This window comes from Bombina bombina, chromosome 12, assembly GCF_027579735.1.
Source record: "Bombina bombina isolate aBomBom1 chromosome 12, aBomBom1.pri, whole genome shotgun sequence".
NCBI lineage: Eukaryota > Metazoa > Chordata > Amphibia > Anura > Bombinatoridae > Bombina > Bombina bombina.
The window spans coordinates 62643437-62715525 of NC_069510.1; the positions used below are offsets into that span (position 1 = coordinate 62643437).

A 72089-nucleotide genomic window follows, 5' to 3' on the forward strand; every position below is an offset into this window, starting at 1 on the left:
TGCAATAGACGCTCCTTTTTAGAGGAAGGATTAGGACACAGAGAAGGAACAACAATTTCCTGATTAATATTCTTATTAGTAACAACCTAAGGAAGGAATCCAGGTTTGGTATGCAGAACCACCTTATCAGCATGGAAAACAAGATAAGGCGAGTCGCATTGCAATGCAGATAGTTCAGAAACTCTTCGAGCCGAAGAGATAGCAACTAAAAACAGAACTTTCCAAGATAGAAGCTTAATATCTATGGAATGCATAGGTCCAAACGGAACCCCTTGAAAAACTTTAAGAACCAAATTCAAACTCCATGGCGGAGCAACAGGTTTAAACACAGGCTTGATTCTAACTAAAGCCTGACAGAATGACTGAACGTCTGGAACATCTGCCAGACGTTCGTACAGTAGAATTGATAAAGCAGATATCTGTCCCTTTAAGGAACTAGCTGATAGCCCCTTCTCCAATCCTTCTTGAAGAAAGGACAAAATCCTAGGAATCCTGATCTTACTCCATGAGTAGCCATTGGATTCGCACCAATAAAGATATTTACGCCATATCTTATGATAAATTTTCCTGGTGACAGGCTTTCGAGCCTGAATCAAGGTATCTATGACCGACTCAGAGAACCCCCGCTTGGATAAGATCAATCGTTCAATCTCCAAGCAGTCAGACTCAGAGAAACTAGATTTGGATGCTGAACGGACCTTGAATCGGAAGGTCCGGTCTCAGTGGCAGAGTCCATGGTGGAAGAGATGACATGTCCACCAGGTCTGCATACCAAGTCCTGCGTGGCCACGCAGGTGCTATCAAAATCACTGAAGCTCTCTCCTGTTTGATTCTGGCAATCAAACGAGGAAGGAGAGGAAAAGGTGGAAACACATAAGCCAGGTGGAACGACCAGGGTACTGCCAGAGCATCTATCAGTACTGCCTGAGGATCCCTTGACCTGGACCCGTAACGAGGAAGTTTGGCATTCTGACGAGACGCCATCAGATCCATTTCTGGTGTGCCCCATTGCTGAAGCAATTGTGCAAACACCTCCGGATGGAGTTCCCACTCCCCCGGATGAAAAAGTCTCACGACTTAGAAAATCCGCTTCCCAGTTCTCCACTCCTGGGATATAGATTGCTGATAGATGGCAAGAGTGAGTCTCTGCCCATCGAATTATTTTGGTAACCTCTATCATCGCTAGATAACTCTTTGTTCCCCCCTGATGATTGATATATGCTACAGTTGTGATATTGTCCGACTGAAATCTTATGAATCTGGCCAACGCCAGCTGAGGCCACACTTGAAGCGCGTTGAATATCGCTCTCAGTTCTAGAATATTGATTGGGAGGAGAGTCTCCTCCTGAGTCCACAAACCCTGTGCTTTCAGGGAATTTCAGACTGCACCCCAGCCCAATAGGCTGGCGTCCGTCGTCACTATGATCCACGCTGGCCTGCGGAAACACATTCCCTTGGACAGATGATCCTGTGACAACCACCAAAGAAGAGAGTTTCTGGTCTCTTGGTCCAGATTTATCTGAGGAGATAAATCTGCATAATCCGCATTCCACTGTTTGAGCATGCAAAGTTGCAGTGGTCTGAGATGCAAGCGAGCAAACGGAACTATGTCCTTTGCCGCTACCATTAAACCGATTACCTCCATACACTGAGCCACTGACGGCCAAGGAATGGAATGAAGAGCTCGGCAGATGGATAAAATCTTTGATTTCCTGACCTCCGTCAGAAAAATTTTCATGTCCACCGAATCTATCAGAGTTCCCAGGAATGGAACTCTTGTGAGAGGTATAAGTGAACTCTTTTTTACGTTCACCTTCCACCCGTGAGATCTTAGAAAAGCCAACACGATGTCCGTGTGAGACTTGGCTAGTTGGTACGATGACGCCTGGATTAAGATATCTTCCAGATAAGGCGCCACAGCTATGACCCGCGGCCTTAGAACCGCCAGAAGGGACCCTAGCACCTTTGTGAAAATTCTGGGAGCCGTGGCCAACGCAAAGGGAAGAGCCACAAACTGGTAATGCTTGTCCAGAAAGGCGAACCTGAGGAACTGGTGATGATCTTTGTGGATAGGAATGTGTAGATACGTATCCTTTAAGTCCACGGTGGTCATATATTGACCCTCCTGGATCATTGGCAAAATAGTCCGAATGGTCTCCATCTTGAAGGATGGGACTCTGAGGAACTTGTTTAAGATCTTGAGATCCAAAATTGGTCTGAAAGTTCCCTCATTTTCAGGAACCACAAACAGATTGGAGTAGAACCCTTGCCCCTGTTCTGTTTCCGGAAATGGGCAGATCACTCCCATGGAATATAGGTCTTCTACACAGCGTAAGAACGCCTCTCTTTTTGTCTGGTTTACAGACAATTGAGAAAGATGAAATCTCCCCCTTGGGGGAGAATCTTTGAAATCTAGAAGATACCCCTGGGTTACTATTTCTAAAGCCCAGGATCCAGAACGTCTCTTGCCCAAGCCTGAGCGAAGAGAGAAAGTCTGCCCCCCTACTAGATCCGTTCCCGGATCGGGGGCTACCCCTTCATGCTGTCTTGGAGGCAGCAGCGGGCTTCTTCTTACCCTTGTTCCAAGTCTGGTTAGGTCTCCAGAATGACTTGGATTGAGCAAGATTCCCCTCTTGCTTTGCGGCAGGGGAAGAGGAAGAGGGACCACCTTTGAAGTTTCGAAAGGAACGAAAATTATTTTGTTTGGTCCTCATCTTATTCTTCTTATCCTGAGGAAGGGCATGGCCTTTCCCTCCAGTGATGTTTGAAATGATCTCTTTCAGTTCAGGCCCGAATAGGGTCTTACCCTTGAAAGGGATGGCTAAAAGCTTAGCTTTTGATGACACATCAGCAGACCAGGACTTAAGCCATAACGCTCTATGCGCTAAAATGTCAAAACCTGAATTCTTCGCCGCTAATTTAGCCAATTGAAAAGCGGCATATGTAATGAAAGAATTAGCTAGCTTGAGAGCCCTAATTCTATCCAGAATATCCTCTAATTGAGTCTCAACCTGAAGAGCCTCTTCCAGAGCCTCGAATCAAAAGGACGCTGCAGTAGTTACAGGAACAATGTACGCTATAGGTTGGAGAAGAAAACCTTAATGAACAAATATTTTCTTCAGGAGACCCTCTAATTTTTTATCCATAGGATCTTTGAAAACACAACTGTCCTCAATAGGTATAGTTGTCCGCTTAGCCAGGGTAGAAATATCTCCCTCCACCTTAGGGACTGTCTGCCACGAGTCCCGCACGGCGTCTGATATGGGAAACATTTTCTTAAAAGTAGGAGGGGGAGCGAACGGAATACCTGGTCTATCCCACTCCTTAGTTAAAATTTCCAAAATCCTCTTAGGGACCGGAAAAACATCAGTATAGGCAGGAACCTCTAGGAATCTGTCCATTTTACACAATTTCTCTGGAACTACAAATAGGGTCACAATCATCCAGAGTCGCTAAAACCTCCCTTAGCAATAAGCGGAGGTGTTCTAGTTTAAATTTAAAAGCCGTCATATCAGAATCTATCTGAGGGAACATATTTCCTAAGTCAGAAATCTCTCCCTCAGCCAGCAAATCCCTCACTTCAGAACATTGTGAGGGTACATCTGATATGGCTAATAAAGCGTCAGAGGGCTCAGCGTTTGTTCTCACACTAGACCTGCTGCGCTTCCCCTGCAACCCAGGCAGCTTAGATAAAACCTCTGTGAGGGTAGAATTCATAACTGCGGCCATATCTTGCAGGGTGAAAGAATTAGACGCACTAGAAGTACTTGGCGTCGCTTGTGCGGGCGTTAATGGTTGTGACACTTGGGGAGAATTAGATGGCATAACCTGATTCTCTTCTGACTGAGAATCATCCTGCGACATACTTTTAGTAGCTAAACTATGTTCTTTACAATTTATTGACCTTTCAGTGCATGAGGGACACATTCTAAGTGGAGGTTCCACAATGGCTTCTAAACATATTGAACATTGACTTTCCTCAATGTCAGACATGTTGAACAGGCTAGTAATGACTACAAACAAGCATGAAAACACTTTATTCAGTGAAAAAAATAACAATCTTAAAAAACGGTACTGTGCCTTTAAGAGGAAAAAAAAGCATACACGCAAAACAGCCTAAACATGCACCAATTTTTTCTAAATTTTGTATGTAGACACACTATAGGTAGTTAAGATTGCACCACAAAACCCCTTAATTTCCAAACCGGATCGAAAATAGGCCCAGATCCGGAAAAAAATTGCCCTCAGGGATCGAAAGTGTGGGGTAAAAGCTTCGATTTGGCCCAAAACATACACCAGGGCCCTCAGGAGTTAGAGCTTACTGCTTACTGCCAAAACTAACTGCGCATCTGAGGCGCGAAAATAGGCCCCGCCCATCTCACTCGATGTTTCCTCAGCCTTAAAGAACCGCACCAGAGCGGTTATATCTAGCCATGTGGGTTCTAAGACCCGAAAAACATAATTTATGTAAGAACTTACCTGATAAATTCATTTCTTTCATATTAGCAAGAGTCCATGAGCTAGTGAAGTATGGGATATACATTCCTACCAGGAGGGGCAAAGTTTCCCAAACCTCAAAATGCCTATAAATACACCCCTCACCACACCCACAATTCAGTTTAACGAATAGCCAAGAAGTGGGGTGATAAGAAAAAAGTGCGAAAGCATATAAAATAAGGAATTGGAATAATTGTGCTTTATACAAAAAAATCATAACCACCACAAAAAAGGGCGGGCCTCATGGACTCTTGCTAATATGAAAGAAATGAATTTATCAGGTAAGTTCTTACATAAATTAAGTTTTCTTTCATTTAATTAGCAAGAGTCCATGAGCTAGTGACGTATGGGATAATGATTACCCAAGATGTGGATCTTTCCACGCAAGAGTCACTAGAGAGGGAGGGATAAAATAAAGACAGCCAATTCCTGCTGAAAATAATCCACACCCAAAATAAAGTTTAATGAAAAACATAAGCAGAAGATTCAAACTGAAACCGCTGCCTGAAGTACTTTTCTACCAAAAACTGCTTCAGAAGAAGAAAATACATCAAAATGGTAGAATTTAGTAAAAGTATGCAAAGAGGACCAAGTTGCTGCTTTGCAAATCTGATCAATCGAAGCTTCATTCCTAAACGCCCAGGAAGTAGAAACTGACCTAGTAGAATGAGCTGTAATCCTTTGAGGCGGAGTTTTACCCGACTCAACATAGGCAAGATGAATTAAAGATTTCAACCAAGATGCCAAAGAAATGGCAGAAGCTTTCTGGCCTTTTCTAGAACCGGAAAAGATAACAAATAAACTAGAAGTCTTTCGGAAAGACTTAGTAGCTTCAACATAATATTTTAAAGCTCTAACAACATCCAAAGAATGCAACGATTTCTCCTTAGAATTCTTAGGATTAGGACATAATGAAGGAACCACAATTTCTCTACTAATGTTGTTAGAATTCACAACTTTAGGTAAATATTCAAAAGAAGTTCGCAACACCGCCTTATCCTGATGAAAAATCAGAAAAGGAGACTCACAAGAAAGAGCAGATAATTCAGAGACCCTTCTGGCAGAAGAGATCGCCAAAAGGAACAAAACTTTCCAAGAAAGTAATTTAATGTCCAAAGAATGCATAGGTTCAAACGGAGGAGCTTGAAGAGCCCCCAGAACCAAATTCAAACTCCAAGGAGGAGAAATTGACTTAATGACAGGTTTTATATGAACCAAAGCTTGTACAAAACAATGAATATCAGGAAGATTAGCAATCTTTCTGTGAAAAAGAACAGAAAGAGCAGAGATTTGTCCTTTCAAAGAACTTGCGGATAAACCTTTATCTAAACCATCCTGAAGAAACTGTAAAATTCTCGGAATTCTAAAAGAATGCCAAGAAAAATGATGAGAAAGACACCAAGAAATATAAGTCTTCCAGACTCTATAATATATCTCTCTGGATACAGATTTACGAGCCTGTAACATAGTATTAATCACAGAGTCAGAGAAACCTCTTTGACCAAGAATCAAGCGTTCAATCTCCATACCTTTAAATTTAAGGATTTGACATCCTGATGGAAAAAAGGACCTTGCGACAGAAGGTCTGGTCGTAGCGGAAGAGTCCACGGATGGCAAGAGGCCATCCGGACAAGATCCGCATACCAAAACCTGTGAGGCCATGCCGGAGCTACCAGCAGAACAAACGAGCATTCCTTCAGAATCTTGGAGATTACTCTTGGAAGAAGAACTAGAGGCGGAAAGATATAGGCAGGATGATACTTCCAAGGAAGTGATAATGCATCCACTGCTTCCGCCTGAGGATCCCGGGATCTGGACAGATACCTGGGAAGTTTCTTGTTTAGATGAGACGCCATCAGATCTATCTCTGGAAGCTCCCACATTTGAACAATCTGAAGAAATACCTCTGGGTGAAGAGACCATTCGCCCGGATGCAACGTTTGGCGACTGAGATAATCCGCTTCCCAATTGTCTATACCTGGGATATGAACCGCAGAGATTAGACAGGAGCTGGATTCCGCCCAAACCAAAATTCGAGATACTTCTTTCATAGCCAGAGGACTGTGAGTCCCTCCTTGATGATTGATGTATGCCACAGTTGTGACATTGTCTGTCTGAAAACAAATGAACGATTCTCTCTTTAGAAGAGGCCAAGACTGAAGAGCTCTGAAAATTGCACGGAGTTCCAAAATATTGATCGGTAATCTCACCTCCTGAGATTCCCAAACTCCTTGTGCCGTCAGAGATCCCCACACAGCTCCCCAACCTGTGAGACTTGCATCTGTTGAAATTACAGTCCAGGTCGGAAGAACAAAAGAAGCCCCCTGAATTAAACGATGGTGATCTGTCCACCACGTTAGAGAGTGTCGTACAATCGGTTTTAAAGATATTAATTGAGATATCTTTGTGTAATCCTTGCACCATTGATTCAGCATACAGAGCTGAAGAGGTCGCATGTGAAAACGAGCAAAAGGGGATCGCGTCCGATGCAGCAGTCATAAGACCTAGAATTTCCATGCATAAGGCTACCGAAGGGAATGATTGTGACTGAAGGTTTCGACAAGCTGAAATCAATTTTAGACGTCTTTTGTCTGTTAAAGACAGAGTCATGGACACTGAATCTATCTGGAAACCCAGAAAGGTTACCCTTGTCTGAGGAATCAATGAACTTTTTGGTGAATTGATCCTCCAACCATGATCTTGAAGAAACAACACAAGCCGATTCGTATGAGATTCTGCTAAATGTAAAGACTGAGCAAGTACCAAGATATCGTCCAAATAAGGAAATACCACAATACCCTGTTCTCTGATTACAGACAGAAGGGCACCGAGAACCTTTGTAAAAATTCTTGGAGCTGTAGCTAGGCCAAACGGCAGAGCCACAAACTGGTAATGCTTGTCCAGAAAAGAGAATCTCAGGAACTGATAATGATCTGGATGAATCGGAATATGCAGATATGCATCCTGTAAATCTATTGTGGACATATAATGCCCTTGCTGAACAAAAGGCAAGATAGTCCTTACAGTTACCATTTTGAACGTTGGTATCCTTACATAACAGGAATGGGAAAAAATGCCAATAAACAAGCTTCTAGCAACCAGAAGCAAAGAAAAAATGAGACTGAAATAATGTGGAGACAAAAGCGACGCCCATATTTTTTAGCGCCAAATAAGACGCCCACATTATTTGGCGCCTAAATGCTTTTTGGCGCCAAAATGACGCCACATCCGGAACGCCGACATTTTTGGCGCAAAAGGACGTCAAAAATGACGCAACTTCCGGTGACACGTATGACGCCGGAAACAGAAAAGATTTTTTTGCGCCAAAAAAGTCCGCGCCAAGAATGACGCAATAAAATGAAGCATTTTCAGCCCCCGCGAGCCTAACAGCCCACAGGGAAAAAAAGAGTCAAATTTTTTAAGGTAAGAAAAAATGATTGATTCAAATGCATTATCCCAAATATGAAACTGACTGTCTGAAAATAAGGAATGTTGAACATCCTGAGTCAAGGCAAATAAATGTTTGAATACATATATTTAGAACTTTATAAACAAAGTGCCCAACCATAGCTTAGAGTGTCACAGAAAATAAGATTTACTTACCCCAGGACACTCATCTACATGTTTGTAGAAAGCCAAACCAGTACTGAAACGAAAATCAGCAGAGGTAATGGTATATAAATAAGAGTATATCGTCGATCTGAAAAGGGAGGTAAGAGATGAATCTCTACGACCGATAACAGAGAACCTATGAAATAGACCCCGTAGAAGGAGATCACTGTATTCAAAATAGGCAATACTCTCCTCACATCCCTCTGACATTCACTGCACGCTGAGAGGAAAACCGGGCTCCAACTTGCTGCGGAGCGCATATCAACATAGAATCTAGCACAAACTTACTTCACCACCTCCATAGGAGGCAAAGTTTGTAAAACTGAATTGTGGGTGTGGTGAGGGGTGTATTTATAGGCATTTTGAGGTTTGGGAAACTTTGCCCCTCCTGGTAGGAATGTATATCCCATACGTCACTAGCTCATGGACTCTTGCTAATTACATGAAAGAAATTAAGCCATGTGTGTCAACCATATTAGTAATTGGCCCCATATGTAAGCTAAGTAATGCCCTTCTTTTAGCTCTAGGATTACTGCTTACCCTTACCCTCCTGGGTATAATGTCAGCCTTTCTGAAATATACAGTCTCTCCAGAAAAATATGACTGAACATACCTCACTGCTATATAGCATGAAACCATTCCTCACACTGAAGTTTCCTGTACTCCTCAGCCTCTGTGGGAACAGCACTGGATCTTAGTTACAAATGCTAAGATCATCATCCTCCAAGCAGCAGTCTTCATCCATCTGCTGCCTAAGAGTAAATAGTACACACTGGTACCATTTAAAATAACAAACTCTTGCTTGAAGAAATTAAAAACTAATATTTTATCACCTCTTTCACTTTACCCTTCCTAGTACTTAGAGTAGGCAAAGAGAATGACTGGGGGGTGGAGCTAAGGGAGGAGCTATATAGACGGCTCTGCTGTGGTGCTCTTTGCCACTTCCTGTAGGGAAGGATAATATCCCACAAGTAAAGGATGAATCCGTGGACTCGTCTTACCTTTATAGAAGAAATATCTTCCTTTTTTACATAGAGATGTTCAGGTGATATTTTCATGTCCGCTTTTTACAGTAATGCTGTATCACTTTCAAGTGATTTAGCATATGAGTATTATGTCCCTTTAAGATGCAATTCTTTGCACTGAAATCACATTAATTAGCAAAGTTATGTACTGTCGAAACGTGTCTGCCTCATCTTTGTGTATCATGCCAATTGAATAAACTGTATTTTTTGCACCCCTGCTGTTTGTACACATTTCTGTGATTTGAGTGTGAGGAATTACATCTTACTTATAATAATAATCATGACTACAAGTGGAAATACCTTTCAGAATATTGCACTCCTGGGAGCTAGCTGAACACATCTGGTGAGCCAACGACAAGCGGCATATGCTCATGAAAACGTACACTTATATCCAAAATGTCTTGAACTATGGTGGTTATTGCATCTTATCTAGAAATAGAGAATGATGTTGCATCTCAGACTATTTATTGGAGGTTGCACAAACCCTTTGGATTATTCATGGCATTATTTTTTTTATTTTTCTGAAGAACTTATCTTTGCTTAAAGGGACAGTCTACACCAGAATTTTTATTGTTTTAAAAGATAGATAATCCCTTTATTACCCATTTCCCAGTTTTGCATAACCAACACAGTTATAATAATATACTTTTAACCTCTGTGATTATCTTGTATCCAAGCCTCTGCAAACTGCCCCTTTTTCAGTTCTTTTGACAGACTTGCAGTCTAGCCAATCAGTGCCTGCTCCCAGATAACTTCATGTGCACGAGCACAGTGTTATCTATATGAAATACGTGAACTAACACCCTCTAGTGGTGAAAAACTGTTAAAATGCAATCTGAAAGAGGTGGCCTTCAAGGTCTAAGAAATTAGCATATGAACCTCCTAGGTTAAGCTTTCAACTAAGAATACCAAGAGAACAAAGCAAAATTGGAGATAAAAGTAAATTGGAAAATTGTTTAAAATTACATGCCCTATCTGAATCGTGAAAGTTTATTTTGGCATAGACTGTCCCTTTAATACTTATAACATTCCTGATGTCATTGCCTTTGTCTTCTAATGTATTCCTAATGATTGTCAATATGTGTAGTCAGTCACGTTCATCTTCCTGCATTTGTCTATATTTCCACCCGGAGTATTCAAAATCTGGACCATTGCAATATATTCCTCTGTTTCTGCTCTGCATATACTCTATTCCCAAGAACGTGGTTGACAACTACTATATGTTAATTCCCCATAAACTATTTAATTGTGCATAGATAAAAAAAATATTTGTGTTATGCTTTCATTTACTGTTCCTTAAACACAATCTTTTTCTTTCATGACTTAGATAGAGCATGACATTTTAAGCAACTTTCTAATTTACTCCTATTATCAATTTCTTTTTGTTCTCTTGGTATCTTTATTTGAAAAAGCAGGAATGTAAGCTTATTTTTAGTTCAGCACCTGCTGATTGATGGCTAAATGTAGAAAGATACCAATCAGCAAGCGCTACCCAGGGCCAGCATCTAAGCATATACATTTATGCTTTTTCAAATAAAGATAGCAAGAGAACAAAGAAAAACTGATAACAGGAGTATATTAGAAAGTTGCTTAAAAATATATGCTCTATCAGAATCATGAATAAAAAATGTTTTTTTTATATCTCTTTAAAAAGAGACATAAAGGTGTCAAAAGGAAATGCCATTATACGGTATAACATTTTATTATTGCTCAGTCGCTTGCATATAACTATGTGTTAACCCCTGCAAAATGGACAAAACTAAACTTTAATTTTTCAGACAGAGCATGTTGTTTTATGAGACTTGTCACAGTTTTGTTTATACACACACTTTCCGAGGCCCCAGCACAAGTTCACAGTGTATATGTATACTAGTTTGTGATTGGCTGATGGCTGTCACATGATACAGCCAAATTTGTCAGAAAAAAAAAATACTGCTTATTTGAAATTCAGAGTTAAAGGGACATGAAACCCACATTTTTTTCTTTCATGATTTAGAAAGAGCATGCAGTTTTAAACAACTTTCTAATTTACTTCTATTATCTAATTTGCTTCATTCTCTTGATATCCTTTGCTGATAAGCACATCTAGATAGGCTCAGTAACTGCTTATTGGTTGCTGCACATAGATGCTTTGTGTGATTGGCTCACCCATGTGCATGGCTATTTCTTCCACAAAGGATATCTAAATAATGAAGCAAATTTGATAATAGAAGTAAATTGGAATGTTGTTTAAAATTGTATTCTCTCCCTGAATTATTACATAGACATTTTTTGGGGTTTAGTGTCCCTTTAATGTTATTGCATTGTCTTTTTATTATGTATGTATTAATTATGTAATTCTGCTGTATTTAATGGTCCTTTAAAGCCAGCTCTAGTGCATGAATGCACTACTGTGACCTTGCTGAACACATCTGATATCTGGTGAGCCAATGACAAGAGGAACATGTCCAGGCACCAATTAACAGCTAGCTCCCAGTAGTGCACTACTGATTCTGAGAGAATGATTCCACCTTGTAATGCCGTTCCTACACACACATAAGGGAATTTGTATCAAGATTGCAGGTTGGCAAGTTCCCAAGTAGTGAACCTGTCCACCTGCAATCCAAAATATGAAATTGCACAAGAATTCTATTGTGCAACCAGCCCCCTGCTCTCATGCAATCAATTGTGCAAAAACAAGGTGTGTCAATCCCCCCGAATAACTGAGTGTCTGTGTGATTTATCCCACCACCCCCCTGAGGCGTCAGAGAGGAAGAAGAAGCAGTTTCTGCTTCATACATTTGTGGTTGCAGGGTCATTCCGCCCACAATACCTAAAAAGCTGCGAATGCAGCATGATAAAACATCTTCATATTATACAGAGTCAAATAGATGTAAAACACTGGACTTAGGATTTATTGCTCAGTCACAGACTGAGTGTAAACGTATTGTGCAAAGAAAATAACACAGAACCACTGAACAAGATACAAACAGGAAGTCAGAATAAATCATCGATAAAACCTCTTTAAAGGTACAGTATACTAAAAACACTGTGGCCTTCACTCATTACATATATACGCACGTATACCCACATCATTTTACTCTGTACACAGCTCATACACTGTGTATATCTCTGTGTCCGTATGTCCAGCGGGAAGGTGGAGATTTGCTCATTTCCTCTTTGATTTGTTGGGAATCCGGGTAGTGTCTAAAGAGCGCTGTGCCTGACTTATCTGGATCCAGGCGTCCGCAATGAGTGTAGAAGGAATGACAATCCACAATGCATTCATAAACACAAAATAAAACCAGAAATACAACGGGTGCCACATTTCACTGTGCTTGAACCCATCCTGATACTCTGTGTAGAAGTAAAGGACATCACCATAAAGCTGACCTGGAGGGGAGAGAGAAACATGTATTACATAAGAAAAAAGCAAATAATTGCAAAAAGTGAAAGGAAGAGAAGAAAGAAAAGAGCAAAGCGGAAAATACAATAAATAAACAATAGAAATAGATGAAAAAGACATTCACAATTAATAAAAAAAAAAAGCAAAAAATGATCAGTAGGAGCAAAAGCTGACACAATATAGCAAAGAGACTTTAAGAAAGGACAAAGGGTAAGAGCTTGAAAATAAGACAGTTGGATGAAGAAGCAGCACTGCAGCCCCAAGCAAGTCAGAGACAGAGGAAGAAGCAACACTACAGTTCAAGTAACACTACAGTTCTAGCAAGTCAGAGACAGAGGAAGAAGCAACACTACAGTTCTAGCAAGTCAGAGACAGAGGAAGAAGCAACACTACAGTTCTAGCAAGTCAGAGACAGAGGAAGAAGCAACACTACAGTTCTAGCAAGTCAGAGACAGAGGAAGAAGCAACACTACAGTTCTAGCAAGTCAGAGACAGAGGAAGAAGCAACACTACAGTTCAAGTAACACTACAGTTCTAGCAAGTCAGAGACAGAGGAAGAAGCAACACTACAGTTCAAGTAACACTACAGTTCTAGCAAGTCAGAGACAGAGGAAGAAGCAACACTATAGTTCTAGCAAGTCAGAGACAGAGGAAGAAGCAACACTACAGTTCTAGCAAGTCAGAGACAGAGGAAGAAGCAACACTACAGTTCTAGCAAGTCAGAGATAGAAGTAACACTACAGTTCTAGCAAGTCAGAGACAGAGGAAGAAGTAACACTACAGTTCTAGCAAGTCAGAGACAGAGGAAGAAGCAACACTACAGTGCTAGCAAGTCAGAGATAAGGGAAGAAGCAACACTACAGTGCTAGCAAGTCAGAGACAGAGGAAGAAGCAACACTACAGTTCTAGCAAGTCAGAGATAAGGGAAGAAGCAACCCTACAGTGCTAGCAAGTCAGAGGAAAAAGCAACACTACAGTGCTAGCAAGTCAGAGATAAGGGAAGAAGCAACCCTACAGTGCTAGCAAGTCAGAGACAGAGGAAGAAGCAACACTACAGTGCTAGCAAGTCAGAGATAAGGGAAGAAGCAACACTACAGTGCTAGCAAGTCAGAGACAGAGGAAGAAGCAACACTACAGTTCTAGCAAGTCAGAGATAAGGGAAGAAGCAACCCTACAGTGCTAGCAAGTCAGAGACAGAGGAAGAAGCAACACTACAGTTCTAGCAAGTCAGAGACAGAGGAAGAAGCAACACTACAGTGCTAGCAAGTCAGAGATAAGGGAAGAAGCAACACTACAGTGCTAGCAAGTCAGAGATAAGGGAAAAAGCAACACTACAGTGCTAGCAAGTCAGAGACAGAGGAAGAAGTAACACTACAGTTCTAGCAAGTCAGAGACAGAGGAAGAAGCAACACTACAGTGCTAGCAAGTCAGAGATAAGGGAAGAAGCAACACTACAGTGCTAGCAAGTCAGAGACAGAGGAAGAAGCAACACTACAGTGCTAGCAAGTCAGAGACAGAGGAAGAAGCAACACTACAGTGCTAGCAAGTCAGAGACAGAGGAAGAAGCAAAACTACAGTTCTAGCAAGTCAGAGGAAGAAGCAACACTACAGTTCTAGCAAGTCAGAGATAAGGGAAGAAGCAACACTACAGTGCTAGCAAGTCAGAGACAGAGGAAGAAGCAACACTACAGTTCTAGCAAGTCAGAGACAGAGGAAGAAGCAACACTACAGTTCTAGCAAGTCAGAGACAGAGGAAGAAGCAACACTACAGTTCTAGCAAGTCAGAGACAGAGGAAGAAGCAACACTACAGTTCTAGCAAGTCGGAGGAAGAAACAACACTACAGTTCTAGCAAGCCAGAGACAGAGGAAGAAGTAACACTACAGTTCTAGCAAGTCAGAGACAGAGGAAGAAGCAACACTACAGTTCTAGCAAGTCAGAGGAAGAAGTAACACTACAGTTCTAGCAAGTCAGAGACAGAGGAAGAAGTAACACTACAGTTCTAGCAAGTCAGAGACAGAGGAAGAAGCAACACTACAGTTCTAGCAAGTCAGAGACAGAGGAAGAAGCAACACTACAGTTCAAGTAACACTACAGTTCTAGCAAGTCAGAGACAGAGGAAGAAGTAACACTATAGATCTAGCAAGTCAGAGACAGAGGAAGAAGCAACACTACAGTTCTAGCAAGTCAGAGACAGAGGAAGAAGCAACACTACAGTTCTAGCAAGTCAGAGACAGAGGAAGAAGCAACACTACAGTTCTAGCAAGTCAGAGACAGAGGAAGAAGCAACACTACAGTTCTAGCAAGTCAGAGATAGAAGCAACACTACAATTCTAGCAAGTCAGAGACAGAGGAAGAAGCAACACTACAGTTCTAGCAAGTCAGATACAGAGGAAGACGCAACACTACAGTTCTAGCAAGTCAGAGATAGAAGTAACACTACAGTTCTAGCAAGTCAGAGACAGAGGAAGAAGCAACACTACAGTTCTAGCAAGTCAGAAACAGAGGAAGAAGCAACACTACAGTTCTAGCAAGTCAGAGACAGAGGAAGAAGCAACACTACAGTTCTAGCAAGTCAGAGATAGAAGTAACACTACAGTTCTAGCAAGTCAGAGACAGAGGAAGAAGCAACACTACAGTTCTAGCAAGTCATAGACAGAGGAAGAAGTAACACTACAGTTCTAGCAAGTCAGAGACAGAGGAAGAAGCAACACTACAGTTCTAGCAAGTCAGAGATAGAAGTAACACTACAGTTCTAGCAAGTCAGAGACAGAGGAAGAAGCAACACTACAGTTCTAGCAAGTCATAGACAGAGGAAGAAGTAACACTACAGTTCTAGCAAGTCATAGACAGAGGAAGAAGTAACACTACAGTTCTAGCAAGTCATAGACAGAGGAAGAAGTAACACTACAGTTCTAGCAAGTCAGAGACAGAGGAAGAAGTAACACTACAGTTCTAGCAAGTCAGAGACAGAGGAAGAAGCAACACTAAAATTCTAGCAAGTCAGAGACAGAGGAAGAAGCAACACTACCGTTCTAGCAAGTCAGAGATAGAAGTAACACTACAGTTCTAGCAAGTCAGATATAGAGGAAGAAGCAACACTACAGTTATAGCAAGTCAGAGACAGAGGAAGAAGTAACACTACAGTTCTAGCAAGTCAGATATAGAGAAAGAAGCAACACTACAGTTCTAGCAAGTCAGAGAAAGAGGAAGAAGCAACACTACAGTTCTAGCAAGTCAGAGGAAGAAGCAACACTACAGTTCTAGCAAGTCAGAGACAGGGGAAGAAGCAAAACTACAGTTCTAGCAAGTCAGAGGAAGAAGCAACACTACAGTTCTAGCAAGTCGGAGATAAGGGAAGAAACAACACTACAGTGCTAGCAAGTCAGAGACAGAGGAAGAAGCAACACTACAGTTCTAGCAAGTCGGAGATAAGGGAAGAAACAACACTACAGTGCTAGCAAGTCAGAGACAGAGGAAGAAGCAACACTACAGTTCTAGCAAGTCGGAGATAAGGGAAGAAACAACACTACAGTGCTAGCAAGTCAGAGACAGAGGAAGAAGTAACACTACAGTTATAGCAAGTCAGAGACAGAGGAAGAAGCAACACTACAGTTCTAGCAAGTCAGAGATAGAAGTAACACTACAGTTCTAGCAAGTCAGATATAGAGGAAGAAGCAACACTACAGTTGTAGCAAGTCAGAGACAGAGGAAGAAGCAACACTACAGTTCTAGCAAGTCAGAGGAAGAAGCAACACTACAGTTCTAGCAAGTCAGAGACAGAGGAAGAAGCAAAACTACAGTTCTAGCAAGTCAGAGGAAGAAGCAACACTACAGTTCTAGCAAGTCAGAGACAGAGGAAGAAGCAACACTACAGTGCTAGCAAGTCGGAGATAAGGGAAGAAACAACACTACAGTGCTAGCAAGTCAGAGACAGAGGAAGAAGCAACACTACAGTTCTAGCAAGTCAGAGACAGAGGAAGAAGCAAATAATAGTTCTAAGGAAGAAGCAAACTATAGTTCTATCAAGTTAGACATAAGAGAAGAAGCAACACTATATTTCTAGCAAGTGAGAGACAGAGGAAGAAGCAACACTACAGTTCTAGCAAGTCAGATACAGAGGAAGAAGCAAAACTACAGTTCTAGCAAGTCAGATACAGAGGAAGAAGCAACACTATATTTCTAGCAAGTGAGAGACAGAGGAAGAAGCAACACTACAGTTCTAGCAAGTCAGAGACAGAGGAAGAAGCAACAATACAGTTCTAGCAAGTCAGATACAGAGGAAGAAGCAAAACTACAGTTCTAGCAAGTCAGAGGAAGAAGCAACACTACAGTGCTAGCAAGTCAAAGACAGAGGAAGAAGCAACACTACAGTTATAGCAAGTCAGAGACAGAGGAATAAGCAAAACTACAGTTCTAGCAAGTCAGAGACAGAGGAAGAAGCAACACTACAGTGCTAGCAAGTCGGAGATAAGGGAAGAAACAACACTACAGTGCTAGCAAGACAGAGGAAGAAGGAACACTACAGTGCTAGGAAGTCGGAGAAAAGGGAAGAAGCAACACTACAGTGCTAGCAAGTCGGAGATAAGGGAAGAAACAACACTACAGTGCTAGCAAGTCAGAGGAAGAAGCAACACTACAGTGCTAGGAAGTCGGAGAAAAGGGAAGAAGCAACACTACAGTGCTAGCAAGTCAGAGGAAGAAGTAACACTACAGTGCCAGCAAGTCAGAGACAAAGGAAGAAGCAACACTACAGTTCTAGCAAGTCTGAGATAAGGGAAGAAATAACACTACAGTGCTAGCAAGTCAGAGACAGAGGAAGAAGCAACACTACAGTTCTAGCAAGTCAGAGACAGAGGAAGAAGCAACAATACAGTTCTAGCAAGTCAGAAAAAGAGGAAGAAGCAACACTACAGTTCTAGCAAGTCAGAGACAGAGGAAGAAGCAACACTACAGTTCTAGCAAGTCAGAGGAAGAAGCAACACTACAGTTCTAGCAAGTCAGAGACAGAGGAAGAAGCAACACTACAGTTCTAGCAAGTCAGAGGAATAAGCAACACTACAGTTCTAGCAAGTCAGAGACAAAGGAAGAAGCAATACTACAGTTCTAGCAAGTCAGAGACAGAGGAAGAAGCAACACTACAGTTCTAGCAAGTCAGAGACAGAGGAAGAAGCAAATAATAGTTCTAAGGAAGAAGCAAACTATAGTTCTAGCAAGTTAGACATAAGAGAAGAAGCAACACTATATTTCTAGCAAGTCAGAGACAGAGGAAGAAGCAACAATACAGTTCTAGCAAGTCAGGGACAAAGGAAGAAGCAACACTACAGTTCTAGCAAGTGAGAGACAGAGGAAGAAGCAACACTACAGTTCTAGCAAGTCAGGGACAGAGGAAGAAGCGACAATACAGTTCTAGCAAGTCAGAGACAGAGGAAGAAGCAAATAATAGTTCTAAGGAAGAAGCAAACTATAGTTCTAGCAAGTTAGACATAAGAGAAGAAGCAACACTATATTTCTAGCAAGTCAGAGACAGAGGAAGAAGCAACACTACAGTTTTAGCAAGTCAGAGGAAGAAGCAACATTACAGTTCTAGCAAGTCAGAGACAGAGGAAGAAGCAACACTACAGTTTTAGCAAGTCAGAGGAAGAAGCAACACTACCATGCTAGCAAGTCGGAGATAAGGGAAGAAATAACACTACAGTGCTAGCAAGTCAGAGACAGAGGAAGAAGCAACACTACAGTTCTAGCAAGTCAGAGGAAGAAACAGAACTACAGTTCTAGCAAGTCAGAGACAGAGGAAGAAGCAACACTACAGTTCTAGCAAGTCAGAGGAAGAAGCAACACTACCATGCTAGCAAGTCGGAGATAAGGGAAGAAATAACACTACAGTGCTAGCAAGTCAGAGACAGAGGAAGAAGCAACACTACAGTTCTAGCAAGTCAGAGACACAGGAAGAAGCAACAATACAGTTCTAGCAAGTCAGAGAAAGAGGAAGAAGTAACACTACAGTTCTAGCACGTCAGAGACAGAGGAAGAAGCAACAATACAGTTCTAGCAAGTAAGAGACAGAGGAAGAAGCAACACTACAGTGCTAGCAAGTCAGAGATAAGGGAAGAAGCAACAATACAGTTCTAGCAAGTAAGAGACAGAGGAAGAAGCAACACTACAGTTCTAGCAAGTCAGAGGAAGAAACAGAACTACAGTTCTAGCAAGTCAGAGACAGAGGAAGAAGCAACACTACAGTTTTAGCAAGTCAGAGGAAGAAGCAACACTACCATGCTAGCAAGTCGGAGATAAGGGAAGAAATAACACTACAGTGCTAGCAAGTCAGAGACAGAGGAAGAAGCAACACTACAGTTCTAGCAAGTCAGAGACAGAGGAAGAAGCAACAATACAGTTCTAGAAAGTCAGAGACAGAGGAAGAAGCAACACTACAGTTCTAGCACGTCAGAGACAGAGGAAGAAGCAACAATACAGTTCTAGCAAGTCAGAGACAGAGGAAGAAGCAATACTACAGTTCTAGCAAGTCAGAGACAGAGGAAGAAGCAAATAATAGTTCTAAGGAAGAAGCAAACTATAGTTATAGCAAGTTAGACATAAGAGAAGAAGCAACACTACAGTTCTAGCAAGTCAGAGACAGAGGAAGAAGCAACAATACAGTTCTAGCAAGTCAGATACAGAGGAAGAAGCAAAACTACAGTTCTAGCAAGTCAGAGGAAGAAGCAACACTACAGTGCTAGCAAGTCAGATATAAGGGAAGAAGCAACACTACAGTTCTAGCAAGTCAGAGGAAGAAGCAACACTACGGTTCTAGCAAGTCAGAGACAGAGGAAGAAGCAACACTACGGTTCTAGCAAGTCAGAGACAGAGGAAGAAGCAACACTACAGTTCTAGCAAGTCAGAGACAGAGGAAGAAGCAACACTACAGTTCTAGCAAGTCAGAGGAAGAAGCAGCACTACAGTTCTAGCAAGTCAGAGGAAGAAGCAAAACTACAGTTCTAGCAAGTCAGAGGAAGAAGCAACACTACAGTGCTAGCAAGTCAAAGACAGAGAAAGAAGCAACACTACAGTTATAGCAAGTCAGAGACAGAGGAAGAAGCAACAATACAGTTCTAACAAGTCAGAGGAAGAAGCAACACTACAGTGCTAGCAAGTCGGAGATAAGGGAAGAAACAACACTACAGTGCTAGCAAGACAGAGACAGAGGAAGAAGCAACACTACAGGGCTAGCAAGTCGGAGATAAGGGAAGAAGCAACACTACAGTGCTAGCAAGTCAGATATAAGGGAAGAAGCAACACTACAGTTCTAGCAAGTCAGAGGAAGAAGCAACACTACGGTTCTAGCAAGTCAGAGACAGAGGAAGAAGCAACACTACAGTTTTAGCAAGTCAGAGGAAGAAGCAACACTACCATGCTAGCAAGTCGGAGATAAGGGAAGAAATAACACTACAGTGCTAGCAAGTCAGAGACAGAGGAAGAAGCAACACTACAGTTCTAGCAAGTCAGAGACAGAGGAAGAAGCAACAATACAGTTCTAGCAAGTCAGAGACAGAGGAAGAAGCAACACTACAGTTCTAGCAAGTCAGAGACAGAGGAAGAAGCAATACTACAGTTCTAGCAAGTCAGAGACAGAGGAAGAAGCAAATAATAGTTCTAAGGAAGAAGCAAACTATAATTCTAGCAAGTTAGACATAAGAGAAGAAGCAACACTATATTTCTAGCAAGTCAGAGACAGAGGAAGAAGCAACACTACAGTTCTAGCAAGTCAGAGACAGAGGAAGAAGCAACAATACAGTTCTAGCAAGTCAGATACAGAGGAAGAAGCAAAACTACAGTTCTAGCAAGTCAGAGGAAGAAGCAACACTACAGTGCTAGCAAGTCAGATATAAGGGAAGAAGCAACACTACAGTTCTAGCAAGTCAGAGGAAGAAGCAACACTACGGTTCTAGCAAGTCAGAGACAGAGGAAAAAGCAACACTACGGTTCTAGCAAGTCAGAGACAGAGGAAGAAGCAACACTACAGTTCTAGCAAGTCAGAGACAGAGGAAGAAGCAACACTACAGTTCTAGCAAGTCAGAGGAAGAAGCAGCACTACAGTTCTAGCAAGTCAGAGGAAGAAGCAACACTACGGTTCTAGCAAGTCAGAGACAGAGGAAGAAGCAACACTACAGTTCTAGCAAGTCAGAGACAGAGGAAGAAGCAACACTACAGTTCTAGCAAGTCAGAGACAGAGGAAGAAGCAACACTACAGTTCTAGCAAGTCAGAGACAGAGGAAGAAGCAAAACTACAGTTCTAGCAAGTCAGAGGAAGAAGCAACACTACAGTGCTAGCAAGTCAAAGACAGAGAAAGAAGCAACACTACAGTTATAGCAAGTCAGAGACAGAGGAAGAAGCAACAATACAGTTCTAACAAGTCAGAGGAAGAAGCAACACTACAGTGCTAGCAAGTCGGAGATAAGGGAAGAAACAACACTACAGTGCTAGCAAGACAGAGACAGAGGAAGAAGCAACACTACAGGGCTAGCAAGTCGGAGATAAGGGAAGAAGCAACACTACAGTGCTAGCAAGTCAGATATAAGGGAAGAAGCAACACTACAGTTCTAGCAAGTCAGAGGAAGAAGCAACACTACGGTTCTAGCAAGTCAGAGACAGAGGAAGAAGCAACACTACAGTTCTAGCAAGTCAGAGACAGAGGAAGAAGCAACACTACAGTTCTAGCAAGTCAGAGACAGAGGAAGAAGCAAAACTACAGTTCTAGCAAGTCAGAGGAAGAAGCAACACTACAGTGCTAGCAAGTCAAAGACAGAGGAAGAAGCAACACTACAGTTATAGCAAGTCAGAGACAGAGGAAGAAGCAACACTACAGTGCTAGCAAGTCAGAGACAGAGGAAGAAGCAACAATACAGTTCTAACAAGTCAGAGGAAGAAGCAACACTACAGTGCTAGCAAGTCGGAGATAAGGGAAGAAACAACACTACAGTGCTAGCAAGACAGAGACAGAGGAAGAAGCAACACTACAGGGCTAGCAAGTCGGAGATAAGGGAAGAAGCAACACTACAGTGCTAGCAAGTCAGATATAAGGGAAGAAGCAACACTACAGTTCTAGCAAGTCAGAGACAGAGGAAGAAGCAACACTACGTTTTTAGCAAGTCAGAGACAGAGGAAGAAGCAACACTACAGTTCTAGCAAGTCAGAGACAGAGGAAGAAGCAACACTACAGTTCTAGCAAGTCAGAGGAAGAAGCAGCACTACAGTTCTAGCAAGTCAGAGGAAGAAGCAACACTACGGTTCTAGCAAGTCAGAGACAGAGGAAGAAGCAACACTACAGTTCTAGCAAGTCAGAGACAGAGGAAGAAGCAACACTACAGTGCTAGCAAGTCAGAGACAGAGGAAGAAGCAACACTACAGTTCTAGCAAGTCAGAGACAGAGGAAGAAGCAACTCTGCATCCCCCAGCAGCACAGAGAAGAAGGAAGAAGCAGCACTGCAGACACAAGTAAGGCAGAGATACAGGGAAAATCAATGCTGCAGTGTCAAAGCTACTGTACTGCACAATTGCGCTGAGCTTTCAGCCACCTGTCAGTAAAGCTTTTTCTTACCCAGAGACACAATAAGTTGAAGCACAAAACGGTAAGGTTTTCCCTGCAAGAAGGAGATAACAGTCCAGATGCTCAGAGGGCCCCAGGACCAGGCGGTGATGGTCTCCATGCAAACTGTGAAATTATCTGATCTGTGTGTGGAAATAAGAATGCAAATAAAATGAGTCAGAGAACTAGACACACACATACTGTGTATATATATGCATAGCAATAAAGTGCACTCTCAGGATTTTAGATACATTTTGTTTCTTCATTAGTGAAGACACTTGTGCGAAGAGTGACAGCAGACACCTACAAGAACACAGTGCTTAAAAGACACCCACATTGACACAGATTTAAAAGGACACCAATTTTCATATAACTGCATGTAATAGACACTACTATAAAGAATAATATGCACAGATACTGACATAAAAATCCAGTATAAAACCGTTTAAAAGCTTACTTAGAAGCTTCTTGTTTAGGTCTGTCTAAAAGGTTACTGGAACACCCACTGCAAGTGGGAAATAGCAGACTCCCCCCCCTTTGCATATGAACAGACCCTTTACACAAACAGAAGTAAGCTGAAGTAGGTATACATCGGTATTCTAATAAAACTTTGGGGCGTGGTTAGGAGTCTGAAAATCAGAGCAATGCTATTTAAAAATAAGAAAAATTATACATTTAAAAAACAAACAAAAAAACTGTATGGCAGGGGCGTATTAAGGCATAGGCCAACGAGGCCGGTGCCTAGGGCAGCAGATTTTTAAGGGGCAGCAGAATTTTGAGTCCCTAGGGCCACTCTACTGAACTCACGGCCGGGTGGCTAAATCAACCAGGGCCCGGCTATTGCTATCCTATGGGATTGTTTATGGGTGTGCGTGACATTGGAGGCGGAGCTCACTTGCGCAGCCTGGCCTGGACTGAGAGGGAATGCGGTGTTCTTCCTGGCTCCACCGCGTGATTGAGACTCACACAGACTACACAGTATAGTGTGCACTACAACGTGACCACTGTGAAACAGCATATGCCTTTCTCCCTTCAATACATCTTCATTAGGCATTAAAATACTTAAACAGATTAGTCACTAAATACTTGTACATTTACTGTTTGTCTATCTGTCATACATGCAAAGAATAAGTATTTATTGCTGAATCTATACAACTATGTGACTTAAAACACAACTGAAAATATGTTGTATACATTTAATACATTCAGAAACAATACAAGTATATACTTTATTATGATTGTATCATGTGACTTTATCCCCTAGGATACAATTCCTAAACCTTTCATAACTACTGTTGTATTTTTTAAGTACTTTTAAAGGCCAGTTTGTATATTCATTACATATTTATCCAAGCAGATATTTTGCTTAAATAACTGTCAATCACCAAAGAAGATGTTTAAGGTTAAACAATTACCTACTGACAAACTATCAAGCAGTGAAGGATATTTTTTTCTGATATAAACACTTTAATCATCTGACTTGCGAAATAATGTCTTATATATATATATATATATATATATATATATATATATATATGTGTGTGTGTGTGTGACCAGAGTGAATGCAAGCCCTGGTGAACATCTACTTAAAAAGACATTATTTTTTTAATGTTTTACACCCTGCCCCAAAAATATTATGTCTAAAAAAAGGGGGGGGGGGAAGTGGCACAGAGATGGCAACGCCAACATAGGTTAAAGCAACTTTCTAATTTACTCCTATAATCAACGTTTCTTTGTTTTCTTGGTATCTTTATTTGAAAAAGCAGAATTGTAAGCTTAGGAGCCAGTTGATTTTTGTTTCAGCACCCTGGGTAGTGCTTGCTGATTGGTGGCTACATTAAGCCACCTATAAGCAAGTGATACCCAGGTGCTGAACCAAAAATGGGCCGGCTCCAAAGTTACAATCCTGCTTTTCATATAACGAGAATGAAGAAAAAATGATACTAAAAGTAAATGAGAAAGTTGCTTAAATTTGCATGTTTATTTGAATCATGACAGAATTTTTTTTAGTTTAGTATCCCTTTAAAGGGACAATGAACCCAATTTTTTTCTTTCGTGATTCAGATAGAGCATGCAATTTTAAGCGACTTTCTAATTTACTCCTATTATCATTTTTTCTTTGTTCTCTTGGTATGTTAATTTGAAAAGCAAGAATAAAAGTTTAGATGCCGGCCCATTTTTGGTGACCAACCTGGGTTGTCCTTGCTGATTGGACAGCACCAATAAAAAAGTGCTGTCCATGGGCCTGAACTAAACATTTGCTGGCTCCTTAGCTTAGATGCCTTCTTTTTCAAATAAAGATAGCAAGAGAACAAAGAAAAATGTATAATATGAGTAAATTAGAAAGTTTCTTAAAATTGCACCCTCTATCTGAATCATGAAAGAAAAAAATTGGGTTCAGTGTCCCTTTAAGTGACAGAGAGATGAGACATACAGATGAAGACAATGACAAAGTGAGAGAGACGTGGAGACAATGACATGGCCAAAATGACGTAGAGCAATGTAACAGAGAGATGGTGACATCAACGGGCAAAGTGATAGAAAGATGGAGACACCGATATGGGTACAGTGGCTGAGAGATGGAGAAACCAACATGGACAAAGTTAGAGACACTGACATATGACAGACACCTACACAAGCGCAATAACAGGAAGCAGAGACTAACACCATCCCAACAAGTGAAGATGGGACATAAGGACAGTCCCAGAGACAGGACATGCAGTCGTGGGTCCTATAAAACAGATGAAGATATAACCAGAGGTGCACAAATAAGTCACTCACATGATATATCGACTGTCCCCCTTGCCATACTCCTTCCCTGAAAAGACATTTTAGTTACACATAGACCACAACGTTTTCCCACCACAAACCCCCATCAATAATAACTAAATCACTCGTATTCCCATCCCATTACATTTCCTCCCAAATGTCCCTAGAGATGACCAATTTCCCATCAAGCTTTATTCATTTTCCCTCCCCATGGATGATTGCATTGCCCCTTCGTACAAAGCTGTGACAGGAACGCCTGATCCTTCAAGATGTCCATATAGTAAAGAGAAAACCAGCCTTCGATCACCAAGTGGATGAACCCACAGACTGCAAACCAGCACAGCACAAGTCTTCGTGCAGTGCTCATTCCAGAGGCTCGGCCGGTAAGTAGCCATGTGCCTGCAAGAAAAACTCCTGACACAGAGAACAGGAAGGCAAGGATCATCCACATGGGGCGGTCATTAGGACGGTAACCATCTAACTGCAGGTCCCGTGGCCAGTATGGATGAGAGAACGGACTCCCTGCTTCCTGAGCCATGGCAGAGTGGATTCTGTTTGTGGCCTAATGTAAAAAGACAATGAAGGAACCAATTACTATCTGCATAAAATGAAGCATCATATAATATGACTTTCTACTTAAACAACAAAGACCAACAGCTGCACATACAGACTTCATAAACCACACACAGCCCACAAACCATTATGTACACGAGCAGTTGCTCTCACCAACAAACAAGTATATACACACACACAAGCAACCACACTCAAACCCACTGTACATAACTGCCTGCAAACTCAGGCACTAACATGCAAGTTTGTATCAATACAAATCAGTAATCGATGACACAAGTAACCATTTGCACAGAATAGAAACCATCACGACAATGTGAAAATATTGTAATATTCCAACTTGTGAAGCTAATTGGTCACATGCTGACTGACAGCTATCTCAGTCAGTGGCACTCTCATACTCTGTCCTTTACCTGCAGCTATCTCACAGGTGGCAGTCTGTATCCCTGTTTATCCTTAGCTGCTATCTCAGGCAGTGGTATTCTCTGACCCTTACACTCTGCCCTTTACCTACAGCTATCTCACCAGTGGCATTCACTATCTCTTATTGTCTACACTTTACCTACAGCTATCTGTCAATGTCAGTCCCTCCTTTGTTTGCAGGTAGCTCAGCAGGACCTCTTGAGCTTACACTCTTTTACCTCTCCGACAGTCTGCCCACACTCTCTCATTAACAGTCTGCCCACACTCTCTCATTAACAGTCTGCCCACACTCTCTCATTAACAGTCTGCCCACACTCTCTCATTAACAGTCTGCCCACACTCTCTCATTAACAGTCTGCCCACACTCTCTCACTGACAGTCTGCCCACACTCTCTCATTAACAGTCTGCCCACAGTCTCTCATTAACAGTCTGCCCACACTCTCTCATTAACAGTCTGCCCTCACTCTCTCATTGACAGTCTGCCCACACTCTCTCATTAACAGTCTGCCCACACTCTCTCATTAACAGTCTGCCCACACTCTCTCATTAACAGTCTGCCCACACTCTCTCATTAACAGTCTGCCCACACTCTCTCATTAACAGTCTGCCCACACTCTCTCATTAACAGTCTGCCCACACTCTCTCATTAACAGTCTGCCCACACTCTCTCATTGACAGTCTGCCCACACTCTCTCATTAACAGTCTGCCCACACTCTCTCATTAACAGTCTGCCCACACTCTCTCATTAACAGTCTGCCCACACTCTCTCATTAACAGTCTGCCCACACTCTCTCATTAACAGTCTGCCCACACTCTCTCACTGACAGTCTGCCCACACTCTCTCATTAACAGTCTGCTCACACTCTCTCATTAACAGTCTGCTCACAGTCTCTCATTAACAGTCTGCCCACACTCTCTCATTAACAGTCTGCCCACACTCTCTCATTAACAGTCTGCCCACACTCTCTCATTAACAGTCTGCCCACACTCTCTCATTAACAGTCTGCCCACACTCTCTCATTAACAGTCTGCCCACACTCTCTCATTAACAGTCTGCCCACACTCTCTCATTGACAGTCTGCCCACACTCTCTCATTAACAGTCTGCCCACACTCTCTCACTGACAGTCTGCCCACACTCTCTCATTAACAGTCTGCCCACACTCTCTCATTAACAGTCTGCCCACACTCTCTCATTAACAGTCTGCCCACACTCTCTCATTAACAGTCTGCCCACACTCTCTCATTAACAGTCTGCCCACACTCTCTCATTAACAGTCTGCCCACACTCTCTCATTAACAGTCTGCCCACACTCTCTCATTAACAGTCTGCCCACACTCTCTCATTAACAGTCTGCCCACACTCTCTCATTAACAGTCTGCCCACACTCTCTCATTAACAGTCTGCCCACACTCTCTCATTAACAGTCTGCCCACACTCTCTCATTAACAGTCTGCCCACACTCTCTCATTAACAGTCTGCCCACACTCTCTCATTAACAGTCTGCCCACACTCTCTCATTAACAGTCTGCCCACACTCTCTCATTAACAGTCTGCCCACACTCTCTCATTAACAGTCTGCCCACACTCTCTCATTAACAGTCTGCCCACACTCTCTCATTAACAGTCTGCCCACACTCTCTCATTAACAGTCTGCCCACACTCTCTCATTAACAGTCTGCCCACACTCTCTCATTAACAGTCTGCCCACACTCTCTCATTAACAGTCTGCCCACACTCTCTCATTAACAGTCTGCCCACACTCTCTCATTAACAGTCTGCCCACACTCTCTCATTAACAGTCTGCCCACACTCTCTCATTAACAGTCTGCCCACACTCTCTCATTAACAGTCTGCCCACACTCTCTCATTAACAGTCTGCCCACACTCTCTCATTAACAGTCTGCCCACACTCTCTCATTAACAGTCTGCCCACACTCTCTCATTAACAGTCTGCCCACACTCTCTCATTAACAGTCTGCCCACACTCTCTCATTAACAGTCTGCCCACACTCTCTCATTGACAGTCTGCCCACACTCTCTCATTAACAGTCTGCCCACAGTCTCTCATTAACAGTCTGCCCACACTCTCTCATTAACAGTCTGCCCACACTCTCTCACTGACAGTCTGCCCACACTCTCTCATTAACAGTCTGCCCTCACTCTCTCATTAACAGTCTGCCCACACTCTCTCATTAACAGTCTGCCCACACTCTCTCATTAACAGTCTGCCCACACTCTCTCACTGACAGTCTGCCCACACTCTCTCATTAACAGTCTGCCCACACTCTCTCATTAACAGTCTGCCCTCACTCTCTCATTAACAGTCTGCCCACACTCTCTCATTAACAGTCTGCCCACACTCTCTCATTAACAGTCTGCCCGCACTCTCTCATTAACAGTCTGCCCGCACTCTCTCATTAACAGTCTGCCCGCACTCTCTCATTAACAGTCTGCCCACACTCTCTCACTGACAGTCTGCCCACACTCTCTCACTGACAGTCTGCCCACACTCTCTCATTAACAGTCTGCCCACACTCTCTCACTGACAGTCTGCCCACACTCTCTCATTAACAGTCTGCCCACACTCTCTCATTAACAGTCTGCCCACACTCTCTCACTGACAGTCTGCCCACACTCTCTCATTAACAGTCTGCCCACACTCTCTCACTGACAGTCTGCCCACACTCTCTCATTAACAGTCTGCCCACACTCTCTCATTAACAGTCTGCCCACACTCTCTCATTAACAGTCTGCCCACACTCTCTCATTAACAGTCTGCCCACACTCTCTCACTGACAGTCTGCCCACACTCTCTCATTAACAGTCTGCCCACACTCTCTCATTAACAGTCTGCCCACACTCTCTCATTAACAGTCTGCCCTCACTCTCTCACTGACAGTCTGCCCACACTCTCTCATTGACAGTCTGCCCACACTCTCTCATTAACAGTCTGCCCGCACTCTCTCATTAACAGTCTGCCCACACTCTCTCATTAACAGTCTGCCCGCACTCTCTCATTAACAGTCTGCCCACACTCTCTCATTAACAGTCTGCCCACACTCTCTCATTAACAGTCTGCCCACACTCTCTCATTAACAGTCTGCCCACACTCTCTCATTAACAGTCTGCTCACACTCTCTCATTGACAGTCTGCCCGCACTCTCTCATTAACAGTCTGCCCGCACTCTCTCATTAACAGTCTGCCCAGTCTCTCATTGACAGTCTGCCCACACTCTCTCATTGACAGTCTGCCCACACTCTCTCATTGACAGTCTGCCCACACTCTCTCATTAACAGTCTGCCCACACTCTCTCATTGACAGTCTGCCCACACTCTCTCATTGACAGTCTGCCCACACTCTCTCATTAACAGTCTGCCCACACTCTCTCATTGACAGTCTGCCCACACTCTCTCATTGACAGTCTGCCCACACTCTCTCACTGACAGTCTGCCCACAGTCTCTCATTAACAGTCTGCCCACAGTCTCTCATTGACATTCTGCCCACACTCTCTCATTGACAGTCTGCCCACACTCTCTCATTAACAGTCTGCCCACACTCTCTCATTGACAGTCTGCCCACACTCTCTCATTAACAGTCTGCCCACACTCTCTCATTGACAGTCTGCCCACACTCTCTCATTGACAGTCTGCCCACACTCTCTCACTGACAGTCTGCCCACAGTCTCTCATTAACAGTCTGCCCACAGTCTCTCATTGACATTCTGCCCACACTCTCTCATTGACAGTCTGCCCACACTCTCTCATTAACAGTCTGCCCACACTCTCTCATTGACAGTCTGCCCACACTCTCTCATTGACAGTCTGCCCACACTCTCTCACTGACAGTCTGCCCACACTCTCTCATTAACAGTCTGCCCACAGTCTCTCATTGACATTCTGCCCACACTCTCTCATTAACAGTCTGCCCACACTCTCTCATTGACAGTCTGCCCACACTCTCTCATTAACAGTCTGCCCACACTCTCTCATTAACAGTCTGCCCTCACTCTCTCATTAACAGTCTGCCCACACTCTCTCATTAACAGTCTGCCCACACTCTCTCATTAACAGTCTGCCCACACTCTCTCATTAACAGTCTGCCCACACTCTCTCATTAACAGTCTGCCCACACTCTCTCATTAACAGTCTGCCCACACTCTCTCATTAACAGTCTGCCCACACTCTCTCATTAACAGTCTGCCCACACTCTCTCACTGACAGTCTGCCCGCACTCTCTCATTAACAGTCTGCCCACACTCTCTCATTAACAGTCTGCCCACACTCTCTCATTAACAGTCTGCCCACACTCTCTCATTAACAGTCTGCCCGCACTCACTCATTAACAGTCTGCCCACACTCTCTCATTAACAGTCTGCCCGCACTCTCTCATTAACAGTCTGCCCAGTCTCTCATTGACAGTCTGCCCACACTCTCTCATTGACAGTCTGCCCACACTCTCTCATTGACAGTCTGCCCAGTCTCTCATTGACAGTCTGCCCACACTCTCTCATTGACAGTCTGCCCAGTCTCTCATTGACAGTCTGCCCACACTCTCTCATTAACAGTCTGCCCACACTCTCTCATTAACAGTCTGCCCAGTCTCTCATTAACAGTCTGCCCACACTCTCTCATTGACAGTCTGCCCACACTCTCTCATTAACAGTCTGCCCACACTCTCTCATTAACAGTCTGCCCAGTCTCTCATTAACAGTCTGCCCACAGTCTCTCATTAACAGTCTGCCCACACTCTCTCTTTGACAGTCTGCCCACACTCTCTCATTAACAGTCTGCCCACACTCTCTCATTAACAGTCTGCCCTCACTCTCTCATTAACAGTCTGAACACACTCTCTCATTAACAGTCTGCCCACACTCTCTCATTAACAGTCTGCCCACACTCTCTCACTGACAGTCTGCCCACACTCTCTCATTAACAGTCTGCCCTCACTCTCTCATTAACAGTCTGCCCACAGTCTCTCATTAACAGTCTGCCCACACTCTCTCATTAACAGTCTGCCCACACTCTCTCATTAACAGTCTGCCCACACTCTCTCATTAACAGTCTGCCCACACTCTCTCATTAACAGTCTGCCCACACTCTCTCACTGACAGTCTGCCCACACTCTCTCATTGACAGTCTGCCCACACTCTCTCACTGACAGTCTGCCCACACTCTCTCATTAACAGTCTGCCCACACTCTCTCATTAACAGTCTGCCCTCACTCTCTCATTAACAGTCTGCCCACACTCTCTCATTAACAGTCTGCCCACACTCTCTCATTAACAGTCTGCCCACACTCTCTCATTAACAGTCTGCCCACACTCTCTCATTAACAGTCTGCCCACACTCTCTCATTAACAGTCTGCCCACACTCTCTCACTGACAGTCTGCCCACACTCTCTCATTAACAGTCTGCCCACACTCTCTCATTAACAGTCTGCCCACACTCTCTCATTAACAGTCTGCCCACACTCTCTCATTAACAGTCTGCCCACACTCTCTCATTAACAGTCTGCCCACACTCTCTCATTAACAGTCTGCCCACACTCTCTCATTAACAGTCTGCCCACACTCTCTCATTAACAGTCTGCCCACACTCTCTCATTAACAGTCTGCCCACACTCTCTCACTGACAGTCTGCCCACACTCTCTCATTGACAGTCTGCCCACACTCTCTCATTGACAGTCTGCCCACACTCTCTCATTGACAGTCTGCCCACACTCTCTCATTAACAGTCTGCCCACACTCTCTCATTAACAGTCTGCCCACACTCTCTCACTGACAGTCTGCCCACACTCTCTCATTAACAGTCTGCCCACACTCTCTCATTAACAGTCTGCCCACACTCTCTCATTAACAGTCTGCCCACACTCTCTCACTGACAGTCTGCCCACACTCTCTCACTGACAGTCTGCCCACACTCTCTCATTAACAGTCTGCCCACACTCTCTCATTAACAGTCTGCCCACACTCTCTCATCGACAGTCTGCCCACACTCTCTCATAGACAGTCTGCCCACACTCTCTCATTAACAGTCTGCCCACACTCTCTCACTGAACAGTCTGCCCACACTCTCTCATTAACAGTCTGCCCACACTCTCTCATTGACAGTCTGCCCACACTCTCTCATTAACAGTCTGCCCACACTCTCTCACTGACAGTCTGCCCACACTCTCTCATTAACAGTCTGCCCACACTCTCTCATTAACAGTCTGCCCACACTCTCTCATTAACAGTCTGCCCACACTCTCTCATTGACAGTCTGCCCACACTCTCTCATTAACAGTCTGCCCACACTCTCTCATTAACAGTCTGCCCACACTCTCTCATTAACAGTCTGCCCACACTCTCTCATTGACAGTCTGCCCACACTCTCTCATTAACAGTCTGCCCACACTCTCTCATTAACAGTCTGCCCACACTCTCTCATGACTATCTGAGTCTGCCCACACTCTCTCATTAACAGTCTGCCCACACTCTCTCATTAACAGTCTGCCCACACTCTCTCATTAACAGTCTGCCCACACTCTCTCATTAAACAGTCTGCCCACACTCTCTCATTAACAGTCTGCCCACACTCTCTCACTGACAGTCTGCCCACACTCTCTCATTTACAGTCTGCCCACACTCTCTCATTAACAGTATGCCCACACTCTCTCATGACAGTCTGCCCACACTCTCTCATTAACAGTCTGCCCACACTCTCTCATTAACAGTCCTGCCCACACTCTCTCATTAACAGTCTGCCCACACTCTCTCACTGACAGTCTGCCCACACTCTCTCATGAACAGTCTGCCCACACTCTCTCATTAACAGTCTGCCCACACTCTCTCATTAACAGTCTGCCCACACTCTCTCATTAACAGTCTGCCCACACTCTCTCATTAACAGTCTGCCCACACTCTCTCATTAACAGTCTGCCCACACTCTCTCATTAACAGTCTGCCCACACTCTCTCATTAACAGTCTGCCCACACTCTCTCATTAACAGTCTGCCCACACTCTCTCATTAACAGTCTGCCCACACTCTCTCATTAACAGTCTGCCCACACTCTCTCACTGACAGTCTGCCCACACTCTCTCATTAACAGTCTGCCCACACTCTCTCATTAACAGTCTGCCCACACTCTCTCACTGACAGTCTGCCCACACTCTCTCATTAACAGTCTGCCCACACTCTCTCATTAACAGTCTGCCCACACTCTCTCATTAACAGTCTGCCCACACTCTCTCATTGACAGTCTGCCCACACTCTCTCATTGACAGTCTGCCCACACTCTCTCATTAACAGTCTGCCCACACTCTCTCATTGACAGTCTGCCCACACTCTCTCATTAACAGTCCTGCCCACACTCTCTCATTAACAGTCTGCCCACACTCTCTCATTAACAGTCTGCCCACACTCTCTCATTAACAGTCTGCCCACACTCTCTCATTAACAGTCTGCCCACACTCTCTCATTAACAGTCTGCCCACACTCTCTCATTAACAGTCTGCCCACACTCTCTCATTAACAGTCTGCCCCACAGTCTCTCATTGACAGTCTGCCCACACTCTCTCATTAACAGTCTGCCCACACTCTCTCATTAACAGTCTGCCCACACTCTCTCATTAACAGTCTGCCACACTCTCTCATTAACAGTCTGCCCACACTCTCTCATTGACAGTCTGCCCACACTCTCTCATTAACAGTCTGCCCACACTCTCTCATTAACAGTCTGCCCACACTCTCTCATTAACAGTCTGCCCACACTCTCTCATTAACAGTCTGCCCACACTCTCTCATTAACAGTCTGCCCACACTCTCTCATTGACAGTCTGCCCACACTCTCTCATTAACAGTCTGCCCACACTCTCTCATTAACAGTCTGCCCACACTCTCTCATTAACAGTCTGCCCACACTCTCTCATTAACAGTCTGCCCACACTCTCTCATTAACAGTCTGCCCACACTCTCTCATTAGACAGTCTGCCCACACTCTCTCATTGACAGTCTGCCCACACTCTCTCATTAACAGTCTGCCCACACTCTCTCATTAACAGTCTGCCCACACTCTCTCATTGACAGTCTGCCCACACTCTCTCATTAACAGTCTGCCCACACTCTCTCATTGACAGTCTGCCCACACTCTCTCATTGACAGTCTGCCCACACTCTCTCATTAACAGTCTGCCCACACTCTCTCATTAACAGTCTGCTCACACTCTCTCATTAACAGTCTGCTCACAGTCTCTCATTAACAGTCTGCCCACACTCTCTCATTAACAGTCTGCCCACACTCTCTCATTAACAGTCTGCCCACACTCTCTCATTAACAGTCTGCCCACACTCTCTCATTGACAGTCTGCCCACACTCTCTACAGTCTGCCCACACTCTCTCATTACAGTCTGCCCACCACTCTCTCATTAACAGTCTGCCACACACTCTCTCATTGACAGTCTGCCCACACTCTCTCATTAACAGTCTGCCCACACTCTCTCATTAACAGTCTGCCCACACTCTCTCATTAACAGTCTGCCCACACTCTCTCATTAACAGTCTGCTCACACTCTCTCATTAACAGTCTGCCCACACTCTCTCATTAACAGTCTGCCCACACTCTCTCATTAACAGTCTGCCCACACTCTCTCATTAACAGTCTGCCCACACTCTCTCATTGACAGTCTGCCCACACTCTCTCATTAACAGTCTGCCCACACTCTCTCATTAACAGTCTGCCCACACTCTCTCATTAACAGTCTGCCCACACTCTCTCATTGACAGTCTGCCCACACTCTCTCATTGACAGTCTGCCCACACTCTCTCACTGACAGTCTGCCCACACTCTCTCATTAACAGTCTGCCCACACTCTCTCATTAACAGTCTGCCCACACTCTCTCATTAACAGTCTGCCCACACTCTCTCATTAACAGTCTGCCCACACTCTCTCATTAACAGTCTGCCCACACTCTCTCATTAACAGTCTGCCCACACTCTCTCATTAACAGTCTGCCCACACTCTCTCATTAACAGTCTGCCCACACTCTCTCATTGACAGTCTGCCCACACTCTCTCATTAACAGTCTGCCCACACTCTCTCATTGACAGTCTGCCCACACTCTCTCATTAACAGTCTGCCCACACTCTCTCATTAACAGTCTGCCCACACTCTCTCATTAACAGTCTGCCCACACTCTCTCATTAACAGTCTGCCCACACTCTCTCATTAACAGTCTGCCCACACTCTCTCATTAACAGTCTGCCCACACTCTCTCATTAACAGTCTGCCCACACTCTCTCACTGACAGTCTGCCCACACTCTCTCATTAACAGTCTGCCCACACTCTCTCATTAACAGTCTGCCCTCACTCTCTCATTAACAGTCTGCCCACACTCTCTCATTAACAGTCTGCCCACACTCTCTCATTAACAGTCTGCCCACACTCTCTCATTAACAGTCTGCCCACACTCTCTCACTGACAGTCTGCCCACACTCTCTCACTGACAGTCTGCCCACACTCTCTCATTAACAGTCTGCCCAGTCTCTCATTGACAGTCTGCCCACACTCTCTCATTAACAGTCTGCCCACACTCTCTCATTAACAGTCTGCCCACACTCTCTCATTGACAGTCTGCCCGCACTCTCTCATTAACAGTCTGCCCGCACTCTCTCATTAACAGTCTGCCCAGTCTCTCATTGACAGTCTGCCCACACTCTCTCATTGACAGTCTGCCCACACTCTCTCATTGACAGTCTGCCCACACTCTCTCATTGACAGTCTGCCCACACTCTCTCATTGACAGTCTGCCCAGTATCTCATTGACAGTCTGCCCACACTCTCTCATTAACAGTCTGCCCACACTCTCTCATTAACAGTCTGCCCACACTCTCTCATTGACAGTCTGCCCACACTCTCTCATTAACAGTCTGCCCAGTCTCTCATTAACAGTCTGCCCACAGTCTCTCATTAACAGTCTGCCCACACTCTCTCTTTGACAGTCTGCCCACACTCTCTCATTAACAGTCTGCCCTCACTCTCTCATTAACAGTCTGCCCACACTCTCTCATTAACAGTCTGCCCACACTCTCTCATTAACAGTCTGCCCACACTCTCTCATTAACAGTCTGCCCACACTCTCTCATTAACAGTCTGCCCACACTCTCTCATTAACAGTCTGCCCACACTCTCTCATTAACAGTCTGCCCACACTCTCTCATTAACAGTCTGCCCACACTCTCTCATTAACAGTCTGCCCACACTCTCTCATTGACAGTCTGCCCACACTCTCTCATTGACAGTCTGCCCACACTCTCTCATTAACAGTCTGCCCACACGTCTCTCATTAACAGTCTGCCCACACTCTCTCACTGACAGTCTGCCCCACACTCTCTCATTGACAGTCTGCCCACACTCTCTCATTGAACAGTCTGCCCACACTCTCTCATTGACAGTCTGCCCACACTCTCTCATTAACAGTCTGCCCACAGTCTCTCACTGAACAGTCTGCCCACACTCTCTCACTTGACAGTCTGCCCCACACTCTCTCATTAACAGTCTGCCCACAGTCTCTCAATGACAGTCTGCCCACACTCTCTCATTAACAGTCTGCCCACACTCTCTCACTGACAGTCTGCCCACACTCTCTCATTAACAGTCTGCCCACAGTCTCTCATTAACAGTCTGCCCACACTCTCTCATTAACAGTCTGCTCACACTCTCTCACTGACAGTCTGCCCACACTCTCTCACTGACAGTCTGCCCACACTCTCTCATTGACAGTCTGCCCACAGTCTCTCATTAACAGTCTGCCCACACTCTCTCATTAACAGTCTGCCCACAGTCTCTCATTAACAGTCTGCCCACAGTCTCTCATTAACAGTCTGCCCACACTCTCTCATTAACAGTCTGCTCACACTCTCTCACTGACAGTCTGCCCACACTCTCTCACTGACAGTCTGCCCACACTCTCTCATTGACAGTCTGCCCACAGTCTCTCATTAACAGTCTGCCCACACTCTCTCATTAACAGTCTGCCCACAGTCTCTCATTAACAGTCTGCCCACACTCTCTCATTGACAGTCTGCCCACACTCTCTCATTAACAGTCTGCCCACAGTCTCTCACTGACAGTCTGCCCACACTCTCTCACTGACAGTCTGCCCACACTCTCTCACTGACAGTCTGCCCACACTCTCTCATTAACAGTCTGCCCACAGTCTCTCACTGACAGTCTGCCCACAGTCTCTCATTAACAGTCTGCCCACACTCTCTCATTAACAGTCTGCCCACACTCTCTCATTAACAGTCTGCCCACAGTCTCTCACTGACAGTCTGCCCACACTCTCTCATTAACAGTCTGCCCACACTCTCTCATTGACAGTCTGCTCACACTCTCTCATTAACAGTCTGCCCACACTCTCTCACTGACAGTCTGCCCACACTCTCTCACTGACAGTCTGCCCACACTCTCTCATTAACAGTCTGCCCACACTCTCTCACTGACAGTCTGCCCACACTCTCTCATTAACAGTCTGCCCACACTCTCTCATCGACAGTCTGCCCACACTCTCTCATTAACAGTCTGCCCACACTCTCTCACTGACAGTCTGCCCACACTCTCTCACTGACAGTCTGCCCACACTCTCTCATTAACAGTCTGCCCACACTCTCTCACTGACAGTCTGCCCACACTCTCTCATTAACAGTCTGCCCACACTCTCTCATTAACAGTCTGCCCACACTCTCTCATTAACAGTCTGCCCACACTCTCTCATTACAGTCTGCCCACACTCTCTCATTGACAGTCTGCCCACACTCTCTCATTAACAGTCTGCCCACACTCTCTCATTAACAGTCTGCCCACACTCTCTCATTAACAGTCTGCCCACGTCTCTCATTGACAGTCTGCCCACACTCTCTCATTAACAGTCCTGCCCACACTCTCTCATTAACAGTCTGCCCACACTCTCTCATTAACAGTCTGCCCACACTCTCTCATTAACAGTCTGCCCACACTCTCTCATTAAGAGTCTGCCCACACTCTCTCATTAACAGTCTGCCCACACTCTCTCACTGACAGTCTGCCCACACTCTCTCATTAACAGTCTGCCCACACTCTCTCATTAACAGTCTGCCCACACTCTCTCACTGACAGTCTGCCCACACTCTCTCATTAACAGTCTGCCCACACTCTCTCATTAACAGTCTGCCCACACTCTCTCATTAACAGTCTGCCCACACTCTCTCATTGACAGTCTGCCCACACTCTCTCATTGACAGTCTGCCCACAGTCTCTCATTAACAGTCTGCCCACACTCTCTCACTGACAGTCTGCCCACACTCTCTCATTAACAGTCTGCCCACACTCTCTCATTAACAGTCTGCCCACACTCTCTCATTAACAGTCTGCCCACACTCTCTCATTAACAGTCTGCCCACACTCTCTCATTAACAGTCTGCCCACACTCTCTCATTAACAGTCTGCCCACACTCTCTCATTAACAGTCTGCCCACACTCTCTCATTAACAGTCTGCCCACACTCTCTCATTGACAGTCTGCCCACACTCTCTCATTAACAGTCTGCCCACACTCTCTCATTAACAGTCTGCTCACACTCTCTCATTAACAGTCTGCTCACAGTCTCTCATTAACAGTCTGCCCACACTCTCTCATTGACAGTCTGCCCACACTCTCTCATTAACAGTCTGCCCACACTCTCTCATTAACAGTCTGCCCACACTCTCTCACTGACAGTCTGCCCACACTCTCTCATTAACAGTCTGCCCACACTCTCTCATTAACAGTCTGCTCACAGTCTCTCATTAACAGTCTGCCCACACTCTCTCATTAACAGTCTGCCCTCACTCTCTCATTAACAGTCTGCCCACACTCTCTCATTAACAGTCTGCCCACACTCTCTCATTAACAGTCTGCTCACACTCTCTCATTAACAGTCTGCCCACACTCTCTCATTGACAGTCTGCCCACACTCTCTCATTAACAGTCTGCCCACACTCTCTCATTAACAGTCTGCCCAAACTCTCTCATTGACAGTCTGCCCACACTCTCTCATTAACAGTCTGCCCACACTCTCTCATTGACAGTCTGCCCACACTCTCTCATTGACAGTCTGCCCACACTCTCTCATTAACAGTCTGCCCACACTCTCTCATTAACAGTCTGCTCACACTCTCTCATTAACAGTCTGCTCACAGTCTCTCATTAACAGTCTGCCCACACTCTCTCATTGACAGTCTGCCCACACTCTCTCATTAACAGTCTGCCCACACTCTCTCATTAACAGTCTGCCCACACTCTCTCATTGACAGTCTGCCCACACTCTCTCATTAACAGTCTGCCCACACTCTCTCATTAACAGTCTGCTCACACTCTCTCATTGACAGTCTGCCCACACTCTCTCATTAACAGTCTGCCCACACTCTCTCATTAACAGTCTGCCCACACTCTCTCATTAACAGTCTGCCCACACTCTCTCATTAACAGTCTGCTCACACTCTCTCATTAACAGTCTGCTCACACTCTCTCATTAACAGTCTGCCCACACTCTCTCATTAACAGTCTGCCCACACTCTCTCATTAACAGTCTGCCCACACTCTCTCATTGACAGTCTGCCCACACTCTCTCATTAACAGTCTGCCCACACTCTCTCATTAACAGTCTGCCCACACTCTCTCATTAACAGTCTGCTCACACTCTCTCATTGACAGTCTGCCCACACTCTCTCATTGACAGTCTGCCCACAGTCTCTCACTGACAGTCTGCCCACACTCTCTCATTAACAGTCTGCCCACACTCTCTCATTAACAGTCTGCCCACACTCTCTCATTAACAGTCTGCCCACACTCTCTCATTAACAGTCTGCCCACACTCTCTCATTAACAGTCTGCCCACACTCTCTCATTAACAGTCTGCCCACACTCTCTCATTAACAGTCTGCCCACACTCTCTCATTAACAGTCTGCCCACACTCTCTCATTGACAGTCTGCCCACACTCTCTCATTGACAGTCTGCCCACAGTCTCTCATTGACATTCTGCCCACACTCTCTCATTGACAGTCTGCCCACACTCTCTCATTAACAGTCTGCCCACACTCTCTCATTAACAGTCTGCCCACACTCTCTCATTAACAGTCTGCCCTCACTCTCTCATTAACAGTCTGCCCACACTCTCTCATTAACAGTCTGCCCACACTCTCTCATTAACAGTCTGCCCACACTCTCTCATTAACAGTCTGCCCACACTCTCTCACTGACAGTCTGCCCACACTCTCTCATTAACAGTCTGCCCACACTCTCTCATTAACAGTCTGCCCTCACTCTCTCATTAACAGTCTGCCCACACTCTCTCATTAACAGTCTGCCCACACTCTCTCATTAACAGTCTGCCCACACTCTCTCATTAACAGTCTGCCCACACTCTCTCACTGACAGTCTGCCCACACTCTCTCACTGACAGTCTGCCCACACTCTCTCATTAACAGTCTGCCCAGTCTCTCATTGACAGTCTGCCCACACTCTCTCATTAACAGTCTGCCCACACTCTCTCATTAACAGTCTGCCCACACTCTCTCATTGACAGTCTGCCCGCACTCTCTCATTAACAGTCTGCCCGCACTCTCTCATTAACAGTCTGCCCAGTCTCTCATTGACAGTCTGCCCACACTCTCTCATTGACAGTCTGCCCACACTCTCTCATTGACAGTCTGCCCACACTCTCTCATTGACAGTCTGCCCACACTCTCTCATTGACAGTCTGCCCAGTATCTCATTGACAGTCTGCCCACACTCTCTCATTAACAGTCTGCCCACACTCTCTCATTAACAGTCTGCCCACACTCTCTCATTGACAGTCTGCCCACACTCTCTCATTAACAGTCTGCCCAGTCTCTCATTAACAGTCTGCCCACAGTCTCTCATTAACAGTCTGCCCACACTCTCTCTTTGACAGTCTGCCCACACTCTCTCATTAACAGTCTGCCCTCACTCTCTCATTAACAGTCTGCCCACACTCTCTCATTAACAGTCTGCCCACACTCTCTCATTAACAGTCTGCCCACACTCTCTCATTAACAGTCTGCCCACACTCTCTCATTTACAGTCTGCCCACACTCTCTCATTAACAGTCTGCCCACACTCTCTCATTAACAGTCTGCCCACACTCTCTCATTAACAGTCTGCCCACACTCTCTCATTAACAGTCTGCCCACACTCTCTCATTGACAGTCTGCCCACACTCTCTCATTGACAGTCTGCCCACACTCTCTCATTAACAGTCTGCCCACAGTCTCTCATTAACAGTCTGCCCACACTCTCTCACTGACAGTCTGCCCACACTCTCTCACTGACAGTCTGCCCACACTCTCTCATTGACAGTCTGCCCACACTCTCTCATTGACAGTCTGCCCACACTCTCTCATTAACAGTCTGCCCACAGTCTCTCACTGACAGTCTGCCCACACTCTCTCACTGACAGTCTGCCCACACTCTCTCATTAACAGTCTGCCCACAGTCTCTCACTGACAGTCTGCCCACACTCTCTCATTAACAGTCTGCCCACACTCTCTCACTGACAGTCTGCCCACACTCTCTCATTAACAGTCTGCCCACACTCTCTCATTAACAGTCTGCCCACACTCTCTCATTAACAGTCTGCCCACACTCTCTCACTGACAGTCTGCCCACACTCTCTCACTGACAGTCTGCCCACACTCTCTCATTAACAGTCTGCCCACACTCTCTCATTAACAGTCTGCCCACACTCTCTCATTAACAGTCTGCCCACACTCTCTCATTAACAGTCTGCCCACACTCTCTCATTAACAGTCTGCCCACACTCTCTCTTTACAGTCTGCCCACACTCTCTCACTTAAAGTCTGCCCACACTCTCTCATTAACAGTCTGCCCACACTCTCTCATTAACAGTCTGCCCACACTCTCTCATGAACAGTCTGCCCACACTCTCTCATTAACAGTCTGCCCACACTCTCTCACTGACAGTCTGCCCACACTCTCTCACTGAACAGTCTGCCCACACTCTCTCATTAACAGTCTGCCCACAGTCTCTCATTAACAGTCTGCCCACACTCTCTCATTAACAGTCTGCCCACACTCTCTCATTAACAGTCTGCCCACAGTCTCTCATTAACAGTCTGCCCACACTCTCTCACTGACAGTCTGCCCACACTCTCTCACTGACAGTCTGCCCACACTCTCTCATTAACAGTCTGCCCACACTCTCTCATTAACAGTCTGCCCACACTCTCTCATTAACAGTCTGCCCAGTCTCTCATTGACAGTCTGCCCACACTCTCTCATTAACAGTCTGCCCAGTCTCTCTCATTAACAGTCTGCCCACACTCTCTCATTAACAGTCTGCCCACACTCTCTCATTAACAGTCTGCCCACACTCTCTCATTAACAGTCTGCCCACACTCTCTCATTAACAGTCTGCCCACACTCTCTCATTAACAGTCTGCCCACACTCTCTCATTAACAGTCTGCCCACACTCTCTCATTGACAGTCTGCCCATAGTCTCTCATTAACAGTCTGCCCACACTCTCTCACTGACAGTCTGCCCACACTCTCTCATTAACATCTGCCCACACTCCTCTCACCTGACAGCTGCATCCTTGCCCACCACTCACGTCATTAACAGTCCTGCCCACAGTCCTCTCATTTAACAGCCTGCCCACCACTCTCTCATTAACAGTCCTGCCTCACAACTCTCTCACTGACATCTGCCCACACTCTCTCACTACAGTCTGCCCACACTCTCCTCCATTGACAGTCTGCCTGCCCACATCTCTCATTACATCTGCCACACTCTCTCATTGACAGTCTGTGCCCACAGTCTGCTCTCATTAACAGTCTGCCACACACTCTCTCTTAACAGTCAGCTCACAGTCTCTCATTAACAGTCTGCCCACACTCTCTCACTGACAGTCTGCCCACACTCTCTCATTACAGTCTGCCCACACTCCTCATTAACAGTCTGCCCACACTCTCCTCATTAACAGTCTGCCACACTCTCTCATTAACAGGTCTGCCCACACTCACTCATTAACAGTCTGCCCACACTCTCTCATTGACAGTCTGCCCACACTCTCTCATTGACAGTCTGCCCACACTCTCTCATTAACAGTCTGCCCACACTCTCTCATTGACAGTCTGCCCACACTCTCTCATTAACAGTCTGCCCACAGTCTCTCATTAACAGTCTGCCCACACTCTCTCATTAACAGTCTGCCCACACTCTCTCATTAACAGTCTGCCCACACTCTCTCATTAACAGTCTGCCCACACTCTCTCATTAACAGTCTGCCCACACTCTCTCATTAACAGTCTGCCCACACTCTCTCATTAACAGTCTGCCCACACTCTCTCATTAACAGTCTGCCCACACTCTCTCATTAACAGTCTGCCCACACTCTCTCATTAACAGTCTGCCCACACTCTCTCATTGACAGTCTGCCCACACTCTCTCATTAACAGTCTGCCCACACTCTCTCATTAACAGTCTGCCCACACTCTCTCATTAACAGTCTGCCCACACTCTCTCATTAACAGTCTGCCCACACTCTCTCATTAACAGTCTGCCCACACTCTCTCATTAACAGTCTGCCCACACTCTCTCACTGACAGTCTGCCCACACTCTCTCATTAACAGTCTGCCCACACTCTCTCATTAACAGTCTGCCCACACTCTCTCATTAACAGTCTGCCCACACTCTCTCATTAACAGTCTGCCCATAGTCTCTCATTAACAGTCTGCCCACACTCTCTCACTGACAGTCTGCCCACACTCTCTCATTAACAGTCTGCCCACACTCTCTCACTGACAGTCTGCCCACACTCTCTCATTAACAGTCTGCCCACACTCTCTCACTGACAGTCTGCCCACACTCTCTCATTAACAGTCTGCCCTCACTCTCTCATTGACAGTCTGCCCACAGTCTCTCATTAACAGTCTGCCCACACTCTCTCATTGACAGTCTGCCCACACTCTCTCATTAACAGTCTGCCCACACTCTCTCATTAACAGTCTGCCCACACTCTCTCATTAACAGTCTGCCCACACTCTCTCATTAACAGTCTGCCCACACTCTCTCATTAACAGTCTGCCCACACTCTCTCATTAACAGTCTGCCCACACTCTCTCATTGACAGTCTGCCCACAGTCTCTCATTGACAGTCTGCCCACAGTCTCTCATTAACAGTCTGCCCACAGTCTCTCATTAACAGTCTGCCCACACTCTCTCATTGACAGTCTGCCCACACTCTCTCATTAACAGTCTGCCCACACTCTCTCATTGACAGTCTGCCCACACTCTCTCATTAACAGTCTGCCCACAGTCTCTCATTGACAGTCTGCCCACACTCTCTCATTAACAGTCTGCCCACACTCTCTCATTAACAGTCTGCCCACACTCTCTCATTAACAGTCTGCTCACACTCTCTCATTAACAGTCTGCCCACACTCTCTCATTGACAGTCTGCCCACACTCTCTCATTAACAGTCTGCCCACACTCTCTCATTGACAGTCTGCTCACACTCTCTCATTGACAGTCTGCCCACACTCTCTCATTAACAGTCTGCCCACAGTCTCTCATTGACAGTCTGCCCACACTCTCTCATTAACAGTCTGCCCACACTCTCTCATTAACAGTCTGCCCACACTCTCTCATTAACAGTCTGCCCACACTCTCTCATTAACAGTCTGCCCACACTCTCTCATTAACAGTCTGCCCACACTCTCTCATTAACAGTCTGCCCACACTCTCTCACTGACAGTCTGCCCACACTCTCTCATTAACAGTCTGCCCACACTCTCTCATTAACAGTCTGCCCACACTCTCTCATTAACAGTCTGCCCACACTCTCTCATTAACAGTCTGCCCACACTCTCTCATTAACAGTCTGCCCACACTCTCTCATTAACAGTCTGCCCACACTCTCTCATTAACAGTCTGCCCACACTCTCTCATTAACAGTCTGCCCTCACTCTCTCATTAACAGTCTGCCCACACTCTCTCACTGACAGTCTGCCCACACTCTCTCATTAACAGTCTGCCCACACTCTCTCATTAACAGTCTGCCCACACTCTCTCATTAACAGTCTGCCCACACTCTCTCATTAACAGTCTGCCCACACTCTCCTCACTGACAGTCTGACTCTCTCATAACAGGGCTCACACATTACAGTCTGCCCACACTCTCTCATTAACAGTCTGCCCACACTCTTCATCTACAGTCCTTGCCCCAGCACTCTTCCTCATTAACAGTCTGCCCACTCTCTTCATTAACAGTCTGCCCAACACTCTCCTCATTGACACGTCTGCAGTCTCTCATTAAAACAGTATGCTCTCTCTCATTTACAGTCTGCCTCTACACTCTCTCATTAACAGTCCTGCCCACACTCTCTCATTATCACAGTCTGCCCTCACTCTCTCATTAACAGTCAGCCCTCACACTCTCTCATTAACAGTCCTGCCCACACTCTCTCTCATTAACAGTGCACCACTTCCTCAACAGTCTGCCCAACTTCTCATTAACAGTCCTGCCCACACTCTCTCATTACAGTCTGCCCACAGTCTCTCCTTAACAGTCTGCCCACACTCTCTCACTTACAGTCTGCCACACTCTCGTCATTAACAGTCTGCCCTCACTCTGCTCACTTGACAGTCTTGCCCACACTCTCTCTCATTAACAGTCTGCCCACACTCTCTCACTGACAGTCTGCCCACACTCTCTCATTAACAGTCTGCCCACACTCTCTCATTAACAGTCTGGCCCACACTCTCTCATTAACAGTCTGCCCACACTCTCTCATTAACAGTCTGCCCACACTCTCTCATTAACAGTCTGCCCACACTCTCTCATTAACAGTCTGCCCACACTCTCTCATTGACAGTCTGCCCACACTCTCTCATTAACAGTCTGCCCACACTCTCTCACTTAACAGTCTGCCCACACTCTCTCATTGACAGTCTGCCCACACTCTCTCATTAACAGTCTGCCCTCACTCTCTCATTAACAGTCTGCCCACACTCTCTCATGACAGTCTGCCCACACTCTCTCATTAACAGTCTGCCCACACTCTCTCATTAACAGTCTGCCCACACTCTCTCATTAACAGTCTGCCCACACTCTCTCATTAACAGTCTGCCCACACTCTCTCATTAACAGTCTGCCCACACTCTCTCATTAACAGTCTGCCCACACTCTCTCATTAACAGTCTGCCCACACTCTCTCATTAACAGTCTGCCCACACTCTCTCATTAACAGTCTGCCCTCACTCTCTCATTAACAGTCTGCCCACACTCTCTCATTAACAGTCTGCCCACACTCTCTCATTGACAGTCTGCCCACACTCTCTCATTGACAGTCTGCCCACAGTCTCTCATTGACAGTCTGCCCACACTCTCTCATTGACAGTCTGCCCACACTCTCTCATTAACAGTCTGCCCACACTCTCTCATTAACAGTCTGCCCACACTCTCTCATTAACAGTCTGCCCGCACTCTCTCATTAACAGTCTGCCCACACTCTCTCATTAACAGTCTGCCCACACTCTCTCATTAACAGTCTGCCCACACTCTCTCATTAACAGTCTGCCCACACTCTCTCATTAACAGTCTGCCCACACTCTCTCATTAACAGTCTGCCCACACTCTCTCATTAACAGTCTGCCCACACTCTCTCATTAACAGTCTGCCCACACTCTCTCATTAACAGTCTGCCCTCACTCTCTCATTAACAGTCTGCCCACACTCTCTCATTAACAGTCTGCCCACACTCTCTCATTAACAGTCTGCCCACACTCTCTCATTAACAGTCTGCCCACACTCTCTCATTGACAGTCTGCCCACACTCTCTCATTGACAGTCTGCCCACACTCTCTCATTAACAGTCTGCCCACACTCTCTCATTGACAGTCTGCCCAGTCTCTCATTGACAGTCTGCCCACACTCTCTCATTGACAGTCTGCCCACACTCTCTCATTAACAGTCTGCCCACACTCTCTCATTAACAGTCTGCCCAGTCTCTCATTAACAGTCTGCCCACACTCTCTCATTGACAGTCTGCCCACACTCTCTCATTAACAGTCTGCCCACACTCTCTCATTAACAGTCTGCCCACACTCTCTCATTAACAGTCTGCCCACACTCTCTCATTAACAGTCTGCCCACAGTCTCTCATTAACAGTCTGCCCACACTCTCTCATTAACAGTCTGCCCTCACTCTCTCATTGACAGTCTGCCCACACTCTCTCATTAACAGTCTGCCCACACTCTCTCATTAACAGTCTGCCCTCACTCTCTCATTAACAGTCTGCCCACACTCTCTCATTAACAGTCTGCCCTCACTCTCTCATTAACAGTCTGCCCACACTCTCTCACTGACAGTCTGCCCACACTCTCTCATTAACAGTCTGCCCACACTCTCTCACTGACAGTCTGCCCACACTCTCTCATTAACAGTCTGCCCACACTCTCTCATTAACAGTCTGCCCAGTCTCTCATTGACAGTCTGCCCACACTCTCTCATTAACAGTCTGCCCACACTCTCTCATTAACAGTCTGCCCACACTCTCTCATTAACAGTCTGCCCACACTCTCTCACTGACAGTCTGCCCACACTCTCTCATTAACAGTCTGCCCACACTCTCTCATTAACAGTCTGCCCACACTCTCTCATTAACAGTCTGCCCACACTCTCTCATTAACAGTCTGCCCACACTCTCTCACTGACAGTCTGCTCACACTCTCTCATTGACAGTCTGCCCACACTCTCTCATTGACAGTCTGCCCACACTCTCTCATTGACAGTCTGCCCACACTCTCTCATTGACAGTCTGCCCACACTCTCTCATTGACAGTCTGCCCACACTCTCTCATTAACAGTCTGCCCACACTCTCTCACTGACAGTCTGCGCACACTCTCTCATTAACAGTCTGCCCTCACTCTCTTATTAACAGTCTGCCCACACTCTCTCACTGACAGTCTGCCCACACTCTCTCACTGACAGTCTGCCCACACTCTCTCACTGACAGTCTGCCCACACTCTCTCATTAACAGTCTGCCCACACTCTCTCATTAACAGTCTGCCCACACTCTCTCATTAACAGTCTGCCCACACTCTCTCATTAACAGTCTGCCCACACTCTCTCACTGACAGTCTGCCCACACTCTCTCACTGACAGTCTGCCCACACTCTCTCATTAACAGTCTGCCCACACTCTCTCATTAACAGTCTGCCCACACTCTCTCACTGACAGTCTGCCCACACTCTCTCACTGACAGTCTGCCCACACTCTCTCATTAACAGTCTGCCCACACTCTCTCATTAACAGTCTGCCCACACTCTCTCTGGCATTCTGACATTATTTGCAGCTATCTCATGAACTGTCAGTCTCTCACTCTGCCAGGCTCTCCATTACCCACTTATCTCTAAGTTAGTAGTACTCTTACAGTCTCTGTCTCCATTACCCACTTATCTCTAAGTTAGTAGTACTCTTACAGCCTCTGTCTCCATTACCTACTTATCTCTAAGTTAGTAGTACTCTTACAGTCTCTGTCTCCATTACCTACTTATCTCTAAGTTAGTAGTACTCTTACAGTCTCTGTCTCCATTACCCACTTATCTCTAAGTTAGTAGTACTCTTACAGTCTCTGTCTCCATTACCTACTTATCTCTAAGTTAGTAGTACTCTTACAGCCTCTGTCTCCATTACCTACTTATCTCTAAGTTAGTAGTACTCTTACAGTCTCTGTCTCCATTACCTACTTATCTCTAAGTTAGTAGTACTCTTACAGTCTCTGTCTCCATTACCCACTTATCTCTAAGTTAGTAGTACTCTTACAGTCTCTGTCTCCATTACCCACTTATCTCTAAGTTAGTAGTACTCTTACAGTCTCTGTCTCCATTACCCACTTATCTCTAAGTTAGTAGTACTCTTACAGTCTCTGTCTCCATTACCTACAACCCTTTGTTAGTTGCACTGGGACACACTTATAGTCTTCTCAGTCACAGACCAGCAGATCTCTTGTTTACTGGCTGTCGCTCTCACATTGACAGAGGTTCTTATGCCTTTGACCGCAGCTCTCAGATTCAGTGACAATACCAGCCAGGTCCACACATGACAAACAGACCGGCCGCGCCTACAAACATCATCCAATCATCGGTCACACACTGGCAGCACAGCAAATAGGAATATAGTATTTTTGAATCAGAATAGGCGTGGTCCAGTGTGTACAAACTCAGCACCACCCACCTTATAGTTTCCCGGCTTCTCATTGGTCTGAAAGGAAAAAGGCGGTAACATAATCGGACTCTGTTCATGGTAAGACACTCGTTCCATTACAGTTTGGGCGGGACTAAGCTGTGATTGGCCTACCGAATCTGATCGCCGTCCTTCACTTATTGCTATGGCGACCAGAGTCATTTTATTGAACCGTCTAATGTTTGTACATTTCTTTTATTCCTCCATGTAAAAAACAGTTATAATTAACATGTTCAGTAACTATATGTGATGTGTGAGTAGTAACTATATATATAATACTGTGCACAGGTGCTTGTGATTACCATACCTATAACATGTAGACCAATACCCAGGTATAGGTACAAAGTGTGTTGTGTATATACAGCCTATGTCATAACTATACATAGTGCATATATGAACAGTAAAGGGATATGAAACACATTTTTTTCTTCTTTTCATGACTCAGAGAATACAATTTAACATTTTTTTACTTCAATTAAATTTGCTTTGTACTCTTGATATTCTTTGTTGAAGAGATATCTAGATAGGTCATGTGCACATGTCTGGAACACTACATGACAGGAAATAGTGCTGTCATCTAGTGTTTTTGTTATGTATAAAATTATTGCAAAACTGCTGCCATATAGTGCGGCAGACACGTGCAAGCTCCTGAGCTTAGTTTCCTGCTTTTCAACAAAGGATAACAAGAAAACAAAGAAAAGTTGATAATAAGTAAATTAAAAAGTGGATTAAAATTGTATGTTCTATCTGAATTATTATTTCTGTTCATTTAAAGGGTCATTCATGTTACTCATATGATAAAACACTTTAAAGTGATGCAGCATATCTGTAAAAAGCTGACTAGAAAATATCACCTGAACATCTCTATGTAACAAAGGAAGAGATTTTTGTACTGTCACCTGCATAGTAAAAAAATAAATAAAAAATCAGCTGATTTGCATCATTAATGCTGTATCCACACTTTATTTACTGGGATTTACACGAGCTTTCATCATAATCTCTCAAAATCATTAAACCCTTGACGGCCCATGAAACCAATTTTGTTTCTTTCTTGATTCAGGTAGGTTGGCTTCCCAAGTTCCCTTCCTAAATACTGAGAGCGAGGACTCGGAGGCGAAAATAGAGTGGTGTTACAGAGCGCAGTAAGGAGTTGGAGAGCAGCAGTAGTGGGGTGATCTAATGTCTGTCTAAATATATTACATTACCCCACATCTATGTTCTCTCCCCCTGCTGTGTCCTCTCCACCTATGTATCCTCTCCCTCTGTGTCTTTTCCCCCCTCTCTCTCCCTCTTCCTCTCCTTCCCTCTCCCTACCACTGTGACTTCACTCTCCCTGTGTCATTTCTCCCTTTCTCCCCCTCTCCCTCCCACTGTGACCTTGCTCTCCCTCCGAACCCTCTCCCTCCCTCTGTGTCCTCTTTCCCTCTCCCTCCCTCTGTCCATCTCCCTCCCTGTGTGTCCTCTCCCCTCTTTCTCTCCCTCCCTCCCTCTGTCCTCTCCCCTCTTTCTCTCCCTCCCTCTGTGTTCTCTCCCCTCTGTCCCTCCCTCCCTCTATGTCCTCTCTCTCCCCTCTCCTTCTGTGTCCTCTCCCTCTCTCCCCCTCCCTCTGTGTCCTCTGTCTCTCTCCCTCCTTCCCTCTGTGTCCTCTCCCCCCCCTCTCCCTCCCTCTGTGTCCTGTCCACCTCTCCCTCTTTTTCTCCCTCCCTCCCTCTCCTTCCGTGTCCTCTCGCCCTCTCTCTCTCTTTCTCCCTCCCTCTGTGTCCTCTCCCTTCCTCTCTCTCGCTCCCTCTGTGTCCTTTCTCTCCCTCTCCCCCTTCCTCTCTCTCCCTCTGTCCCCCTCCCTCTCTCTCCTCTCTCTCCCTCTGTCTCCTCTCTCTCGTCCTCTCCCCCCTCTCCGTGTCCTCTCCCCTCTCTCTCTCTCTCTCCCTCTTTTTCTCTGTCCCTCCCTTTATGTCCTCTCTCTCCCTCCCTCTCCTTCCGTGTCCTCTCCCCCTCTCTCTTTCTCTCTCTCCCTCTGTGTCCTCTCTCTCTCTTTGTCTCTCTCTATCCCTCCCTCTGTGTCCTTTCTCTCTCTCTCTCCCTTCCTCTCTTTCCCTGTCCCCCTCCCTCTCTCTCCCTCTGTCCCTTCCTCTCTCTCCCTCCTTTCCTCTATGTCCTCTCTCACTCTATGTTCTCTCCCCCCTCTCCCTGTGTGTCCTCGCCCTCCCTCTGCGTCCTCTCCTTTGCTTCATAACAATTTTGAAGTTTCCCGAATGGGGTCCGGGAAATCTGGTCACCTTATAATATAAAGGATTATGTACTTGAGGACCTTTGAGCGGTGTACAAGTATGCGTTGCCCCACACAACGTGTTGCATTTCCTGTTTTTAATTGTTTTTTTCAAAAAAATTTCGGACAATATAATGTGAACCAGCTTTTGTCAGGTAAGTTTCTCCATTTGTAAAACCCTTTACCCAGATTCTACCAATATGTGTCCTGTCTATCATTTTCTTTTTATTTAAAGGGACAGTCAACCCAAAAATAGTTTTAACTTATTTCTATAAAGTTGCCATAGATAGTTTTTTTACAAATATAGCACAGTTTTTACAGATATTCCTTTTGCAAGTAAAATCACTTACTTGTGCCGCCGCTGGCCGTTGAAAATGTCTGTCTGGCTCCGCCCCTTTTTCATCATCCGTGACATCATGATCTTCTTCTGATCCCTGTAATTGTTCTAACTTACTTGTAACCGGCATTAGCGTATGCGCAATGCGCCTATTTTACTGTTGGGGAACTTTTTCACGCCGGAACAAAAAGTAGTGGTCCTAGAGGTACAGTGTCACTGATTTTGTAAGCAGTGATCCAAAATCTGAACCAGCTAGAAACAAGCAGTCCCTCAAGCAGTCCGTAGAAGCCCCAGCCAGAAAACACAGCAGCTCTTTACTGGCATCCCTAGAAAAACACTGCTAGGAACACAGGCAAGGCGACCGCCTCTGGCCCTCTTTTTATCCGTCCCTCCCTTTATGTCCTCTCTCTCTCCCTCCCTCTCCTTCCGTGTCCTCTCCCCCTCCCTTTGTGTCCTTTCTCTCTCTCTCTCCCACAGCGGTGACAGCATCACTGAATGATTGAAGGATATACATTTTTATCTCCAATCATTCGGTGCTGTCACTGAGGGGAGGAGGCGGAGCACGGGACCGGAGGGCGGAGGCAGAGCATAGGCAGCAGAGTGAGCAGTCGCAGGCAGACTGTCGTAGCCACTAGCCAGCCCAGGTGAGGAGCCCTGCTTTGGCCCCAGGCCCCCCAGCCCCAGACAGACACAGTGCATACCCCCCAACTGTCCCGATTTTCGCTGGACAGTCCCGATTTTAGGGGTCTGTCCCCCTGTCCCGGGTTGCTAGCCATCTGTCCTGATTTGCCCCATGCATTAATTTTTTTTTTTTTTTTTTTTAATTCTATTGGTCCCATACTCAGAAGCAGCTGGCTTTGCTCTCACAGGGTTAGATACCTGTTAGATTCCCTGTGGAAAAGGAATGGTGTGTGGGTTAAGCAGGAGTAAGAAGGCTGTATACACTCTGACCAATGGGTAATGGTGACCTCTCTAACCTACCTCTGGTAGTGATGATGTCTAACCCCTGGTGATAATACTAGCATGCCTTCAGTTTTATACAATGAGCAGTGCTAATACCAGGGTAACGAACAGTGGCAGCCGCAGACTGACAGCTAATGTGCTTGCCAACCCCAGGACCCCATACAATGAATTACAGATACCCATATATGATGTAGTGTGTGTGTTTATCTGTATCCATAACTGTGTGTGTGTATCTGTATGTATAAGTTTATGCTATGTAGTGTGTGTGTGTCTGCATGTATAAATGTAAGCTATGTAGTGTGTGTATGTGTATCTGCATGTATAAGTGTGTATCTGCATGTATAAGTGTATGCTATGTAGTGTGTGTGTGTCTGTATGTATAAGTGTATACTATGTAGTGTCTGTGTATCTGCCTGTATAAGTGTATGCTATGTAGTGTGTGTGCATCTGCATGTGTAAGTGTATGCTATGTAGTGTGTGTTCATCTGCATGTATAAGTGTATGCTATGTAGTGTCTGTGTATCTGCATGTATAAGTGTATACTATGTAGTGTCTGTATATCTGCATGTATAAGTGTATGATATGTAGTAGTGTGTGTGCATCTGCATGTGTAAGTGTATGCTATGTAATGTGTGTGCATCTGCATGTATAAGTGTATGCTATGTAGTGTGTGTGTATCTGCATGTATAAGTGTATGCTATGTAGTGTGTGTGTATCTGCATGTGTAAGTGTATGCTATGTAGTGTGTGTGTGTGTATCTGCATGTGTAAGTGTATGCTATGTAGTGTGTGTATCTGCATGTATAAGTTTATGCTATGTAGTGTGTGTGTATCTGCATGTGTAAGTGTATGCTATGTAGTGTGTGTATCTGCATGTATAAGTTTATGCTATGTAGTGTGTGTGTATCTGCATGTATAAGTGTATGCTATGTAGTGTGTGTGCATCTGCATGTATAAGTGTATGCTATGTAGTGTGTGTGTATCTGCATGTGTAAGTGTATGCTATGTAGTGTGTGTGTATCTGCCTGTATAAGTGTATGATATGTAGTAGTGTGTGTGTATCTGTATGTGTAAGTGTATGGTATGTAGTGTGTGTGTATCTGCATGTGTAAGTGTATGCTATGTAGTGTGTGTATCTGCATGTGTAAGTGTATGCTATGTAGTGTGCTACTGTGCATTTTTGCTAACTTTAAAGGCCAGAATCTAGAATATTAATGGGGAATGCAGAGAGCAGTTTTAAAGAATTTATTATTAAATGTCCAATTAAGATAAAAATATTTAGCAATGTCTTTGCAAAGGCTAATTAAATACATAGCTCACATAGCCATACCAGTGGTTTGAGCTTGTGTTTGATTTGCTGCCTAAGTGTATTAAAATATATGACTTTATTTAGAATTTTATTTATATTACTTTAATCTTATGATTTTTTAAGCCCATCCCAACACATTTCAATTTTTTTGCCGGGGGGGGGGGGGGGGGTGTCCCTCTTTTGAATTTTGAAATGTTGGGAGGTATGACAGTGTGACTGACTAGTGCAAGCTGTGCCACTGCCACTCAAGTAAGTTAGCGTGTGGAGGACAGCCTAATTCATAAAAGGGAAATTCTTTCTTTCAAAAGAGGATTCTATTAACTTCTGAGTAAAGGAGAAGGGATGATTTGAGCAGCATGATCGCAAAATCACCTACATTTTAGGATTTTTAGGATATGTGACACCCTCTTCTTCTATTGAGCCATACTTTTCTGGTTGGTGCAGCACATTGTACACACATACACAATCTTTATAAATGTAACTTTAAAGCTTGATATCTTCAAAATAAAATCAACATTTTACCAAACCCACTGGTATATATGTGAACAGAGAATGCACTTTTTTCAAATAAACATATTTATTACTTACAAATCACTTTCAAATAGGTATCGGCTTTATCCACATCCACTGAATTTAATTAATTATTATTATTATCATTTATTTGTATAGCGCCGCCAAATTCCGTAGCGCTGGGTACAATGATAGGGGTATACAATGACAAAGATTTGTGATACAATACAAAACATAACAAAACTAAACAAATCTAGCACAGGAGGAAGAGGGCCCTGCTCCGGAGAGCTCACAGTCTATAAGTTTAGGGTGCAGAGACATAAGTTTGGGGTAGCTTGTCACTTTGGTTGTAGTTGCAGCAGTGAGTCAGGCCGTTTATGTATTAGTTTGGTTCGGATGCGGGATGGAGGAGATATCGTAAGCCTCTCTGAATAGGTGGGTTTTCAAGGATCGTCTGAAGCTATACAAGGTTGGAGACAGTCTAATGGAGCGGGGTAGAGTTCCAGAGGACAGGAGCAGCACGTGCAAAGTCTTGGAGGCGGGAGTGGGATGTAGAGATAACAGGAGTGTAGAGACGTAGGTCAGAGGTTGATCGAAGAGGACGGGATGTGGAATATTTCACGATGAGAGAGGAAATATAGTTGGGAGTTAGACTGTTGAGTGCTTTGTAGGTTAGGGCTAATACTTTAAATTGTATTCTGGAGTGTATGGGGAGCCAGTGTAGAGACTGGCAGAGCGGAGCAGCTGATGTAGATCGTCGACTTAGGTGGATGAGTCTAGCAGAAGCATTCATAATAGATTGGAGGGAGGACAGGCGGTGTTTTGGAAGGCCATTTAAGAGTAGATTGCAATAATCAATGCGTGACAGGATGAGGGAATGAATAAGTATTTTTGTAGTATTTTGAGTAAGGAAGGGACGAATTCTGGAAATGTTGCGTAGGTGTGACCGGCAGGATTTGGTAAGCGTTTGTATATGTGGGTTGAATGTGAGTTCTGAGTCTAGTGTGACCCCAAGGCAGCGGACCTGGGGTGAGGTGTTGAGAATAGAGTCTCCAACCATCAGAGAAATGTCAGGTGTCGGATGTCTTGAAGAGGGGGGATAAGAAGCAGCTCAGTTTTGGACAGATTGAGTTGGAGGTAGTGTGAAGACATCCAAGAGAAAATTGCAGAGAGGCAGTCAGAAATCTGGTTGAGTAAAGAGGGAGAGATATCAGGAGAGGAAAGATAGATTTGGGTATCATCAGCATATATGTGGTACTGGAATCCAAAGGAGGCTATAAGTTTTCCAGGATGTATAAAGAGAGAAAAGCAAGGGACCCAAGACAAAGCCTTGCAGTACTCCAACTGAGAGGCATAGGGTCACAAGATATGTTGTTAAAGGAAACTGAAAACGAGCGGTTTGATAGATATGATGCAAACCAGGAGAGGGCTGTGTCTCGGATGCCAAATGAATGTAGTATTTTTAGGAGGAGAGGATGGTCAACTGTGTCAAAAGCTGCGGACAAGGAGTAATGGCCTTTTGCTTTAGCTGATAACAGGTCATTTGTTACTTTAGCAAGAGCGGTTTCTGCTGAGTGTTTAGGGTGGAAACCAGATTGTAGTGGATTAAGTAAGGAGTTAGTTGTGAGAAATTGAGTTAGCCGATTATAGACTAGTCGTTCCAATAATTTTGAAGCAAAGGGAAGTAAGGAGACCGGTCGATAGTTAGAAGGTGTGGAGGAGTCAAGCGAGGGCTTTTTTAGGATTGGTATGATTGACGCATGCTTGAATGTGTCAGGAAATGTGCCAGCAGTGAGAGATTGGTTAAAGAGATGAGTTAGGGTAGGGGTTAGTGAAGCAGAGAGAGAGGGAATAAGTTGTGAAGGAATAGGGTCAAGTGGGCAGGTTGTGAGATGAGCCAAGGATAGGCGTGCAGAGACTTCTTCTTCTGTTACAGGAGGGAAGTAGCATAGGTTTTTGTTAATAGAAGGGGTGGGTAGGATCGCTGGGTTTGGGGGGTGCGAGGTGCAGATCTCTTTTCTAATGGTGTCAATTTTATTTTTGAAGTAATCAGCAATAATTTGAGCAGTGAGGTTGGTAGTGGGCGGGGGGGCAGGCGGACGTAGAAGGGAGTTAAAGGTTGAGAACAGTTTTCTGGGGTTGGATGCGTGAGATGACAAAAGGGAGGAGAAATAGACTTGTTTGGCCAGGCTGAGCGCAGAGTTGTAGGACTTAAGGGTGAATTTATAATGTTGGAAATCAGCAAAGGTGCGTGATTTCCTCCACTGCCGTTCAGCAGCCCGTGAGCATCGCTGAAGATATCTGGTCTGTTTAGTGTGCCACGGTTGCCGTCGAGTGATTGATGTACGTCGAAGAGTGGAGGGTGCAGTTTTGTCAAGTGCTGATTTTAGTGCCGAATTATACTGTAGAGTCACGAGGTTTGGACAAGAGAGGGATTAAATGTCAGAGAGCAGAGGACTCAGTTGAGTGGAAAAGTCTGTGAGATCCAAGTCATTTAAATTCCTGTGAGGTAGCAGTTTTTTGGGGGCTTGCAAAGATGTAGCAGGTAGAGTAAGAGAGAAAGTTAATAGATGGTGGTCAGAGAGATGAAAGGGGAAGTTAAGGGAGTTGGAAACAGCACAGAGATTTGTGAAGACCAGGTCTATGGAGTTGCCTTCACAGTGTGTTGGAGATGTTGTCCACTGGGACAGGCCTAAAGAGGTGGTAAGGGATAGAAGTTTAGAGGCAGCAGGAGTGTTAGGCTTCTCAAGGGGTATGTTGAAGTCCCCTAAGATGAGAGAAGGGACATTAGAAGAGAGAAAATGTGGAAGCCAGGCTTCAAAGTAGTCCAGAAATTGTGATGCTGGGCCAGGGGGCCGATAGATAACTGCAACACGAAGAGCTATAGGGGAGAAGAGGAGGATAGCGTGAACTTCAAAAGATGAGAAGGAAAGAGAGGGGGGTGAAGGAATGCAGTGAAAGGTACTGTGTGGAGACAGGAGAATTCCTCCTCCTTGTTTGTCTCCAGGCCTGGGAGTGTGACTGAAGTGCAGGCCGCCATAGGACAGAGAGGCTACAGCAGTTGTGTTAAGAGGAGGAAAGCCAAGTTTCAGTGAGGGCTAACAGGTTAAGTGAACGTGAAATAAATAGGTCGTGAATAGATGTAAGCTTATTGCATACCGAGCGTGCATTCCAAAGGGCACACGAGAATTGAGGTGTACTAATAGAGGTGCAGTTAATGAGGTTTAGAGGGTTACGTCTGCAAGGTGTATGAGGTGTCATTTGGGGTAGTGATCTGAGGGAAGCAGAGGGTGGACCTGGGTTAGGCGAGACATCCCCAGCAGAGATAGATAAAGTTTGTAGGGGGAATAAGCAGTTATAATATGTGTTGCAGGGTTAAAATGGAGTCCTTATGCACATACCTGGTGAGAGAGAAGAGACAGCAGTGTAAGCAGGATTAAAAGTTCCAATTATGTTCCAATTATATAACAGTCGCTGTTCTATATTGTTAATATCCATATATATATATATATAATAACTCCGTTGTTATAACTCTCTCTACACTTATGAACTAACACACTTAGAGAACTGCACACATGCAGTGCTGCACTAGTTTGTGTGAAATATACATGTACTTAAAGCAGGAACACAGGTCGGTGTGTTAAATGTTGTTCATTGTTGTTACTGTCTAAATGGTTTTATCAGGTAATATGTACAGCAGCAGGTCATTGTCTTGCATGAAAAAAACGTTTAAATCAGATCTAAAACTAACAGAAAGTGCAAATAATGTCTGTTTTTAATGCTCACTGACTGACAGAGACAGCTCGCATAGAAAAAGATGGTTTATTCAGCACACAGATCAGACAGTTGTCACTAAAGGAAGCATTCAAAACAAACAATTCTCTAAAAGAGTATTTCAAAATGAATTATAGTATCAAGGAGACTGAGAGTCAGTCAGACCGTTGCCGGACGGTGGAGAGAGACTTTCTGCAAACCATAACATTTATCTGTAGTACCATTAGCTTAGAAGATAGTTTAGATTGCTCAGTTGAAGTAAAAATATATTTAATTTGGAGCAGCAGCGGTGAAGAGCTCCGCACATCTCCAGCTCTAATTGTTGTCTCCTCTGCTGATACTCCACTCCCCGTGACTCCTCTTCTTGCCAGGCCGAGTGTTAGTGCCTTGGCTGACAACCTGCACGCAGGACCTGTCATCCGGTCCTGGTCCCCGGGGGCAAATTAATAAAAAAGAAAAGGGCGCGAACGGACGCCATTGCTGCGGCGGCTACGGAGCTGCCTAATCATAATCCTCGCTCAGCTATCCTGGTAATCCGGCATCTGGTGGTGCTGCAGAGACCCCTCTTCCCTAGGCAGTGTCAATCCATCCTGCATTGGCTACAGATACGTGCTGCAAGCGGAGGTGAACAGCCCCAGGGCTCAGAACTTTGCTCCCAGGTTTTGCAGGCCTCAGGGCCAGAGGATAACTGTGAGTAAGCATATAATATACTGCAGGCTCCCCTGCTTCAGACACAAACTACTGAGGGCAGGCAAACACTTGTGATCCAGAGGGATGGGACTGAATTACTGCTACTAACCTCCCTGATAACTCTGCCAGCAGTTTTTTCTATCTTGGGAGTAAAATACACGCATCACCTGCCTAGACACTTGCCTCATATATATACCACTGTGCTGGGGGTGACTTGGTAGCCTTGTATGCCTTTTTTCCCTTTTTTACTACCATAAAGGGAGGGAGTGAGAGAGAGGAATCTGGAGAAATAACAAAGTTTGCATTTGTTCTTTTATTATCTGTTGGTGCACATGGCTGACTTAAATCTACTATAACATTACACCTAAGCAAGCATCATACGCCATCTGGTGGTTTAACTTAACATCTCATCTATACAATAGTGGACAAACACTACAATCTTGCTAAACATCATTGTATTAGACATAAGGTACCTGGCTCAAACCTGCTTAACCATTTTGTTGATTATAATCCATATACCAGATATGCTGTAGCCCTGCCCTATATCTTCTGAAAGTTGTTAAAGTGGGCAAGTGCAGTGAATAACTAAGGCCTAGATTTGGAGTTCGGCGGTAGCCGTCAAAACCAGCGTTAGAGGCTCCTAACGCTGGTTTTGGCCGCCCGCTGGTATTTGGAGTCAGTGATTAAAGGGTCTAACGCTCACTTTTCAGCCGCGACTTTTCTATACCGCAGATCCCCCTACGCCATTTGCGTAGCCTATCTTTTCAATGGGATCTTTCTAACGCTGGTATTTAGAGTCGTTTCTGAAGTGAGCGTTAGAGCTCTAACGACAAGATTCCAGCCGCCTGAAAATAGCAGGAGTTAAGAGCTTTCTGGCTAACGCCGGTTTATAAAGCTCTTAACTACTGTACCCTAAAGTACACTAACACCCATAAACTACCTATGTACCCCTAAACCGAGGTCCCCCCACATCGCCGCCACTCGATTAAAATTTTTAACCCCTAATCTGCCGACCGCCACCTACGTTATACTTATGTACCCCTAATCTGCTGCCCCTAACCCCGCCGACCCCTATATTATATTTCTTAACCCCTAACTTGCCCCCCACAACGTCGCCGCCAGCTACTTAAAATAATTAACCCCTAATCTTCCGACCGCAAATCGCCGCCACCTACGTTATCCCTATGTACCCCTAATCTGCTGCCCCTAACATCGCCGACCCCTATATTATATTTATTAACCCCTAATCTGCCCCCCTCAACGTCGCCGACACCTGCCTACACTTATTAACCCCTAATCTGCCGAGCGGACCTGAGCGCTACTATAATAAAGTTATGAACCCCTAACCCGCCTCACTAACCCTATCATAAATAGTATTAACCCCTAATCTGCCCTCCCTAACATCGCCGACACCTAACTTCAATTATTAACCCCTAATCTGCCGACCGGAGCTCACCGCTATTCTAATAAATGTATTAACCCCTAAAGCTAAGTCTAACCCTAACATTAACACCCCCCTAAGTTAAATATAATTTTTATCTAACGAAATAAATTAACTCTTATTAAATAAATTATTCCTATTTAAAGCTAAATACTTACCTGTAAAATAAATCCTAATATAGCTACAATATAAATTATAATTATATTATAGCTATTTTAGGATTAATATTTATTTTACAGGCAACTTTGTAATTATTTTAACCAGGTACAATAGCTATTAAATAGTTAAGAACTATTTAATAGTTACCTAGTTAAAATCAGATTGAGCTCGCATTCTATTGGCTGTTCCGATCAGCCAATAGAATGCGAGCTCAATCTGATTGGCTGATTGAATCGGCCAATCGGATTGAACTAGATTCTGATTGGCTGATTCCATCAGCCAATCAGAAAATTCCTACCTTAATTCCGATTGGCTGATAGAATACTATCAGCCAATCGGAATTCGAGGGACGCCATCTTGGATGACGTCCCTTAAAGGAACAGTCATTCGTCGTTCAGTCGTCGGTCCGGATGGATGTTCCGCGCTGGAGGTCTTCAGGATCCTGCCGCTTCGCTCCGGATGGAAGACCATAGAAGATGCCGCCTGGATGATGACTTCAATCGGATGGAAGATCCTCTTCTGCCCCGCTTGGATGAAGACTTTGACCGGATCATGGACCTCTTCAGCCCCCGCTTGGGCTTGGATCAGGACATCGGAGGAGCTCTTCAGGACGGATCGGTGAACCTGGTATGGTGAAGACAAGGTAGGAAGATCTTCAGGGGCTTAGTGTTAGGTTTATTTAAGGGGGGTTTGGGTTAGATTAGGGGTATGTGGGTGGTGGGTTGTAATGTTGGGGGGGGGGGTATTGTATTTATTCTTTTACAGGCAAAAGAGCTGAAATTCTTGGGGCATGCCCCGCAAAGGGCCCTGTTCAGGGCTGGTAAGGTAAAAGAGCTTGTAACTTTTTTAATTTAGAATAGGGTAGGGAATTTTTTATTTTGGGGGGCTTTGTTATTTTATTAGGGGGCTTAGAGTAGGTGTAATTAGTTTAAAATTGTTGTAATATTTTTATTATGTTTGTAAATATTTTTTTATTTTCTGTAACTTAGTTCTTTTTTATTTTTTGTACTTTAGCTAGTTTATTTAATTGTATTTATTTGTAGGAATTGTGTTTAATTAATTTATTGATAGTGTAGTGTTAGGTTAATTGTAGGTAGTTTATTTAATTATTTTATTGATAGTCTAGTGTTAGGTTTAATTATATCTTAGGTTAGGATTTATTTTACAGGTAAATTTGTTATTATTTTAACTAGGTAGCTATTAAATAGTTCTTAACTATTTAATAGCTATTGTACCTGGTTAAAATAATTACCAAGTTGCCTGTAAAATAAATATAAATCCTAAAATAGCTATAATATAATTATAATTTATATTGTAGCTATATTAGGGTTTATTTTACAGGTAAGTATTTAGCTTTAAATAGGAATAATTTATTTAATAAGAGTTAATTTATTTCGTTAGATAAAAATTATATTTAACTTAGGGGGGTGTTAGTGTTAGGGTTAGACTTAGCTTTAGGGGTTAATACATTTATTAGAATAGCGGTGAGCTCCGGTCGGCAGATTAGGGGTTAATAATTGAAGTTAGGTGTCGGCGATGTTAGGGAGGGCAGATTAGGGGTTAATACTATTTATGATAGGGTTAGTGAGGCGGGTTAGGGGTTCATAACTTTATTATAGTAGCGCTCAGGTCCGCTCGGCAGATTAGGGGTTAATAAGTGTAGGCAGGTGTCGGCGACGTTGAGGGGGGCAGATTAGGGGTTAATAAATATAATATAGGGGTCGGCGATGTTAGGGCAGCAGATTAGGGGTACATAGGGATAACGTAGGTGGCGGCGGTTTACGGAGCGGCAGATTAGGGGTTAAAAAAATATGCAGGGGTCAGCGATAGCGGGGGCGGCAGATTAGGGGTTAATAAGTGTAAGGGTAGGGGTGTTTAGACTCGGGGTACATGTTAGGGTGTTAGGTGCAGACGTAGGAAGTGTTTCCCCATAGCAAACAATGGGGCTGCGTTAGGAGCTGAACGCTGCTTTTTTGCAGGTGTTAGGTTTTTTTTCAGCTCAAACAGTCCCATTGTTTCCTATGGGAGAATCGTGCACGAGCACGTTTTGGAGGCCGGCCGCGTCCGTAAGCAACTCTGGTATCGAGAGTTGCATTTGCGGTAAAAATGCTCTACGCTCCTTTTTTGGAGCCTAACGCAGCATTTGTTTGAACTCTCGATACCAGAGTTAATTTTATGGTGCGGCCAGAAAAAAGCCCGCGGAGCGTTAACAGCCCTTTTACCGCCGAACTCCAAATCTAGGCCTTAGACTTTAATCGTATCCCATTCTGTGTGGGCCCTATACCTCACCTTTCCTAGACTGGGCTTGTTGAGATTTCCTGTTACGTACACAGTCTGTCAGCGTTATATTCTATGAAAGTTGACGACTATTTCCACAGAGTTTCCCAGTCTGGGACCGACAATATGAGTTGCAGGTCAAAGACACAAGAAAAGCGGCTGAAACAGGTTGCTGAAACCATCATTCACAGTTCCCAGCAGGAGGGTGAGGGGAGTTCATCAAGTGACCATGCTACTTTATTGCAGGAGTTGAAGGCTTTTTTCTTACCTAAAATGGACAACCTGCAGGAAGGGGTGGACACGCTCACTACTGAAGTGCGTGTCTTTTCTACTCACTTGACTACTGCGGAGCAGAGAATCTCTGAAGTAGAGGACAGGCAACAGGAATCTGAAGTGTCTTTGAAGAATCTTTTGAAACAAAACCAATACCTGCAGGATAAGGTTGAAGACTTAGAAAATCGCAGCAGGCGAAATAATCTGCGCATAGTAGGGGTACCAGAAGCGGTTAAAGATAAAGACCTGCTGGATTTCACTGCCTCTATCCTCCCCTCACTTCTTGGCATGCCTCAGGATTGCCTGCCCCTCGACATAGAGAGAGCCCACCGCATTGGTCCCGACAGACATCTGGGAAACTCTAGGGAGAGGCCGCGGCAGGTGATTTTCAGGTGCTTAAATTACCAAGACAAGATCACAATACTACGGGCTTATAGAAATGCAAAGGAGGTCAAATATGAGGAGCACCGTCTCTTACTTTTTCAAGACTTCTCTGTGGAAGTCACCAGAAGACGCAAAGACTTTGCACCACTCTGCTCCCTCTTTCATGAAAAAGGTCGTCAGTTTGCCCTCCTATACCCAGCTAAGCTCAAGCTGCAAACGTCCTCTGGGCCTAAGATTTTCCATTCCCCTGCAGCGGTGCAGGCTTACTTATCATCTGAACGAAGACAGGACAATGGCTGACGTGTTCTCTAATGAGAGTTTGTACTTTGTATCTGTGAAATATAATTTGTGTTTCTTTACATGATGTATACTTTTCTCTTTCAGGTGCTATTGCTTTTTATTTCTCCTTTTATTGATATGGGCAAGGGAGATCAAATTCATACTTTAATACCACATGTTGGCATGGGTTTCTCAGCCCAAAGTTGCCAGCTTGAACTCCCCTATCTATCCTGGCTGAACCCATTACTTAGAGAATACCCGTGGTGCCCTTTTATGCACACTAGTCTCACTTTAGTCTCTCCCTCTCATTGTTGGCGCCTAATAGTTCTTTGTTGCCTGAGTAGGGCTCCCCCTTTCTGCCTATTAGGCATGCTGTTTAACATACCCCAGTTCTTTTTTATTGCCCATTTAGAATTATTATTCTATGTTATAGCTCTTGGAGCCATTACCACCCTCTGGCTCAGCATCCCAAGTGCTCCATATTTTCCTCAGGGTATACCTTGTTAATGTTTTTTTATCTTGGATGTCATGACTTTCACGTTGTGTGGTTACTGTTTCATGCTAAAATGGATATGCTGGGGATATTACTGTATTGCTTACATGTGCCTCATTCTTGTCTCTCTTCCAGCTCCTGTCATGGGGGGTCCTGGGATCCTCTGAACTCGCCCTCCGCAGACCACCTCATCACGACTTCTGACCAGCTCTTACAACTAACAGCCTATCGCAGTGAGTCACTTTGGGTACAGTGTGGGCCCTGGGGGCTACTATTCCTTCTTGTTTACAGGGGTTCACTACACACTACCTTTCTCACTCAAGAAGACAGTAGGGTACACTCTCTTCACAGGCATAAGACACAACTATATGGAAACTCTCTGCTTATTATTATTATTCTTACACTATTTCTATGGCGGTACCTGTTAGGGTAGTTTCCTGGAATGTGGGAGGCATTACATCGCCTGCAAAGAGAGGTACTATTTTGCAACACTTAAACTCCCTACAGGCTGACGTAGCTTTACTTCAGGAGACTAGGTTGACAGAAGACGAACACGAAAAGCTAAAGACGCGTTGGGTAGGTCAGGCACTGTATTCCACAACAGAGGGTAGAAAGAGGGGGGTGGCTATTTTGGTGAGAAAGGGTCTTCCAATCTCCTTCTCGCAGGTTGACATTGATCAGAGAGGCAGGTATATTATAGCTCTGTTGCAAATTCACCAATTCACTTATACCATTTGCAACATTTATGGCCCGAACGAGGTTAATCCTAATTTCTGGTCAACCCGACTAGCAAAATTATTAACCTACAATGCCCCATTGATCATGGGGGGGGATTTTAACCTGGCCCAGGCTGTTCCTTTAGATAGATTTAAAGATCCATCAGTGGTAGGTCCCCTGAGACAATGTGCTCCACATAGTAGAGAGGTAACTCTAATTAGCTCTTTTAAAGAGACACTAGACTTGGTAGATGTCTGGAGAACAAAAAATCCGGAGGAGAGAGATTTTACTTGCCTATCCAAAACACATCACACAATGTCAAGGATAGACTATTTCCTTACCTCCTCTGCATTAACACCTCAAGTTCACACCACTACCATAGGACAGATTACAATCTCGGACCATGCCCCTATCACGTTACTGTTGCAACCTACACCCATGACTCCTCCTAGGAAATCTTGGAGGTTCCCCACGTATCTCTATAGCAACATAAACTTCCGTAATCATCTAAAGTCCTCATGGTCACACTATACATCGGATAATGACACACATAAAGACACCCCTGACTTGTTTTGGCATAACTCTAAGGCAGTAATGAGGGGCTGTATTACAGCCTTTACGGCCCAATACAACAAAAACAATAGACGAATTGATGGTGACTTCCTTTCGCAGCTTACTGCGGCGTACAATGACTACCTTTCTGACCCCTCCCCCACATTTCAAAAAAAGTATTACGAGCTTAAGCAGGCCAGGGACACGTTCTTAACCCAACAACATTTCAAGTTTAATATACATAGGCAGGGTAGATACTTTCGCCAGGGTAATAAATCTGGTAAACTGCTGGCCAAGCTGGTCCACTCTTACCGCCCCAAATCTTATATAGCGGCTATAAACTCCCAGTCCAAACTGACTTCAAACAATAAAGACATTATGACGGAATTTGTGAAGTATTACACGGAACTATACACTAGTCAGACAATAGATCATGAGGCGAAACTGAGGTTCTGGGGTTCGGTGCAGCTACCCACTATTTCTGAGGAGCAAAAATCGGCCCTCAATGCCCCGATCCATGTGCAGGAAGTTATCAAGGCCATACGGAACAGCAAATTAGGGAAGGCCCCAGGCCCGGATGGGCTGCCCTCTGAGTACTTTAAGCTTTTGAGTGAGGAAGTAGCTCCCACCTTAGCCTCTCTATTTTCAGCATACCTGGAGGGGGTGTCGCGATTGGATAAGTGTTTCTCGGAGGCGAACATTTGTTTGATTCCCAAACCTGACAGGGATCACACCCAGACCTCATCATATCGCCCAATCTCCCTTCTTAATGGGGATTATAAACTCCTGATGAAGATCTTGGCTGACCATCTAGCGAAGGTCTTGCCGTCTGTTGTACATATGGACCAGACAGGCTTTGTAAAGGGGAGGTCCTCGGTGGTTAATATCCGGAAAGTTCTAGCTATTTCATCACATTATTGGTATAATGCAACATCACAAACCCCTTCCAGCCTGCCAGATGCGTGCCTTTTGGCACTTGACGCAGAAAAGGCATTTGATCGGATAGAGTGGGATCACTTGCACACTTCCCTGGAACAATTCGGAATTTCGGGATGCTTTGCTGACTTCCTTCGTACACTGTATCAGGCCCCTATGGCATCCCTCATAGTCAATGGAGAGCTTTCTCCCTCTTTTACACTTCAGAGAGGAACTAGGCAGGGCTGTCCCCTCTCCCCCCTGTTGTTTGATCTGGCCATAGAGCCCCTGGCCTCACATATTAGACAACATTGTACAGGACTTGATGTGCTTGGACATAAATATCATCTCTCATTATACGCAGACGATCTACTCTTGTTTGTAGGTGACCCCCGAAATAACCTCCAGCCCCTCCTAGATATCATCAAGCAATTTGGGTCCTTTTCGGGGTATAAAATCAATGTCGACAAATCGGAGGTTACCTGGTTGCAGAACCTAAGTGACACCACACTATCAGGTAGTGGCCTCAAGGTTACAGAGGGTTCTTTTAAATATCTTGGGATCCTTTTACACATTGATCCCACAAAACTATACCATCTCAATCTTACAGGAGTTATTGCGAATATCAAGCAATTGTTGTCAGGCTGGACAAGGCTCCCCTTGTCCCTTTCGGGGAGGGTTCAGCTTTTTAAGATGATTGCCCTTCCTAAGCTCCTCTATCCGCTACAAATGTTGCCTCTTCTTTTGACGCGCAAGGACGCTGCTTCTCTCCAGGCCTCATTAAGTCGCTTTATATGGCAGGGGAAAAAACATAGGATAAGTAAAAAGTATCTATTTATGTCCTCGGGTGAGGGTGGGCTTCGCCTTCCGAACATTACCTGGTATAACTGGTCTACATTGTCTAAGATTGTCTTGGACTGGATGGTAGGGAATGAATATTTCACCGTCCCTGGGTTAGAGGGTGGTCTTGTTAGGCCATTGCATTTAGCTTTCCTGCCCCACTCACCTCTCAAATCGCTTCCCCCATCCATACAGTCTCATATACTATTCAAAGATCCTCTGAGGGCATGGTCCGGGATTTGTAAGCTATGGGGGACACAACACCTAGTGACTAAATATTTGCCGATTCAGGGCAATTTACAGTTCCTCCCTGGTTACACGACTGAAGTGTTTGCTACATGGCACCATCAACATCTCACAAGGCTTCACCAACTTTTTTAATCCACTCACTTTAGATATCACACCCTTTTCTGAATTGCAGAGTTTGTATGATCTCCCGGGGACGCATAGGTTTGCGTATTTTCAATGCAGGCATTATCTTTATAAACTGATCTCAGATAAGTTGTTGACTACGGAGCCCTCCAATATAGATAAATTGTGTGCTCTGGCTAAACAGGGCTCTTACAAGATATCGCACACTTATGACCTATTACTTAAACACTGTGAAGGACCTGCTATGCAGGGACTTGTAACGAAATGGGCAAACAGTAGAGAACTGTCGGTGGACTCTGACCTCATTACAGGGAGCCTTGGGAAGGTACACGCTAGTACAATCTCGGCCAATCTAAGGGAGACACATATGAAATTTATTCATCAGTCTTACATTACACCTGGCATCCGCGCTAGATGGGTCCCGGGGGCGGAAAACATCTGTAATAAGTGTAGGTACCCATCCCCAGACTGGATTCACTTGCTGTGGGATTGTCCCAAGTTGAGAGGATTCTGGTTTAGAGTCTCTTATTGGTTGGCAAAAGTAACGAATCAACAGGTGACACTCACAGCACAACATGTGATATTTTTGATACCCAAGGACAGAATTTATAAGTTTGACATTTTCATCACCACTGTCTTAATGCTTGCCAGGACGATCATTTTAACGGGGTGGGCTAGCAATAGAGCACCTCCATTCAGGCAGCTGCTTGGCAGGGTACACACCCAAATGTTGACTGAGCAGGCGGACACAAAAGGGGACCCAGAGAAAAGAGTCAGGAAATGTATCCACAAGTGGGAGGCTTATCTTCTATTTCTTTCACCTAGAGTGAGAGACAGTGTTATATACCCATTTAGAAATAGCCTCTTTATCTTAAGTGAGAACCTCCGAGGTAAATGGTGTCTACAGACTGACTGACTTGTTTTGTTCATGTGTGAATATTGGAAGCCTTGACATTTGTACAATCACTGGATACTGCTGCTAGGTCTGTGGGGGGCGAGTCGGTGGGCCCGGGTAAGTGCTAATGTTATTCTTTGTGAATTGTCTGTTAATGTTTTTGTTTTGTTTTTTGTTTTGTCTTTTGGTTGTTTAAATGGAAAAAAAATGAAAATTGTGTGGACAGTTTGGTTCCCTGCCTCTGCAGGATGAAATCTTCCTTCACTTCATCAGTTACTATGATGGACTTGGCGAATCTTACATGTGCTTTGGCATTTCTTATTGTTAACTTGTCATGTATATGGTGGATCATTTTGTCCTCGCTATTTATAAATAAAGTTATTAAAAAAATATATATATATTTAATTTGACATTTAATCAACACCATTATTCAAGGTCACTTTAATAGTTTACTGTAAGCACAATCAATTTTAAATGGAAAAAAAAAACAATGGTGGGAATTGTTTTAGATAATATATAAAAAAGAATTTGATGAAACAATCAGACGCATACTATTTCTGTATGCCAAACATGCTTTATTGTTCAGTTTATCAAATTTGTAATCAACCAATCTGCTGCCTGTTGAAAGTATAGAACATTTCCCAAATCCAATAATCTGTGCACAGGAAAAAAAATGTTGAACTGTTTCAATTTTTTAGATTTATTCATGGTACTAAAATAAAACCATGTACTTAAAGGTACAATAAAGTCCAAATTAAACATTTATGATTCAGATAGTGCATGCAATTTTAAACAACTTTCCAAACGAATTTTATTGTAAAATTTGCATTATTCTCTTGGAATCCTTCGTTGAAGAATTAGGCTGAAAGGAGCTTAGGAGTGTGCACGTGTCTTAAAGGGACACTGAACCCAAATTTTTTCTTTTGTAATTCAGAAAGAGCATGCAATTTTAAGCAACTTTCTAATTTACTCCTGTTATCAATTTTTCTTCTTTCTCTTGCTATCATTATTTGAAAAAGAAGGCATCTGAGCTTTTGTTTTGGTTTCAGTACTCTGGACAGCACTTTTTTTATTGGTGGATGAATTTATCCACCAATCAGCAAGGACAACCCAGGTTGTTCACCAAAAATGGGCCGGCATCTAAACTTACATTCTTGCATTTCAAATAAAGATACCAAGAGAATGAAGAAAATTTGATAATAGGAGTAAATTAGAAAGTTGCTTAAAATTTCATGCTCAATCTGAATCACGAAAGAAATTTTTTGGGTACAGTGTCCCTTTAAGCAGTCTGTTGCAGCAGTGTTTACAATATTGTATAACACTGCAATAAACAATGCTGTGAAGTATATCAAAAGAGCTAAGCAAAATTGATCATATAAGTTAATTGGGAAGTTGTTTAAAAATGAAACTCTATTCCCTCAATTTAAGTTTAATGTTTACTTTACTGTCCCTTTAAATTTGAGAGAATGATAAACTAATGCAATTGACTGAAGACAAAAGCATGGTTCAAAGCCATTGCATTTGGGGTGCTAAAAAAATTACCACAGATCAAGTATATAAAGTAGTACATGAGGTGAACCTCATTTTCTACTCTGAGTATCTGCCTCTATTTTTCAAACTCCACCTCCAACCTGTGAGTATAAAATTGTATCTGACTGCACTCATATTATCCCACTAAGTTTAGTTATAATTGTATTTGTCAATTGGTACTTTTTGTGCAATAAAGCAACACACCATATGTAATGTTTATTCCATAAAACATAATTTAAACATAATATTTTGTTAGGAAGGTGATGTATGCTTTTTAAATCAGGCAGCATGTTAACATAAGTAAGCTCTTAATTCATTGCAGCAGGTTGACATAACTGTATGCAGCTCAGATAATATATTGTGCCAGCAGATGGTGCTGCAGAGTTCACAAAGGAGCTATTTTTGGCAGGTTGAAATCAATCCATACCATGGTGATAATTCAACACAGGTACTTTATCTGTATTAATGTAGATATATATTAGTATTAAGGATTTAGATATGTATATGTATTGATATTGTAAATGCTGTAGATAAAGAAATGATAACTTATGTTTAGATGTTGATAAAGAGGTCCTGAGTTAAATCTGTATACAGCCTTAGGGAAGTAGCCGAAAGCCCCCTATATCACAACACACACATTCTGTTTTTCAGTATTAAAATAGATTATATTATGCAATAAAATACATGAATGTTACTTTGCTTCCTTGTGTTGTTGTTAATATGTAATTAGCATGTACTCTATAGCATTGCATTTAAGACGTCTATATTCTGTTGCTCAAACACACACACATACAAACACACATGCATAGACCTACACTCATACATAGAAACACTCATACATAGACACACACACATACATAGACACACACACATAGACACACACATGCACACACATAGACACACACACGCACACACATAGACACACACGCCTACACTCATACATAGAAACACTCATACATAGACACACACACATACATAGATACACACACATAGACACACACACGCACACACATAGACACACGCACACACATAGACACACACATACAAACACACATGCATAGACCTACACTCATACATAGAAACACTCATACATAGACACACACACATACATAGACACACACGCACACACATAGACACACACACGCACATAGACACACACATACATAGACACACACACGCACACACATAGACACACACATGCACACACATAGACACACACACGCACACACACACATAGACACACAAGCACACACACGCACACATATAGACACACACGCATGCATACACATAGACACACACACGCACACACATAGACACACACGCATGCATACACACAAGTTCTTCTTGTGGGGGTCCCTGTGGCTGTGTCTGTGTGGGAGACGGATGACGGAGTCGGAGTGTAGTGTGTCAGTCAGTCTCAGTCTGTGGGGAGAGCCTGAGGGACTGAGCAGCGGAGGATGACAGTCAGAGCTCAGAGAGGAGACAGACTGACTAAGTCGAGTAGAGTAGTCAGGGGCTGGCCTAGGTGGCCATTTTTTTTCTTTGAACTTATTGAGCCAAAGTCTACTAACCTAGCAATATATTTGGCAAATTGATATAAAAAAAAAATCATAATCTAATTGGGCTGCAAGATATATATTATTTTTTTTCCTGAAGGAAATTTTTATAAAAAGAAAAAAAAAATTCTAAATAAAAGACAATTATCTTCCTTATAGCACTGCTATGTCACTATCTGCTGCACAAGGTACAATACTCTCTCCAGTGTGACGCTCACCACTTGTATTTAGCACTGCTGTGTCACTATCTGCTGCACAAGGTACAATACTCTTCAATCTGATGCTCACCACTTGTATTTAGCACTGCTGTATCACTATCTGCTGCACAGGGTACAATACTCTCTCCAGTGTGATGCTCACCACTTGTATTTAGCACTGCTGTATCACTATCTGCT

At 44.3% G+C, this 72089-nt stretch overlaps 1 protein-coding gene across 3 annotated transcripts; it reads right to left on the reverse strand.

Annotated features, from left to right (window-relative positions):
• Positions 1 to 12001: 12001 nt before the first annotated feature.
• EBP (EBP cholestenol delta-isomerase) lies at positions 12002 to 49065 on the reverse strand. Of its 3 annotated transcripts, none has more exons than XM_053696131.1 (5): positions 48951 to 49065; positions 25109 to 25433; positions 24884 to 24920; positions 22115 to 22245; positions 12002 to 12506 (listed from the first exon to the last, which is right to left on the reverse strand). In XM_053696131.1, the coding sequence occupies exons 2-5, from the start codon at positions 25407 to 25409 to the stop codon at positions 12283 to 12285; spliced, it is 693 nt and encodes a 230-aa protein (XP_053552106.1). In that variant the 5' UTR covers positions 25410 to 25433; positions 48951 to 49065; the 3' UTR covers positions 12002 to 12282. The 3 variants fall into 3 exon arrangements, with proteins under 3 accessions (XP_053552106.1, XP_053552105.1, XP_053552107.1); XM_053696130.1 differs by having other exon boundaries at positions 48860 to 49018; XM_053696132.1 differs by having other exon boundaries at positions 48916 to 49017.
• Between the last annotated feature and the right edge of the window lie 23024 nt (positions 49066 to 72089).

Coding starts and splice junctions, on each gene's coding strand:
- EBP (XM_053696131.1), bottom strand. CDS start 25,409: ATGGCTCAGGAAGCAGGGAGTCCGTTCTCTCATCCATACTGGCCACGG. Junction 24,921..25,108: donor GGCGTTCCTGTCACAGCTTT/GTACGAAGGGGC, acceptor ATGTCTTTTCAG/GGAAGGAGTATGGCAAGGGG. Junction 12,507..22,114: donor TCAACTTATTGTGTCTCTGG/GTAAGAAAAAGC, acceptor TCTCCCCTCCAG/GTCAGCTTTATGGTGATGTC.